The sequence below is a fragment of the Leucopleurus acutus genome (genome assembly GCF_964270905.1).
Source record: "Leucopleurus acutus genome assembly, chromosome: 9".
In the NCBI taxonomy this organism is placed as follows: Eukaryota; Metazoa; Chordata; class Mammalia; order Artiodactyla; family Delphinidae; genus Leucopleurus; species Leucopleurus acutus.
The window spans coordinates 44,664,724-44,736,812 of NC_139144.1; positions in this window are offsets into that span (position 1 = coordinate 44,664,724).

Below are 72,089 nucleotides of genomic sequence, written 5' to 3' on the forward strand. Positions count from 1 at the left end.
CTCTCTTTTAATGTTTTATAACCTTAATTACATCTGTAAAGTCCCTTTTGCCATGTAACATAGGTTCCATGGGATTTGTAGTTTCCAGGGATTAGAGCATCAGCATATTTGGGGGGCTATTATATAGCCATATTAAAGGGCGATTGTCCATCAGCCATTTTAAAAGTTGACTGCTTTTGAGACATTTTGCCATCCCAGGTAAGAGCTTGGAAAGTTAGTTTAGGTTTGCAGTTTGGGTCCTGTCAGTGACCTCCTCCAGAGTGGGAGCATGTGATTTGACATGTAGGGGATATCAGATTCCCCCAGGAAGGAGAACTAGATATGGTACCTCAAGGTTCTGGTAAATGCTTTAGGTTGAGAACTTCTATAGCTGTTTGAAGAATTCATGAGCATATATTGTCTTCTTCCTACAGGGTTTATTTTTGGACACATTTCTGTCTGCCTTTTGTCTAGATTATTATATTTGACGCAGGATTCCCTGTATGTTTGCCTATGTATTTACGAAGCTACTTGTAGGTCTTTGTGTTTACAGTTAGTGGAAATTCTCTGGGAATCTTTTAGATACACAGCTGCCCATTTGCTGAGAGCAGCTGTTCTCAAACTTTGGGTCTGAGGATTTCTTTATACTCCTAAAAAGAATTGAGGACTCCAAATAGCTTTTTTTATGGGAGTTATATCCATTTATGTTCAATATATTGCAAATTAAAAACCAGGAAAAAATTAACATATTTGTTAATTCTTTTATAAATAAAACAATTTCATATAGCATAAATACAATGTTTTTATGAAGAGCTAAAATTTTCCAGAACAAAAATTTAGTTATAAGGCTAGTATTGTTTTACTGTTTTGCAAAGATCTTTAATATCTGATTTAATAGAAGATAAGCTGTATTCTCATACCCATTTCTATGTTCAGCCTGTTGCAATATGTTGCTTTGGTTTGAGTAATGAAGGAACCTGGATTTACACAGGTAAATATTTGGAAAAGGGAGAATTATTTAATAGCCTTTTGTATAATTGTGAATACTCTTCTTTGACACTAAAAGTCTACAAGTGGTAGTTTTTAAAAAGGTTAGTTGGCATGTGGAATTTGACACCATATGAACAAATCTTTTGTACCCCACCACATTAAAATCCATGGTCTTAATTTGCTTGAATGGATCTTTCTGACACATATATAATTTTGTAACATCATGCATTTGTCATTTGGAAAATACAGATTCACCAGGTTATGAGGATCTTCCAAATACTGACAAATTTCATTATAAAATAACAACCAAAACATCACCTTAGTTGATATCGCCAATATCAAAAGAGTATTATGAAGCTGTGAAGCTTCTAGCGGCAGATACAAGTTTTCCAAAATGCAAATTTTTTACTTGAAAGTTCAAATTTTATCACCGGCAAAAAATACTAGGAGATATTTTTCTTGAAGTGACACTCACTCCATTCATTTTCAGAGATGTGTCTGCCAACTACCCAAGTTTCTCCTTCACATAAAAAATAGTATTCCATGGGAAAATGCTGCTAGTTGCAGAGTTCATCATTTGTGTGACCATGGGGCTATCTAATTCAAGCCAAATAGATCTTTCAGCCAAGGGGACCCAAAAGACTTTTGCCTTTTCGTGTTTTATTGAGAAAAGCTCTAAAATACTTAAAAACATGGAATTATTAAACTAGAGATAATTTGAATTTATAATGGCACATTAATTATTCCTGAGTAACAAACAATCCCAATATTTAAAGCTTTAAAGGAAAAGATTTATCATTTTTCATAATACTGTGGTTTGGCCAAATGATTCTTCTGCTGGTTTTACCTGAGCTCACTCACGGAGTCAGTTTAGCTGGAGAGTCAGCTATGCCAAAAGATCCATGATAGTCTCACTCACGTGTCAGTGAGTACTGGTTATCGCTGGGAGCCTTGGTTTTTCTCTAGGTGTCCTTTCATCCTTCAATGGGCTAGACTGGCTTCCTTACACGGTGATCTCAGGGCAAAATCTCAAGAAGGTAAAAATGGAACTTGCCACATCCCAGTAGCCAAAGCAAGTCACAGAGCTCGGTGGAAGGGCCCGCAAAGATTCTATGGCCATATTTAATATATCAAAAGTGGCCACTGAAGGTCTCTCTTTTTTTTTTTTTTGATTAAAACAAATCACCTTAGAGAAATGTTCAAATCAAATAGTGACAAAATTTCTTGTAGTCAGTGTCTTCCTCAGACGATGGGGATAAGACAGCTACAAAAACACAAGTCTCAAGTGTGAGTTCTTTAAAATACTGTTCAATTGTTTTGTAAGGAAGTTCTCAAAGAAGGATGGGGACATGGAAAAAGGGCATACGAATTCCCACTGGCCAAATAAGGGACAATTTCAGTATCAAAACAAATAATGATAGTAATGGATTTAAATAAAATAAGATTCCATAAATCCATACTAACACAAATAAATAAACAGAGGGAAAGAAGACTGCTCTTCCTTGCAGTAGAATGCCAAGTAATAAATGTAGAAGGAATACTGGAATTAGAAAAATCACCATTTGACAACTACCTATTAATAATTCCTCCAGGCAAAAATCATCCATGACACTAAAGCTGGTAAGTGTAAGGTTGAGTAGAATGTAATATGGAAGCACAGATCTAACTCCATATTGGATCTGTTTCTTTTACTCTGACCTTTGTATTCTATTGCTTTTGCTACAAGTTAAGAATGTTGCCTATAGCCTGAAGTATACAGGAGAGCTCACTCTCAAGGCCCTGACCTTTAAACATTTAACACTTTTCCATTCATACAGAGGTAAAAAGTTGCAGAACAGAGAATAACATTTGTCTTGCTGGAGGTTTACAGGAACATTGTGACTGGACCTATATGGACAATTGCAAGAACAAAGGATCTGGCAGCAACCAACCACACCCCCCTTTTAGTATAAAAGAAGCGTGGATTCTAACTTGGGTAAAATAGCTCTTTGGAACACTAGTGCACCAGCTTCTTGGTTTGCTGGCTTTCCAAATAAAGTCACTATTCCTTGCCCCCAGCAACTCATCTCTCCATTTATTGGCCTGTCATGGGGCCAGCAGTACGAGCTTGGACTCAGTAAAAAGAGGAATATTTACAAGATCTCAAAGTAATTCCGAACAAAAAACATTTTAATTATAGGAAGAAGAAACCTGGCAAATATGACCTTAACCAAATAATCAAAGTTAACTTCACCAGTAATGAGAATAAATGTCATGGGCTCCTGACCGTGCACACTGAGAAGAACATAACATCATTTTTGTAATATTCTTGCCAAAATTGCATAGCCCAAATTTAATTAAGATGAAAACTCATAGGGCTTCCCTGGTGGTGCAGTGGTTGAGAGTCCGCCTGCCGATGCAGGGGACACGGGTTCATGCCCCGGTCCAGGAGGGTCCCACGTGCCGCGGAGAGGCTGGGCCCATGAGCCATGGTCACTGAGCCTGCGCATCCGGAGCCTGTGCTCCGCAACGGGAGAGGCCACAACAGTGAGAGGCCTGTGTACCACACACACAAAAAGAAAAGATGAAACCTCAGACAATCCTAAATTGAGGAAGAGTCCACCAAATAAATTAACTACACTCTTCAAAAATATCATGGGGATGAAAGAAAAAGAATGATTTAGGAACTGGTCCAGATTCAATGAAACTAAAAAGATAGGAAAGCTAAATGCAATGTGTGTTTCTGGATTGGATCCTATACTCTAAAATATTCCTTAAAGGACATTAGTGGGACAGCTGGTGAAATTTAAATCAGGAATTTGGATTAGATAATAGTATTGTACTGGTGTTAATTTCCTGATTTTGATAATTGTGCCACATTATAAAAGCAAACATCCCTGTTAACAGGAAATATACACTGAAGTGTTTATAGTGTTATAAAGTATTACAGATCTGCAGATTATTCTCAAATGCTTCAAAAATTATAATACTTTTTTTACATATTTACCTAATACAAGAGAAAACACAAGGTAAGTGTGATTAAAGTGTTAACATTTGCAGCATTATTATGAAGGGTAATTCACACAGAATTATTCACATATAATTGTTTTTACAACTTTTCCTGAAATAAATTATTTCAGAAAACGTTTAAATTTAAAATAAAAAGATTAAATCAATAAAATTATAGCTTAGCAGGACCTCATGGGGACTTCCTGGGAGAGACCTCACCATGTCCTCCACCTGCCTCTTGTTTGTAGAAAAACTTTAGCCTCCTAGGCCTTCTGCAAGCTCCAAAGAATAAATTTAACCAGAGAAGTGAGAAAATGCAGAAACAAAGGAAACAGTCAAGTAAGAGAAAATAATAATAGTTTAGCCATTAAAAAAGGAAAGGACTTTTAGTTCCTCCTCAAGGGCTATAGATAATGTTCTGAGCCATATCCTTTGAGCTGTTTTGCAGATACTGAAACCCCCACCATGTGGAAGAAGTTAACTGTATGCTGACAACAAGCAGGTAGACCTCAGACCAACTGGAACCAGAAGGTTGATGATGTTGACTCCCAGTTCTCACCACCAACCAATCTGAAGAATGATCACCCATCTTGCGACCCTCTACCTCACCCTGTCTTTTAAAAACCTTTCCCTGAAAGCCATTGGGGACGTCAGGCCTTTTGACCACCAGCTGTCTGGACTCCTTGCCTGGCATCCTGCAATAAATGCTGCACTTTCCTTCACCACAACACGGTGTCAGTAGACTGGCTTTACTGCACTGGCGAGTGGACCCAAGTTTGGTTCGGTAACAAAATCAATTTAGAGATTACTCTTCAAAGTAGAGAATTTAAATTATCTTTTCTTGAGCCAAAATATAAAATGGTATACAAAACTTTGGAGAGCCCGTAGCAAATTACTAACTCTTCCTGTATTAGTTATTTTTACAACACTCTGGTATCACATATCCTAACATAAAGATAAGAACATTTTGGGGCTTCCCTGGTGGTGCAGGGGTTGAGAGTCCACCTGCTGATGCAGGGGACACGGGTTCGTGCCCCGGTCCAGGAAGATCCCACGTGCCGTGGAGCGGCTGGGCCCGTGAGCCATGGCCGCTGAGCCTGCATGTGTGGAGCCTGTGCTCCACAAAGGGAGAGGCCACGACAGCGAGAGGCCCGCATACCGCAAAAAAAAAAAAAAAGATAACATTTTGGCTGCTACTTTTTAAGACTAAATACTGAAACTCAAAGCTTAATGAAAAGTGAAAGTTCAATTGTCAAAGAGCTATTTTGGATGAGATTCAAGATGTATCAGAACATTGCCAACATAATGTCTTAGAAGACAATTTAAAAAATCTGCAAAAATAAGTGTTGGTTTAAGAAATGCAGCAACTAGGAAGACTTATGTAAACACAGAGATCTCAGAGATGTTCAAATTAGTCCAAATCCATTTCAAAGTTCTGGTTTCTAGAATCTATAAATAACTGCTATAATTCAATATAAAAAAGAAAGCAATCCGAATAAAAGTAAATGGGAAATAGGCAGGAATACATCTTCACAAAGGAAAACAAGAATGCCAAAGAGCACACGAAAAGGTGCTCAACATAATACGTTAGGAAAACGCAAATTAAAACCACAATGAAAGTCCATGACACATATGCTAAAAGGCTAGAATTATAAATCTGTTTCAAATCGACAGCCCCAAATATTGGTGAGAATGCAGAGCAACTGGAACTCACACATATTGCTGATTAGAGTGTAAAATTGTTGTTGGGCTGCACCCTGCCCTGTACCTGCCCAGCTTCAAGACTGAAGAAAGAGCCCGGAGTCCATGACAGAGACATCAACGGTTTAATGCATTGCAGAGCTTACCATCTGAAGCAAGGTCCTGGAGCGACACCCCACCGTGTGGGGCAGGCAGGAACTGGCGGCAGTCTTTGCTCGTGGGGGGAGGGGGAGAGGGAGGTTACCACTTACAGGGGTAATTGATGTCAGGTTGGCTCATTTGTTACCAGGGAAACCAGCAGAGGGGCACACCCCTCACCACCCCTTTGACAGGCTAACAGGAGGAGATGGAGATGTTCTGATCTAAAGGTTAGAACAATCATTAACTGGGGCAAGGATAAGTATATAGGAAGGTCAGTCATGTGAGCTGGTGTGGGTAAAGCAGGCACTGGTCAAGCAGGGGATGTACTGAGAACAAGAGAACAGCCAACTTAGGTGGCCCAATCATACAGTTCGAAAAATAATTCTGTTCCCCTTACAGAAAGGCAGAAAAGTCTCCAAAAAGGGAACAAAGGTATTTCATTTAATGATTAAGGGTCCCTGGTGACTAAGATAAAAAAGACCAAAAGATAAACAGATAGGCATCAGGCCATCCTTAAGAAAAATTTCTGTATTGAGATTTTACCATTATTCAAATATTTAAAAAAATATTGGTGTAAAAATGTTTTAATTATTGATAAATAAATACTTGTAAATAAATATCTTATATAAAATTACAATATTTAACACTCCTAATTATGGTAATACTTGGATGGATTAAATATTGTCACAGTGTGGGATAAAATGCAAACAACATTTTGGTTCACGCATGACCCTCATTTCTTTTCTGATAGGGAGCCAATTTACTGGAAACAACTTATATCTGTCTTATAGATGGATAAGTAATCATTAATTACTTAAGATTGCAGAGATTAATTAAGATTAATTAAGATTGCAGAGATGTAAATATGTATCTAAAACTATATTGAGCTAAAATAATGAACATCTTAAGCACTGTTCTTGTAAACTTCAAGCAACACTGCAAATTACCTAAATCCACAGTTACCTTATTTGTATTATATGAGTCAAATTTTAGGGATAAGTGTTCAATACCAAGTAGATTTATTGTTCTTTAGTGTCAACTTAAATTGTAATTCTAAGACCTTTAATTAACTTTATGACTTCAGACTTAATTAACTTTAAGACCTAAGGCTTAGAAATGTTTAAGTAATTAAAATAAATAGAAACCTCTCCTGCAAAAGAGGATATAGTACTTGGCAAGGAGAGACAAAGCAGTAGTATCAAACAAAACTACTTGGTCACCACACAATAATTTTTACTTATATACTCGTTTATTCATAAACACATTTGTTCTTCTTAATACTCATTTTAAGAGGATAAAATTAGTGGAGTGAAATATTGTCTTAAAATGTGCTTGTAAGAATAATTTCATTTTAAAACTAATGATTTAAGTTTAAGTAATATCACCTCATTATTATCTAGTACATGTATATATATTTAATATTAAAATACTTGGAGGTAGTAAGACTAAATTCTAAAAGAAGCTATGTATAATGGAGAAAATGAGCTCTGGTAGCCCACAAATAAAATTGGTGTTTAAGTGTACAGTCTGTTTTCAATATAAGGCTGTACAAAAATATTTTTGTTTTCTTCATATTCTACCCAGATGTCAAGATTTTTGCCTAACAGCTGCATATATATACTGTGAAAAAGGTTTATTGAGAATTGAGCTGCTTTGGCATATTTCATAACTATAAACAATTATAAGCAAATCCACCAGGAAATAAGGGGTTTTTCACTTCTATAAAGTTAACATTCCTTTGGCAGTTATAAGGTATTACTACTCTGGTTAATAACTTAGCCATCACTGTGGCTATTTCTTTCTCTTGGAAACTTATGATTTTACTCAGCAATAATTTCACTGTTGATCTATCCAAGATAAGTCCCCAAACTCCAAATAATAAACTGACCAGGTGTTTTTCATACTCAATCATCTCTGGTACTCTCTTGAAGCACAGATTCCCTCTCCTTGTAACAGAGGGTCAGCCCTTGGAAAGGAGAGATACTAGCAATAGTGAGTTAGGATAGATAGGCTCCACATTTTCTTAGTTAAGTGGAAAAGAGCTCAACCAAACCTAAATTAGTGTCAATTGGGTAAAGTATTATTAATATGAATATAATTTAGTAATTGTATTACCTTTGAGGATGGATAGAAGTAGACTCATGTTCATGAAGTTGGGCTGATACAGTCACTTCTAACAACTTGACTTCTAAGAAAATTTTATTCCTGGGTTTAAAATACCTGGGTCAAGAACTCTGGTTCTGGCCAAAATGAAGAATTTTAGATTTTCTCTCCTGCCTGAAAAAACAAAATATATAAAGATTTGCAAGATACTGGACATTAGGCAATGGAAGACAACAATGCTTGAGAGATGAAAAATGAATGAGGTGAGCCCTATGATTGCCCCAACCAAGTATTTTGATAGAGTTTCCAGCCCAGAGTACAAAGGAAAGAACCAATAAACTGAAAAAGTTCAATGACTTAGAATTCCTTGAAAGGCATAAACTACAAAAGCTCACTCAAGAAGAAATAAATAACATGGATAGCCCTATATGTATTAAAGAAATTAAATTTTTAGGTAGAAACCTTCTGACAAAGGAAACTCCAAGCCCTGGTGGCTTCAATGGTGAATTCTACCACATATCTAGAGAAAGTATCAATTCTTCAGAAATACTTCAAGAAAATTGGAAAGGAGGGAACTATTCCCAATTCATTCTAAAAGAAAGAGCATGACCATAATACTAAAACCAGACATCACCAGAAAAGAAGACCACCAGTCAGTATCCCTCATTAATATATACATGCAAAAATTTGGAACAAAATGTTAGCAAACCAAATCCAACAATATATAAAATGTAAAATAAATCATGAATAAGTGAGTTTTATTCCAGAAATCTAAGATTGGTTTATCATTTGAAAATCAATCAAGGTAATTCACCATATTAAACAACTAAAGAAAGAAAAAACATATGATATGTCAATGGATGCAGGAAGAGCATTTGACAAAATCCAACATCCTTTCCTAATAAAAACTTTCTCAACAAACCGAGGATAGAAGGAACTTCCTCAACATGATAAAGCGCATTTATGAAAAACCTATAAGTAACATTAGACATTATGGTGAATGTTTTCACCTTGATTTGAGGAAAAACAGAAGGATGTCTGCTCCCACTGTTCTGTTTTTTGTTTGTTTTTTTTTTTGGAGTACAAGCAGTTCATCAAGTATTTTTTTTCCTTTTGATATTGTTTAATTTTGCATACATAAAATACTTACAAAGTTCAAAACTATGCTTCAAAAGTCAAAACTATGATTCAAAATTCAAATCTTGTAAAAAGATATTCTCAGGGAAGTCTCACTCACATAAATATTATCCCATCCCACTCCTACTCATCTTCAGAGGAAAAACTTTTCATTAGTTTCTGGTATATCATACTGTGTTTCTTTCTCCAAAAGTAAGTATATATGTATGTATGCACAAACATACATTTTATTTATTTTTAATAGACTTTATTAGAGTAAAATTTCTTCACAATACTGTGTTAGTTTCTGTTGTACACCAAAGTGAATCAGTCATATGCATACATACATCCCCATATCCCCTCCCTCTTGAGCCTCCCTCCCATCATCCCTATCCCACCCATCTTGGTCATCACAAAGCACCAAGCTGATATCCCTATGCTATGCTGCTGCTTCCCACTAGCTATTTTATATTCCGTAGTGTAAATATGTTGATGTCACTCTCACTTCGCCCCAGCTTCCCCTCCCACACCGTGTCCTCAAGTCCATTCTCTATGTCTACATCTTTATCCTGCCCTGCAACTAGGTTCATCAGTGCATTTTTTGTCTGTTTTTATATTCCATATATATGCGTTAGCATATGGTATTTGTTTTTCTCTTTCTGAGTTACTTTGCTCTGTATGACAGACTCTAGGTCCATCCACCTCACTACAAATAACTCAATTTCATTTCTTTTTATGGCTGAGTAATATTCCATTGTATATATGTGTCACATCTTCTTTATCCATTCATCTGTGGATGGACATTTAGGTTGGTTCCCTGTCCTGGCTATTGTAAATAGTGCTGGAATGAACATTGTGGTACATGTCTCTTTTTGAATTATGTTTTTCTCAGGTTATATGCCCAGTAGTGGGATTGCTGGGTCATATGGTAGTTCTATTTTTAGTTTTTTAAGGAACCTCCATACTGTTTTCCACAGTGGTTGTATCAATTTACATTCCCACCAACAGTGCAGGAGGGTTCCCTTTTCACCACACCCTTTCTAGCATTTATTATTTCTAGACTTTTTGATAAAGGGCATTCTGACAGGCGTGAGGTGATACCTCACTGTGGTTTTGATTTGCATTTCTCTAATTAATCATGTTGAGCATCTTTTCATGTTCCTCTTGGCCATCTGTATGACTTCCTTGGTGAAGTCATACAGGTCTTAGGTCCTTAGGTCCTTAGGTCTTCCACTCGTTTTTTAACTGGATTGTTTGTTTTACTGATATTGAGCTGCATGAGCTGTTTGTATATTTTGGAGATTAATCCTTTATCTGTTGTTCCATTTGCAAATATTTTCTCCCATTCTGAGGGCTGTCTTTTTGCTTATTTATGGTTTCCTTTGCTGTGCAAAAGCTTTTAAATTTAATTCAATCCCATTTGTTTATTTTTGTTTCTATTTCCATTACTCTAGGAGGTGGAGCAAAAAGGATCTTGCTGTGGTTTATGTCATAGAGTGTTCTACCTACGTTTTCCTCTATGGGTTTTAGAGTGTCTAGCCTTACATTTAGGTATTTAATCCATTTGGAGTTTATTTTTGTGTATAGTGTTAGGGAGTGTTCTAATTTCATTCTTTTACATGTAGCTGTCCAGTTTTCCCAGCACCACTTATTGAAGAGGCTTTCTTTTCTCCATTGTATGTTCTTGCCTCCTTTGTCATAAATTAGGTGACCATATGTGTGTGGGTTTATCTCTGGGCATTCTATCCTGTACCATTGATCTATATTTCTGTTTTTGTGCTAGTACCATACTGTCTTGATTACTGTAGCTTTGTGGTATAGTTTGAAGTCAGGGAGCCTGCTTCCTCCAGCTCCGTTTTTCTTTCTCAAGACTGTTTGGCTATTTGGGGTCTTTTGTGTTTCCATACACATTGTAAACTTTTTAGTTCTAATTCTGCGAAGAATGCCATTGGTACTTTGATAGGAGTTGCACTGAATCTGTAGATTGCTTTGGGCAGTATAGTTATTTTCACAATATTGATTCTTCCAATCCAAGAACATGATATATCTCTCCATCTGTTGGCATCATCTTTAATTTCTTTCATCAGTGTTTTATAGTCTTCTGAGTACAAGCCTTTCACCTCCTTAGGCAGGTTTATTCCTAGGTATTTCATTCTTTTTGTTGCAATGGTAAATGGGACTGTTTCCTTAATTTCTCTTTCTGATTTTTTGTTGTTGGTGTATAGGAATACCAGAGATTTCTGTGCATTAATTTTGTATTCTGCAACCTTACCAAATTCACTGATTACTTCTAGGAGTTTTCTGGTAGCATCTTTAGGATTTTCTATGTATGGTATCATGTCATCTGCAAACAGTGACAGTTTTACTTCTTCTTTCTAATTTGTATTCTTTTTATTTCTTTTTCTTCTCTGATTGCCACGGCTAGGATTTCCAAAACTACGTTGGATAAGAGTGGCGAGAGTGGACATCCTTGTCTCGTTCCTGATCTTAGTGGAAATGCTTTCAGTTTTTTACCATTGAGTATGATGCTTGCTGTGGGTTTGTCATATATGGCCTTTATTATGTTGAGGTAGGTTCCCTCTATGCCCATTTTCTGAAGGGTTTTTATCATAGGTGGGTGTTGAATTTTGTCAAAAGCTTTTTCTGCAACTATTGAGATGATCTTATGGTTTTTATTCCTCAATTTGTTAAGGTGGTGTATCACATTGATTGATTTGCATATATTGAAGAATCCCTGCTTCCCTGGGATAAATCCCACTTGATCATGGTGTATGATCCTTTAAATGTGTTGTTGGATTCTGTTTGCTAGTATTTTGTTCAGGATTTTTTCATCTACGTTCATCAGTGATATTGGTATATAATTTTCTTTTTTTGTGATATATTTTTCTGGTTTTGGTATCAAGGTGATGGTGGCTTTGTAGAATGAATTTGGGAGTGTTTCTCCCTCTGTGCTTTTTTGGAAGAGTTTGAGAAGGATCGGTGTTAGCTCTTCTCTAAATATTTGATAGAATTTGCCTGTGAAGCCATCTGGTCCTGGGCTTTTGTTTGTTGGAAGATTTTTAATCACAGTTTCAATTTCATTACTTTTGATAGTTCTGTTTATATTTTCTATTTCTTCCTGGTTCAGTCTTGGAAGGTTATACGTTTCTAAGAATTTGTCCATTTCTTCCAGGTTGTCCATTTTATTGGCATAGAGGTGCTTGTAGTAGTCTCTTAGGATGCTTTGTATTTCTGTGGTGTCAGTTGTGATTTCTCCTTTTTCATTTCTAATTTTACTGATTTGCATCCTCTCCCTTTTTTTCTTGATGATTCTGGCTAAGGGTTTATCAATTTTGTTTATCTTCTCAAAGAACCAGCTTTTTACTTTTATTGATTTTTGCTATTGTTTTCTTCATTTCTATTTCATCTATTTCTGCTTTGATATTTATGATTTCTTTCCTTGTACTGACTTTGGGTTTTCTTTCTTCTTCTTTCTCTAGTTGTTTTAAGTGTAGGGTTACATTGTTTATTTGATACTTTCTTATTTCTTGAGGTGAGACTGAATTGCTATAAACTTCCCTCTTAGAGCTGCTTTTGCTCTGTCCCATAGGTTTTGGGTCATTGTGTTTTTGTTATCATTTGTTTGTATGTAATTTTTTATTTCTTCTTTGATTTCTTCTGATCTCTTGGTTATTTAGTAGTGCACTGTTTAGCCTCCATGTATTTGTGTTTTTTACAGTTTTTTTCCCTGTAATTGATTTCCAATCTCATAGCATTGTGGTCAGAAAAGATGCTTGATACAATTTCAATTTTCTTTAATTTTCCAAGGTTTGATTTTTGACTCAAGATGTGATCTCTTCTGGAGAATCTTCATGTGTACTTGAGAAGAAAGTGTATTCTGCCACTTTTGGGTGGAATGTTCTATAAATATCAATTAAATCTATCTGGTCTATTGTATCATTTAAACCTTGTGTTTCCTTATTTATTTTCTGTTTGGATGATCTGTCCATTGGTGTAAGTGGGGTGTTAAAATCCTCTACTATTATTGTGTCACTGTTTATTTCTCCTTTCATGGTTGTTAGCATTTGCCTTATGTATTGAGGTGCTCCTATGTTGGATGCATAAATATTCGTAATTGTCATATCTTCTTGGATTGATCCTTTGATCATTATGTAATGTCCCTCCTTTTCTCAGACCCTTTCCTTATCTCTTGTAACAGTCTTTATTTTAAAGTCTATTTTATCTGATACGAGTATTGCTACTCTACCTTTCTTTTGATTTCATTTGCATGGAATATCTTTTTCCATCCCCTCAGTTTCAGTCTGTATGTGTCCCTAGGTCTGAAGTAGGTCTCTTGTAGACAGCATATATATGGGTCTTGTTTTTGTATCCATTCAGCCAGTCTGTGTCTTTTGGTTGGGGCATTTAATCCATTTACATTCAAGGTTATTATTGATATGTATGTTCCTATTACCATCTTCTTATTTGTTTTTGGTTTGTTTTTGTGGGTCTTTTTCTTCTCTTGTGTTTCCCACCTAGATAAGCTTCCTTAGCATTTGCTGTAAAGCTGGTTTGGTGATGCTGAATTCTCTTAGCTTTTGCTTATCTGAAAAGCTTTTGATTTATGCATCAAATCTGAATGAGATCCTTGATGGGTAGAATAATCTTGGTTGTAGGTTTTTCTCTTTCATCACTTTAAGTATATCCTGCCACTCCCTTCTGGCCTTCAGAGTTTCTGCTGAAAAATCAGCTGATAACCTTATGGGGATTCCTTTGTATGTTAGTTTTTGTCTTTCCCTTGTTGCTTTGAATATTTTTCCTTTGAATTTAATACTTGTTAGTTTGATTAATATGTGTCTTGGTGTGTTTCTCCTAGGGTTTATCCTGTGTGGGACTCTCTGTGCTTCCTGGACTTGGATGACTATTTCCTTTCCCATGTTAGGGAAATTTTCCATTATAATCTCTTCAAATATTTTCTCAGACCCTTTCTTTTTCTCTTCATCTTCTGGGATCCCTATAATTCAAATGTTGGTGCATTTACTGTTGTCCCAGAGGTCTCTGAAATTGTCTTCAATTCTTTTGATTCTTTTTTCTTTATTCTGCTCCTCAGCAGTTGCTTCCACCATTTTGTCTTCCAGCTCACTTATTCGTCCTTCTGCCTCAGTTATTCTGTTATTGATTCCTTCTAGTACATTTTTCATTTCAGTTATCGTATTGTTCATCTCTGTTTGCTCTTTAGTTCTTCTAGATCTTTGTTAAACATTTCTTGTATTTTCTCAATCTATGCCTCCATTCTATTTCCGAAATTCTGGATCATTTTTACTATCATTACTCTGAATTCTTTTTCAGGTAGTTTGCCTATTTCCCCTTCATTTATTTGGTCTTGTAGGTTTTTACCTTGCTCCTTCATCTGTGACATATTTTTTTGCCATCTCAATTTTTTTTTTTTTTTTTATGAGTGGGATTGTGTTCCTGTCTTACTGGTTGTTTGGCCTGAGTATTCCAGCACTGGAGTTTGTAGGCTGTTGGGTAGAGCTGGGACTTGGTGCTGAGATGAGGAACTCTGTGAGACCTCTATTCAACATTGTATCAAAGGTTTTAGCCAGATCAATAAAGCAAGAACAAAAAATAAAAGAAATCCATATAGGAAAGAAAGAAGTAAAACTATCATTATTCACAGATGAAATCATTGTCTATGTAGAAAATCCAATAGAATCTACAAAAAAGGCTGTGAGTTTATGAATTCTTCATATGAGAACTGTAGATGTAACTAGTGGATTCTCAAAAGAATTTAAGTATAATGCCTCTAATGTTTGGAATTCAGGAGTGTTTTAAAATGAGTTGAGCTCAGAAAAAAAATCACAATTATTTTAGATAAAAGATGTTGGTAAAAGGTTCACTGAGTCTAACCACATAATATCTGTAAATAATCAAACCACTGATGGTATTTATAATGACTTTGTAAAAATAGCATATATATGGACTGGCCTTGCTATAAAACTACTTGTAAAATAGGTCACCTATTATGCACACGGTCTTTACTGATTCCCTTTACACTGCTCATGGCAATGTAGTTGTTTGCATGGTTTCAACATAATTAGATAAACCAAATTTATAATCATAACTGTATAAGAAATGTCACACTAGAAGGCAAAGCTCACTTAATTAAGTGGACAAGCCCACTCTAAAAGAATTAGAACTGCACTTCACGTATGGAAATTGGTTTGGTACCCATTCCATGATTAATAGGATTCCAGGCTTACAAGAATATATATATATATCATCACTCCTGGTAGGCCAGATACAATCATGAATTTGAGTTCTTAGAGGTGAAAAAGGATAACCCTACATTTTTAGGGATGGTGAGTAATCCTAGAAAAAACAGCTACTTGTTCTTTGGTCCTTTGCCTCAGAGTAGACAAGGTAACAAGAGCAAGAGCAGATACAAATAAGGAAGCATGGAAGGAAGTGGGGGAGGAAAGAAGGAATAATGAAAGAAAAAAAAAGGAAGGGTAGGGAAGTGGAAAGTAGAGGACTGAAGAGAGGAAGGAGAGGAAGAAAGAGTTGAGGAAAGAAGGAGATAAATGTGGAGGAGAGGGAGAGGAGAAGAGGAAAGAGGGCAGGGAGGGGAGGAGAGAAAAGGAGATTCTGAAATAATAATGCAGCCTGGAATTTTTTGAAAATCTCTGAATAGAAGTTAATTCTCTGTCCTTAGAAAGGAATAGCTCTAGTTTTGTTAAGCAAACAGCAAGGGCATTTATCAAAACTTTTAACTGGACTTAGTTAGATAAGTAAAGTAGGCCATGTTGAAAAGAACATAGATAATATAAAAGCTTTAGTCCACAGACTATATAAAACAGCTAAGATTGATCTTGAGTTGCCATAGGATTTTGTCTGGAAATATTCCTATTACATAGGAAAAGGAATATCAATATATAATGAAACATTGTGGATGACCTGGTAAGCATGACTCCATATATATTGCATAAATTTAGCCTGTGTCTAATTTTTGCCATTTATTTAAAAATGTAAAAGAGAGAATGGGCTAAAAAATCCAGTGAATGATTTGTGCATATTTAGCACAAATATGCAATGAGAACCTGTTTATTGACTGAGAGAGATCTTTGAAGATTGTCTGAGTCAAAAGGAGAACTTTAAACTAAAAACTGTCCCAAATCTGCTCTAAGACAGAATCTGTTTTTTGTAATATAATATACAACCTCATCTCAAGAAAAAATTGGTAACCCTGATAAACTGTTTAAGCAATTTCTGATGGACGTAAAATGGATTAAAACCCCTTTGAAGAAACGAGTAACCCACCCAACCCAGCTGACTGTCACTAGACCTTGAACTAAATTTATTTTTTAATCTCACTTCTCTTTTCCCTATAAATGTCTCTACCAAGAAAGAAATCCTTCAAATGGCCTGATATTTTACAAGTCTGTAAAATCCTTGGCACGTGTACATAGCTAATCACTCAATGTTATTTAATAGCATTTTGTGCAAAAGGAATAGTAAACTGTAAATTACTAACAGACGTTTAAAAACGACATTGTTAAAGACAAATTGTATTGCTCTATCTTAAGAAAAAACATACCAAAACAATCACTACATTAGACACTGGTCTGAGGGGAAAATAATTCCAAAATTATCAGTAACAACATGTCGTGTGACATAACAACCACTTTTGGGGTAACATGGGACATATGCCTAAAGAGGGGGAATAAAAACAGTGAATAATTCCTGGAAATTAGGAAAACCGGCTGGTGTCTAAGGTTCTGAGCAGGATTAAATATCACAAATGGATTATGGGTGTCAGGGAAAGTAGTCATGAGATAGCATGTCACATAAGCATAGTGATTGCTATGGAAGAAATAATTCTTAGTAAAACGGAATGACAGTAGTATGACTGCTGCCCCTCCTCTTCTACGGCATAGAGATTATGACTTGCCTGAAAGGACTGAATCATGTGCATAGATATCTATGAAGTATTCAGCAATCCTGGCCCTACTTAGGGGATAAAAAATCTACTTAGACTGTCAGTAACTAAAATTATCCAAAATTTATTTTCAATTACAACAAAACAAACACTTGATACAGGCACCTAGATTTTTCCTCCTCAGGATTTTTTAAAATCCTAGCTTGTCCAAAAGCAGACAACTCATACCATGTGAAAAAATTAGAGAATGTAAGTTAAACAACAGAATGTTTAACTTCAAGGTATAAAAAATAAGCCAGGTGCTAGTTAGGGGTACAGACAAGAGATACTAATACAATAGAAGAAATCTTACCTCCACACCCAAGAGGGTGGGGGTCAGGTATGGCTTTCCCAACATGTGTACCATGTCATCATTCCTTCTGGCTCTTGTAAGCCACGGAGGAGAGAGCAGCAGAGAGGTCTTTATAGGCATTGGGGGAGCCAGATGATGAAAGGGAGGGTCAAAAAGTAGGGGAAGATGGTAAATCTGACTTTTCCTGCTAATCTACATACCCAATGCATAGCTGTTTATAACCTCAGCAACAGGGTAAAAAAAAAATTACCTCTCGGTTGTCAACCCCAAATCACATATCATGTAACCCTTTCAATACATTAGTTGTCCTTAGAGTAGGTCCACTAAATCAGAAAAGAACCTGACTAGAGAAAAGGGAGGGAGCAATATGCAATGAAATTTAAGTAAGCGGTTGGTACGAACCTTTAGGTCATACTGAAGAGCTGTAACTTTATTCTAAGAGCACGGGGGAGACACTGAAGGTTTTGAGCATGTAAGTTAGCAAGATGTATTGTGTTCTTTAAAAATTGGTTTGTAAAGAAGGAATTATGGAGAGGCCAATTAGGATACTTTTGCTGCACTGTAGATAAGAAATAGTAGTGGCTTAGAATACAGTGAAGATGAATAGAAGTAGACAGATTTGAAATGTATTATAGAGGAAGTAAGAATAATTCCTTGTGGTTTGTGTATGGGAGATGAAAGAAAGGGGAAAATGAAAATAATTCTCTTATTTTTTATTTGGGTCACTGGGAAAATAATTGATCTTAGATAGACTAAGAGACTAATAGGTTTGGGAGTGAAGTCAAGAGTTCAGATTTGAATGAGTAGAGCTTGAAAATCTTATTAGACCTCCAAATAAAGGTGGGAATTAAATATCTGTCTATGTGAGATTCTCAGAGCAAATGTCAGGGTTAGATAAATAAAGGTGATAATCATCAGCATATAAGTTGTATTTTCAAAATAGGTCTAGGGCTTCCCTGGTGGCGCAGTGGTTGAGAGTCCGCCTGCCGATGCAGGGGACGCGGGTTCGTGCCCTGGTCCGGGAAGATCCCACATGCCGCGGAGCGGCTGGGCCCGTGAGCCATGGCTGTTGAGCCTGCGCGTCTGGAGCCTGTGCTCCGTAATGGGAGATGCCACAACAGTGAGAGGCCCGCATACCGCAAAAAAATAACTAAATAAATAAAAAATAAAAATAGGTCTAAATGAACTTCACTGTGGAGAGAGTGAATACGCAGAAGATATATCAAGAACAAGCTCTGAAGCAATGCAACAATTAGTACTCCACTGAATTTGGGAAAATGGAGGTCATTGGTGACTGATAAGAACAGTTTCACTGAAGCGACGAAGTAGGATTAAGAGTAAGTAGGAAGTGTGAAAACAAAGATAAGTTGTGGAAATGGAATGGTAGCCAGACAGGGATGATGGGTCAAGATAGTTTGTTTTTGTTGTTGTTTTTTAACAGAAGGAAGGTCCTAGGGTATGTATGCATACTCAGAGAAATGGCCCAGTCAATAATGAGAAATTGATGATACAGGACAACATTTGAGAGTCTAAGTATGGACTGATGGTGAGACAAAGCAATTCTGTGCTTAGGTAGGACAGGTGTCTGCAGAAAAGGGACATAGACAAAATCCCTATGTGAGGAAAGAGTGAGATCCAGATTATAAAAATAATTATGGACCACAAGATGCAAACACTTCCACTGAAAATAACTCCCAGAGTCAGTGAATTGAAGCAGCAGTGGGAAATGGCCATGGGGCAGTGTGAAGAAGACTAATAGAGAACTGCAGTCAGAGCAGGTGGCCCAGTTGATCCCAACCCAGCTTATACCAAGGAACACTTATCTGCAGCCTTTCCAGAAAAAATAAGGAAGGAAGGTGGGAAGGAAGGGAGGGATGGAAGGATGGAGGGAGGGATGGAAGGATGGAGGGAGTGAGGGAATGAGGGAGGGAGGAAGAAAGAAAAAGGAAAATGGCAGATTACGGAGCACCAGGAATCTCTCTCCTCACCAAGAAAATAATTGTACTGGCAGAACCTGTCTGATACAACTATTTTAGAGCTCTGGAGTCTATTGAAGGCCTGGACTTTCCAGGGAAAGGCTTGGACACTAAATTGCAGTTAATTTTGGTCAGTTTCAGCTCTTAGTACAGTAGCAGCTACCCATCTCCCAAAACCAACCCCGTGGCAGGCAGCCATGCACGTGTTCCTGGAGCAACCTGCACAGAGCTTGCAGGAGACATGGTGGGCAAAAAGGACCCTGTCCTCCAAATATCATAGGGCTGTGTTCTGATTTCTGATTGCTGCTTCTAATCACAGAAGTGCAGACATAGAGGTAGGTGACCGCTGTTGTTGCATCTCCCTCAATTATGGCAAGCCCCACCCTCCGGGGCTGAAGTGGAACTTAAAGGGCTAGCTCGCTTTCTCCCCACTTGATTTTTCTCTTTTCCTCTTTCGGGAGACAGAAATTAAAGATTGGGACACCCTAAAGCAACTGCATATATAGGGAAAATTAGAAAATGACCATGTATGCCCAGGAAAAGGTACAGACTCAGAAAATATCTGAGAGAACCTTCAGTATACACCTCAGGCTGATCCTTTTTTTTTTTTTTTTTTTTTTGCGTTATGCGGGCCTCTCACTGTCGTGGCCTCTCCCGTTGCGGAGCACAGGCTCCAGACGGGCAGGTTCAGCGGCCACGGCTCACGGGCCTAGCCGCTCCATGGCATATGGGATCTTTCCAGACCGGGGCACGAACCCATGTCCCCTGCATCAGCAGGCGGACTCTCAACCACTGCGCCACCAGGGAAGCCCTGATCCTTTTTTTATCAAGTTTCATTTCTCTGATGGAAATAAATAATTTCTTTAAGTCTTCTTAGAGTCATTCTGTTTACAAATAGATGAAAAATCTTTTACAAAGGAAGACTATATTCACTCTTCAGCATAATATAATACAAAAGATGAAGTAGATCTTAAGTTACCAATAAAATTAAGATTGTAACTGTTAAGCGGTTGATTGTACATCATGGAGCAAAGAATGAGCATGAAATGAGAAGCAAAAATCGTTGTTTTTTTTAAGTGTGTAAAATGCCTCATCAATATGCTCTATTCTTAAATTATTCATGCTGAATAAATATAATGTAGAAACCAAATTCCACAAACGGCAAATAGTAACAAAAGAATTGAAACTATTTTTTGTCATCGTAAGAATCAACAATTTCCAGATACAACAGATTCAAAAAGTATTGGGCAAGCTGAATAGAGTTCTGAGAACACTATACACATTTGCAGAACAATCAAAACACTTCCAACAGAGACGGGAAAAGAAAAGCAGATTCTACTGAAAAACATTTTCATGACACAGAACCACTGAATTAACTGACTTTCAAATAAAGGTGCAAACCTTACAGTAATTTCAAGTCACATTCAATATGAAGCAAAGATTTACATGAAAGAACTATCTTTAGATGTATGAGTATTCAGAGGAGAGAAATGTGTTCAGTGGAGAACCCACAATGCTTTGCAGTAGCCTGTCCATTGCTCAAGCATGATGACTTCAAAAGGGACAGCAGAAAGAAATAAAAAATTGGAATAAATACTATCAAGTAATGAAAGAGAAGAATAAAAGTGAGTTCCCATACCTATATGCCCGAGTCCAGATATTATTTCTGTATAGATGATCCAGACGTGATTAAGTCACAGTATATCAAAACCTCAACTAATCTCGACTGTTACCATATTTTCTTTCTCCAAATCTTGTTTGATGATAGCCCATCTACCCAGTTACACAACCACATACCTCAGGGTCATTTTTGTATCCTCGCTCACTCCCGTTTCTCCCCATCTTTTACCAATTCTATTGATTTCATTGCTAGTGTCTAGACACTCCTTTCATTCTGTTCGTTAATGACTGAGTCAGAGCCTCATCAATCTCCTACCTAGGTCACTGTAACAATATCTTAATTGATCTCCAATGTCCCCAGTATTTCTCTTTTCAATCTATTCTCCACATTGCTGCCAAAGTAATCATTCTAAAATGCAAATCTGATCATATCATTTCCTTGAAAAATATCCTCTAAAAGTTCCTTGGTACCAACTGGGATAAAATCCAGGCTCCTCAGCGTGACATAAAAAGCCCCTGATAGGGACTTACCATCTCCCTACCCATTCTTGCCCTCATATCCCCTGCTCATTCTTCCAAACCCAACTCAAGAATTATCTTCTGTGAATATTAATTCATGATACACTTATCTAAATCAGGCTTCCCAACCACAGCATCTTACAATTCCCTTTGCCTTGGAACTTATCTCAGTTTGTTATAATTGACTGACAACGTCTGTTTATCCATAATATTCTGCAAGGACATTAAGCAAAAAAGCCATTGTTCTTCATTTTTGTATCCCCAGACTGGAACATAAATACATAAGCAATTAAAGTGTTTGAGAAAGAAAGGAATAGGGAAGAAAAAAAGAAGGGGTCAATTAGATAACTCTGGAACTTTTTAGCTCTAAAATTCTGTCTCCGTGATTCCATTTATTTGCACCAGACTCTCATGTCATACACATACAATCTACAGGCAGTGAGGGGTAACTATCAAAACCAATAAGCTATTCTTCTGTTCTCCAGTCCCAAGAGAAAGTGTTCCCTTAAACTCATCACATAAAGGCATCAAGGAAGCTTTAAGGTAAGAGAAACTTGTAGTAGTATAAATTCTTAGGAGTACCAAGAGAAATAGATCCCCAGGTGATATACCAGAGAGCTATTTGTTGCTTTTACCTCCAAAGCAACAATGCTCAGAATACACAAACAACTCACGCAGCTCAATATCAAAAACAAAAAACCCAACCCAATCAAAATATGGGTAGAAGATCTAAATAGACATTTCACCAAAGAAGACATACAGATGGCCAAAAAGCACATGAAAAGATACTCAACGTCGTTAATTATGAGAGAAATGCAAATCAAAACTACAATGAGGTATCACCTCTCATTGGTCAGAATGTCCATCATCAAAAAACATACAAACAATAAATGCTGGAGAGGGTGTGGAGAAAAGGGAGCCCCCCTACACTGTTGGTGGGAATGTAAATTGGTACAACCACTATGGAGAACAGTACAGAGGTTCCTTAAAAAACTAAAAATAGTTCTACCATATTATCCAGCAATCCCACGCCTAGGCATATATCAGGAGAAAACCATAATTCAAAAATATACATGCAGGATGGGATACGGGATATATGTATGCATATAGCTGATTCACTTTGTTATACAGCAGAAACTAACACAACACTGTAAAGCAATTATACTCCAATAAAGCTGTTAAAAAGATATATATATATATATATATATATATATATATATACACACGCACCCCAATGTTCATTGCAGCGCTATTTACAATAGCCAAGACATGGAAGCAACCTAAATGTCCATCGACAGAGGAATGGATAAAGAAGATGTGGTACATATATACAATGGAATATTACTCAGCCATTAAAAAAGAATGGAGTAATACCATTTGCAGCAACATGGATGGACCTAGAGATTATCATACTAAGTGAAGGAAGTCAAACAGAGAAAGACATATATCATATGATATGACTTATATGTGGAATCTAAAAAAAAAATACAAATGAATTTACTCACAAAACAGAAACACACTCACAGAGTTCGAAAACAAACTTATGGTTACCAAAGGGGAAAGGTGTGAGGGGGAGGAATAAATTAGGAGTTTGGGATTAACATAAACACACTACTATATATAAAATAGATAATCAACAAGGACCTACTATATAGCACAGGGAACTCTACTCAATATTCTGTAATAACCTATATGGGAAAAGAATCTGAAAAGGGGGACTTCCCTGGCAGTGGCCCTTAAGGCTCCACGCTTCCACTGCAGGGAGCGTGGGTTCGATTCCTGGTCCTGGAACTAAGATCGTGCATGGTGCAGCTAAAAAATTTTAAAAAAGAATCTGAAAAGGAATGGCTAAATGTGTACGTATAACTGAATCACTTTGCCGTACACCTGAAACTAATACAACATTGTAAATCAACTATACTCCAATATAAAATAAAAATTAAATTTAAAAAAAAAAAAACAATGCTCAGAGATGCATGGGTCATCCTCCCATCCTGCAGAGACATCAAAGCCAAATGCCAGGGAGGTAAAGCCTTTTCACACACTAGAGGGCAGTCTCGGAGCAGCAGTAAGTGTTTCCATGCTTATGAAGTTGTTTTGTATGGGTTTTTCTTCCCTTCTTATCAGGTTAAAATGTATCTCTCCTTATCCTAGACTCTAGGAATCGGACTTGGTCGTGCTCTTCTCTGTGGCATACCCATAACTCTTCTACAGAATTTATCACACTGTTGTTATTGTTATTAGATAAGCGGTGAGAAACAATTTTCCACTGGGCTCTTGCATTTCTGTCCATTTGAGCAAAGATACTGATAGATTTTGCTTCCAACTATTTTTTCAAGGATATTTGTATGGCAAACTGCCTTTGAAGATAGAGATAGTGTCTCCATTCAAGGTGGAAGAAGGCAGGTTTTTTTCCTAACCTGGGTTGATATCAAAGAAAAGGTGAAGGTTAGGCAAGTTCACCAGCAGCCTTCTTTATAACACTGGGAGCTTCCTAAGAATAGGTTCCTCAAGTTTGATACCAACCTACTATATATACATCTACCTGGGCCACTTTACATCACCGCCATGGATTTTGGTTGGGGTGGGGAATGAATCCATGAAAGCATGAAGTTCATGCGACCTGCTGTGCCATGAGTAATAAAGTCCTTTTCTCTGAGCCAGGAATCTCATGCCTTATGCGAGCATCTATGAAACTGTAGCAGGCTCACTTGGTAAGCATTTAAGTAGAGTTGAAACCTCAAAACCCTTTTTGAGTTCCTGATGAAGTGCAATGTGTGTGTGTGTGTGTGTGTGTGTGTGTGTGTTTAACCTATTTGGTTTCTTCTGACCATGAACTCCTTAAGAGTAAGGACTGTACCTAATTTACACAGGTATTTCCAAATCATAACCTAATAAAATTAAAATAGATGTTAGCTGAATAAAAATATAATGAGAACATGGGTAATTAGGAAGAGGAAAAGAGAAAAACCTACCAAGTAATTTACGGATCTTTTCATCACTTAAATTCATGCTGCTTTTCATTAAGTTAAATTAATGCTATTATTTCAAATTAGAAAAAAAAGAGAATGTTTTCACATTACAATTGTAACCCCAACTCTCATACTGTCATACTATCCTCATATCATAAGTGTTTTGTGTACCTCAAAATGAATACATTAATTCTAAGAATCCAAAACATTTTATCACAAATAATATAAAAATTTACAAGAAGTTTGATTGAGTAAAAATCTGTGCTTAGATGTAATCAATGATAGAAATGAGATATCATTCCTTGGCCAGTGGCTTGGCTAGAGAGGAAATGAGGAAAAAACCCTCCCTCCACACATGTATTGGATGCCAGAAATTTATGTAGAGGTATAGGAGTCTTGTGGAAGGTAAAACACTTGGACCATGATTCTTCTTTTTCCCACTCACCAAACCACCATCAACATTAAATCTCAAAATATAAAATCATGTCTTTTTTCAAAAAAGCACAATGAGGGTTTTTGACGGAAAATGTACCATAAGGAAGTAGGTCTTTGGATCTGTATTACAGATGGAAGTGCTGCCTCTGGATTCCATTTTTGGTTAACTTTGGAACCCATTCTCATTTAGTCATTCTTGCACTGTGGGTGTGTCTGCTGAAATGACTCTGTGTATGTGCAGTCAAGAGTTGAAGCATCATAACTAATAAAAATTGGACCCCAAGTAGTTTATTGTGGGTGTCTACTTTCAGAGTGTGACACCAAGGAAAGTAATGTCCTCCTCCCCATTGAGAGGAAACCTCAAGGCTGAGAAAAGCATCCAAAGAGGTGAGAGATTCAGTGGTGATAGCAAGGGGATCAGCAAGTGAGGCATTACAACTAGGAGGAACAGAAAATGTAACTAATCCATAGCTCTGTGAATCTCCTGGGGCCCCTGAGGCTGCTCTCACTGACTTAAGGAGGTGGGGCTCCAGTGAACCTTGAGGGTACTTGACAGGTTGGATGTACCTGACAGATAAACTTATGTGGATGTCAGTCTCAGTGGGGTCCAGACAAAAGGTCTGAATTTCTATTTATTCTAAGATAACTGATTCATGGTCATGAGTAAGCATCCCTGGGGAGTCTTAGAAAAATTGGGGAAGGGGAACCTTGCTAGTAAACTGGGAGAGGTTTTAAAGCCATTGAAATGTGGTCGTAAATACAAATGCAATTTCATTTTATCCACAAGCTTGTGAAGCACAGGGGACATCTGGTAACAAAAATATCAAAGTCCAAAAGATAAATTTCAGGGGAAAAGTTTACAGCTTGTCCTCTGCAAGACTGACTATCTATGCCGCTCTTTCATCACAGTTAGTTAAATGAGGGCTCTGGCAGTGCAGTGACTCAGAGATAACAAAATAAAGTCGTAACATCAATACCCTCAAGTGTTTGGGGATATATCTGAGAACATAAATATTAAATGTTGAAAAAGGGATTCAACCTGCCCTTCAAGTCCAGCCAGCTGGCTTTCCTCCATCATGCAGTGTCCTCTAAGATTATCCAAGTGAAAAAACAAAACCCTCAAGGAGCAATGGACTACAGTACTTTGTAAAGAGGCAGTGAACAAGTGGTTTTGTTGTTGTTGTTTTATTTCATTTTTATAAATAAAAAATTTAATTGTTCTGACTCCACAGGAATAGCTACCTCATTTGAGGGCAGCTATTTCAGTATAAGGGGCTGTGAACACTCCTAACCAAATAAAGCCTTTCATTATTTATCCAATCTTGCCATTGAGAGATATATTTCAGCAACTCATTTTTTGAAAGAAGACCTTGTTAACATTCAAGGTCTATTGGTTAATAATGCGTTAAATTTGTGATTACTCCTTCCAATATGGCAGCTCAGGAGAGCCACTGGGAATAATAAAAAAATGTGAGGAGTAAGTTAAGAACATGACATATATACTTCATGGTTACCCAAGGTTTCCATAAAAGATGAAAAAAAAAGAAAAGAAAAGGAGAAAACAGTAAAGCAGAAGGTGAGACAGCTCGAGAGGCAAACTTCACAGATTTGACTGTGACTTGACAATAAGATCCATGGTAAAAATCTGAATTCCTTTCTGAAGTTTGGAACTTTATACCCTTTCTGGGAAGTACAACTCTCAAAATTATGTTAAATGACTACCACTTAGGGGAATCTCTGAACCCTGTTTAGCTATGCACTATTTAATAGAAGCACAATGTCATCTCACCTTAATACACTAAAATGAAAATCCCACCAAGAAGTAAAAGGTTGAGGGACTTCCCTGGTGGCGTAGTGGTTAAGAACCTGCCTGCCAATGCAGGGGACACGGAGCCCTGGTCTGGGAAGATCCCACATGCTGCGGAGCAACAAAGCCCGTGCGCCACAACTATTGAGCCCGCATGCCACAATTATTGAAGCCTGTGTGCCTAGAGTCTGTGCTCCACAACAAGAGAAGCCACCGCAATGAGAAGCCCCGCACACTGCAACGAAGAGTAGCCCCCGCTCGCCGCAACTAGAGAAAGCCCACGCGCAGCAACGATAACCCAATGCAGCCAAAAATAAATAAATAAATTTTATTTTTTTAAAAAAAAGGGAAGTAAAAGGTTGATAGAGAGAAGTAAATACTCCCTTAGCATGTATGATGAACACCTCTGATGATTTTTCTTTAGCTCAAAGAGCCATTATTAGAAAATTGTAGCTCTGTGTAGTTAAGTGTGGCAGATGGCATATAGGAGTGAGTGGTGTGCAATTTACAGTAAACAAATTCTTTATCTTTGACGGGTCATGGGGAGAACTAAAACGGTCTCCAATTCAATCAGGAATACACTAAAAAACACTGACATACAGATTCACTAATTATAGTGAAATGTGTTAAAAAGCTACAATTATCCCAATGGATGGAAACTTTTCCCATGAAGATTAGAAAAAACAACCAGGTGTCAAGGGCTGACAGCAGGATGCCATTTATAAATGTGCCCCCAGATTAGTTGACACCTGTTTAGAGAAGATACTCAAGTTTTCAGGGCCTTCCAGTGGGTCTTCTCTCAAGATAGGTACACTTTTTGATAGTATGTGTGAGTGTGATTTCATCAGCTGCTCTTGTATCAAATGTAAGGGGAAAAACTGTAGCTGACATTTCTTTCTGTCTTAAAAGGGAGAGGATCATAAGTTAGTGTGTTTCCTACAATACTCGTTAGTTATCATTAAAATAATGCTTCAAATATTCTAGAGTTTGACTTCTACTTCTAGAAAAAGAGGAAAGAAAACGTAACACAAATATGAAATGTGTTTCTTAATAATAGCTGTTTGATCATTTTGAACTGTGGCCATGAAAATTTATCAGACTGAGAAATAAAGGTACAGAATGTAAAATCATATAATTTTTAGGAACCACCCATATGATATAGACTGTGTCCTATACCATAGCACTACATAGGGTTTACTGGTGGCTTGGAGCATAGGAACCTCATGGAGGTGCAATGGGGTGCTCTTAAATGATGCCATGTGGGACTCTGATCCAAAGGGATGAGATCACTGCATTCAGGGAGGACTTGATTTGGATAATTCCTCAAATTGAATCATAGATACTGGGATGTATAAAAGAACACCTAGGATATGAGGAGAGTGCCTTATTAAACACCCTGCAGGTATTTGGAGGCCTGGGACATTTTGCTGGGTTTGTACCATTTTTTTTGGTGTATGTGTGTTATTATCTGTAACATAACCATTACCCGAGAAAGCTCAGGCTAAAATTTCAATCTTTCAACTGGTGTCTGGTGTGCCAGTTGTACTGTAAATGACCTAAGCTTCCTTGGTATGCCAGGCAAATTCTGAAACAAAAGGCTACAGACACTGCCCTGGAATAGTGGCACCCTCACTTTCATGATGAGAGATTGAGTCCTCATTTTAACTGGGAAAATGTAACAATATGTCATCTAAAAAAACTTATCTAGGGAATTCCCTGGTGGTCCAGTGATTAGGACTCAGCACTTTCACTGCTGTGGGGCCCGGGTTCAATCCCTGGTCGGGGAAATAAGATCCCACAAGCCATGTGGCATCGCAAAAAAAACCCAACCCCCCCCAAAAAAACCCAACCCTTATCTATAAGGTGTGACTGGGAGTTGTTTGATCTCACTTACTATTTATCATGTCACTGGCCACAGATTTTCTTCTAAAAGGGATACATGACTTTATGTTGGGGACTGTACTGTAGGCCAATGTTTTGACCCAGGACAGATGTATAAAGAGACAGCCACTAAGTGAGCCTCAAGGCCCTGGTTTTTAAAAATCCCTATTATATAAAAAGTGGTAGAGGAAAAAAATTGCACTTTAATTCATTGGATTTATAACTGACAAGGACAAGAGAATTTGATTTGGGACTTTAATTGTTTCAGAATTTAACTTGAAAATTCTGGAATTTAATTTCTTTGTGTTTTCAATCTTTGAACTTTAATTTTCTCCTGGCAATTTGATGCTAGCATAGCACAGATATTCAAATTTGGGGCCCCTTTATATTGGCGGCATTTTGTTATTGGAATATCTTTATGTTGTTGTACAATCTCATTGCATACGCTCTGGTGAGCTCCAGTAGGCCATATGTCTAGATATTATGTCAGAGGAGAAATAGAATAAGGTGACCTCTAAGCACTGGATAGGGCAAAGTGCTGGAATTAATGTAAATAACGTACGATTCTCACTCATTTTTAGAGCCTTCTAGGCCAAAGTCTACACTGCTCACCAGCGGTTCCAGAAAGCTGCACAGCAGAGCCCTGTTGGAATTAAAAGACTGCCTTCATGGAGGTCAGAGCACATCTGTATAAAGAGGTGATCTCCTCTGGGACCCATAGTCACATACGTGGGAAACCACAGGCTAATTGCCAAGCCAAATGGTTTAGAGGAACAAAAAGTTAGAAATGTTATGGGGAATATTTGTCCCTCACTCTTCACGATTCCCTATAGAGAGAGATTTTAGGTAGAGTAAGGCTCCTAGGCCTTTGCGCTACCACTTCCTCACTGCTCATGGGCACTGCTCACCCAGTATTCTGCAGGAAGAAATTAGTAGATCACGTTTCCAAATCAGATGGAGTCTCCATTATGTCTCTGAAATATTGAGGATTTAGTCTCTTTTCTTCTCTAGCCACCCAAACCAGTGAGTGTGAGGCAGTGATACCAGGTAGGTCTCCATCTGGGAGGCGTCAGAAACCTAATTTGTTTTTATTTAAGCCACATTCTTCACACTAGCAATAAAAGTAATGACATTTTCATCTTCATCTGCCTGTAACTATATCTCCAACAGTTCTACACTCAGGCAGAGAATAAGGGTGTTATTTATTAGCCTACTCAGGTTCCTATACATTCTGTCTTCGGTATTTAAATTACTTTCAATATCAAAATAAGAACATTCACTTCTATGTATTTACTCTGGTTTCTAAATGCTATGTTAGAACTTCATCTTTCCACAAAAAAAACGAAGGTCAAGTAAACACATTTTCACAGCTTTTTAAAATTCCCTCATGTCATATTTTTGGCATGAAACAAAGTCACAAATTTCATGGGTACTACAATTATATTGGAAAGAAGGGTGTCACATATATGTAATATTTTAATATTCATTAAAACAATTTAATCTTCAGGAGCCCTCACCCTATCCCACTTGATAGCTAGAAAACCCAAGCTTGTTAGGTGGACATTGTCTTTCTTTGGACTATAACAATCGCCCTACCCGCACCCAACTCTATTCGTGGGGAATCCCCTACTCCATGAATCCTGATGAGAGGCAGTGACTACTGCTCACTCTGAGAACTGAGTATTTTTTTCCCCAACTTTCACATGACCTAGGTTCTACCAATAAGATACACACACACTAGACCTTGGCTTAGAGTCTGGGATGCAAAGAAGCAGGGAGTGTGCAAAATCCATTCTCTCAATATTGGCAATAAAATCAGCAGTTGCACCCATTTTCCAAAGGTGGCAGCAATGGAAAGAGTTCTAGCATTATCTCTATTGTCCAGCATTGATCATGGAGGCAGTTCCAGTAGAGATACTCATTCTCAGCAGTGCTGTCTTGATGTACCAGTTCTGCAGAATGATTTGGACTTTGTCTCTGACTAGGTATTCTCCAAGTCTAGTTTTCTAGCAGTCCCAGCAATTGTTAACTAACTAATAGCCTTAATAAATCTGATTTTCTGCTTAAATTAACCAGAGGTGGTTCTGTCACTTGAAAGTAAAAGTCCTGATGGATACCCTGTTCAGTTAACACTACCAGCTTCTATCAGTATGAACAGTCTCCTATCAGTTTAAAACAACCTCTTTTGGAATAAGTCCTCAGTTTACAGAGTTATGTCCTCTTCCCTTTTTCTTCAACAAAAAGTACATAGGTCTGCATAGTCCAATAGAGCAACCACTAGTCACAGGGGCTATTGAGCACCTGAGGTGTGGTTATTCTGAACTGAGATATGCTGTAAGTGTGAAAAACAACTGGATTTCATAGACTTATTACAAAAAAGAATGTAGAATGTCTCCTGAGTAATGTTCATTAATTACATGTTAAAATTATATTTTGGAAATATAAGGTTAAATAAAATATATTAAAATAATTTCCTTTGTTCCTTTTTACTTTTTTAAATACAGCTACTAGAAAAATTTTAATTCTATGTGTGGCTCACATTATATTTTTATTGGATAGGCATATGGGGGAGCAAACGCTCATACATTTATATATTATATCATTATTCTCTTAATAGTAATCTAAATACCTAGTCCTTAAAAACAATAAAATACTTTTTCCCACAATATTATTTGATAACTAGATTATTTTTATTACTAAGGAAGGGGCAAGAAGCTAATGTAATAAAAGTGCCTAGGTGCCTGGCACAGTGCTATGTAATTTGCATATATTATTTCATTGAATCCTCATTATCACTCTGCAAAGGAGATATTAGAATACTCACTTTATAAGTGAGGATATATACTAAAAGGTTAGGTAGTTTTCCCAAGGATATTTATCTATTACGTGGTAGAGCTAGGTCTAGAACATAGATCAGTTTGTCTTCCAAGAACTATTTTCCCATTACCCTGTGGGTCACACCACTTCCCTCCCACCTTCACCCCATTAACTATTCAGAGGAAAGATTCCAGAATAAATCTACAGCCTATGGATCAACAGAAACTCTTTGTTTTAATCTATATATTACATCCCCTCTATTTTTATTTTAGAAAATTATAGTATTTCTGCTAAGTTATATTATGACTTACTGTTTCAAACTGTCAAATTCAATAACTAATGCAGACTTAAAATTACTGGAATGAGACATTGTTACCCAATACAATTTCTGAACCAAAAGCAATACTCTGTTTCTTCTATCTTCTAGGTCTAGGTTCTTAGGTCTAGTTGAATTTAGACCTATTTTAAACATAAGCTATTTTTAAACTTTCTATTTTAATCATCTATCTATCTGGTCCATTTGGAACCCCTGAGCCAGTATGAACAATGACTGTATTTTCTGTACATACGTACAGCTGGTCAAATTATTTTCTTTGTTCAAGAGGTTGTTTAGGAGATATATTTTTGAGTTCTGAAATATTGAAAAATTTAGGGACATTTTGATAATTTATGGAGACATTTGGAAAGCCTGTTTTTTTATTAGTAGGTATCAGATTATCCAGAGTATTTGAAACCATACACAAAGGTCCAGGAAAAAATGTAATACCACTATTTATAGGTTCAAAATAAATACCAAAAAAAGTTCATTAATTTAGACTAATTTTCCCTAAAATCTTGTTCTTTTTTAGCCTCTGAACTTTTGTTAATTGTAGATAAATCTGTTCCACAAACATACTCAACCAAAACAGTACTATCCTTGCTATTAATTCTGTGGTGGACATAGAAGAAATAACTTGCCTATAGAATCAAGGGCTCTGTTGAAACGTTTAATTAGCAAAAATCCTCACAACTCTGAGTGCCATAATCCACATATAAGACAGCCTACGTGATATACCTCTGTGTTGGTAGGGGACTGGGGTCTGAGAAAGGTAGAAAGGGCGTCACAGCATGTCTTTCAAAATAATAACATTCAGTATATTGAACTCTCCTAAGTAGCTTCAACTGAACACTTTTTAAAAATTTGATGATATTTAAAGGCTCCTAAAATATGCTCGAAGGAGAGACATAAAGAAATACATGTATGGTCCTGTCCTGAAGAAGAGCACAGAGTAACAGCGAAGTTGAGAATAACAGAGTCTCTGACTTCAAACTCAGGAATGATTATTATAAACTGGAATGATCTGAGGAGGTTATGAGGTCTTAGAAAGGACAAAGAGAACATCAGAAGTGAAAATACAGAGGCAGGACAGAGAATTGCATTTTCCAAGACAGTGCTAAAAGATAAAGTTAGTTGGAGTAGAATGTTAAAGAAATCAAAGGGAAGTCAGAACATTTTTTGCTTTAGTTTATAAATATCTTGAATGCCAGCCTAAAGATTTTGGATATTATCTTATTTGTTACAGGGTTATATTAAACAATTTTGTGCAAAATGATGATAACATGGTTTGATAAGATTCTGAACTAATGAGATTAAAATGCGGAAAAGGGGATGTGAGGCTCATGATAAAGCAAGCACTGACAAAACTGTGGCACTAGGTGGGGAATAAGGATGAAGGGTTAATCCAAATTGAAACTAAGGTACCAAGCCTGGAAGTTTAGGAGAGGGACTTAAGTACAGATAAACATATAGATAATATGGATATTGCAAGAGTAGGCTAAGTTGGAAAAATATGTTTCTTAATTCCATTGATTCTGAGTTGACAATACACACTGTTACCAAAACACATAAGCCTCTCAAGACTGTGTGAAGGCTGGTGGGGTGTGAGCCTTTTGATTTGCTAACTTTATTAAATTAATTGAGTGCACTACAGCAATATGAACAGTCAAAAATCATTCAAAAATTGTTTATTATTTATTAGAATTATTTTCCTACTACCTTGAATCACTGCCTGATTTTAGTTGAAATAACATAACACCAAGTGATTATTTAAGAGTAATCACAAGTAATTGGGCAAATGAACATATGCATGCACAAGCAAAGAGACTACTAAAGGTATTTATCCTTGGAAAATACAAAGTACCTAAATTAGTAGTTGTTTTACTATTTTTTCATTCGTTGAAATGCATCCTTTGATTTGGCATTCTTATTTCATATCACTTTTATATTGTGCACCTAAATATAGATATCGAGAGAACTGGGACTTCCCTGGTGATCCAGTGGTTAAGACTCCCCTGTGCTTACAATGTAGGGGGTGTGGGTTTGATCCCTAGTCTGGGAACTAAGATCTCACATGCTACAAGGCATGGCCAAAAAAGAAAGAAAGAAAGAGAAAGAAAGAGAAAGAAAGAGAAAGAAAGAGAAAGAAAGAAAGAAAGAAAGAAAGAAAGAAAGAAAGAAAGAAAGAAAGAAAGAAAGAAAGAAAGAAAGAAAGAAAGAAAGAAAGAAAGAAAGAGGAAGGAAGGAAAGGAAGAAAGAAAGAAAAAGAAAGAAAGAAAGAAAGAAAGAAAAAGGAAAGAAAGAAAGAAAGAAAGAAAGGAATGAAGGAAGGAAGGAAGGAAGGAAGGAAGGAAGGAAGGAAGGAAGGAAGGAAGGAAGGAAGGAAGGAAGGAAGGAAGAAAGAAAAGAAATTGAGAGAACAGTGTTGTGACTGGTGCTGAATATGTTGATTTCTTTAATATATTTTATATGTTTAACCAAGACTAATTTTGAGTTTTCTCTGAATTATTTCAACTACATGATCCTACAAGTGGGACTTGTTTGGGGGGAGGATACATTTGGGAGGATTGGTTTTTATTTGACCACATACCCAAAAGTAATTGTTTATAACAGATTGGGGTCTATTTATCTTGCTGTTGTTTTTATCTAAAGTTACCTCTCAAAGTGATTGTTCTAAATCAAACAAGTTCAGAAAGAGTAGAGATTTGGGAACTTTAAGAACATTATAATGACTCATGCTTGATGGCTCTTTATAGTATATTTTAATAGGCAAGAAAAATTACTGTCATTTTTTTCTTCCTGACCCATCTTTACACTACAACTATAATAGAGACACTATGAACTTCATTCTATCTTGGTTCACTCGGAAAAATAAAAGTTATAAAAAAGGTTCTAAGACAAATGGACTACTATTACTAGAGCCACAGCTATTAGTATTATTTATAATTGCTACTCCCTTCTAAAAGGAACCCTTTGTCAAGGAATCATAAAAGCTACCGATTTTCACTTTTGTAGAGATGGATTTGTGGATATTAAGGTCTCCTTTTGTCACATCTTTTTATTTTATCCAGCAAAGTAGAGAGAACAGCTAAACTAGGCAGAACAAATAGAAATTCTTGACTTGTATGACAGAAAATTCCCCCAGCTATAATAAATCTTGATTTAGAGAAGTATAATATTTCATGATAGAAGATATTTCATTTCCCTAAACCACTGTATGGCACATGCCTGTAAGAGACAAGCAAGAAACATGGAATTTTTATTGACTGATAAAAATAGGACTGATAGTTACTTAGAATTTGAAAAAAAGCAGTGAGCTAATTTGTGAAATTAAAATAAGCTATAAATTGTAGGATGGTATTAGTACCTACATCATAGGATTTTCTGGGGATCAAAAGAGACAATCCATATAAGGTTCTTGTCAGTGTCCCACTGTAGGTATTCCATCAAGCTACCTACTATCACTATCACCAGTGTTACTTTCGTTACTACTCACATAACTCAAGCAACATAATGTATGAATTAAAAATATTTATATTGACATTTAAATGACTTTAATTATATTAGAGGTTATCATTCAACTAGAAATCAGTTTTTCCTGCTCATTTTCACACTTGAATGTAATTTAATATACATCAGAATTAGTGGTACAGTCATCATAAACCTATTTGATAATTTCTAATAGACAAAGCCTAACTTTAATTCGTCAAGTCCTTACTCTAAACATTCGATTTTAGTTTATTTAAACAATTTACATTTAACCCCAGGAAGAGTTCTCAGGTTATTTCATAAAGATATGCTGGAGGCCATCATCAGTTTACACTACGATGTAAGTGGAAAAGCTCTTTGGGTAGCCATAGAAGGGCTGGACCGGAAAGGAATGCAATGTTAGCAGAAAGAATAGTTAGGAGCTGTTGTAGTTATCCAGGAATAAATGAAAATGTGGTCATATTTGCAAGTAATGTGAAATTAAATGAAAAATGGAGTAATAACCCACTTAGGTGAAAATGAACTTTTGGCTGTCCTGGTCATTCAAAACAAAGCTGTGAACCTGTACCCTCTACTGGAAAAAAAAAATGTCCACAAGCACATGCAATAGAAAACAACCCTCAGCCCTTACTCAGAGTCCATCTACTTCTCCTTTGCATACAAATCATACAATTCATCCCAGGCTGTAAAGAAAGTGTTTTAAGATAAAGGAGAATAAAAAAATACATCAAAGCAGAAAAACTATCATAAAAGTAACAATCTGATGTCCTTGATGTGGGGAAAATAGGACTCAAAGCATAGCAATACCTCTAGGGAACATCTTAATCTAACATCATCATTAAGGTGAGTTTGGTTATATTTATAACTCCACTGGAGGGAAAATGTGTTTTCTCCAGAATTCTTGAGAGCTACAGTTCGTCAGTAGCAAAGTGAGGCTGATTGCCAAGAGCAAAGCAGGACAGGAGTGGGGAGAGAAAACAGCCACATTTCCTAGAGCGCTACCAGTAATGGAGGCAGAGAGGGAACCAGAGGGCCTGGGGGTGAAATAATGCCATGGACCCCACATGAACAGTCGTCCCTTCCTAGCTACAACCAGAATGAAGGTTCAGAACAATATCCACCTATATTTCTGCAAGGCAGAGAGGTTTTCAATGGCATCAACATTCTGATGAATGAGGAAAACCTAAGTTTTATTTATGCATTAATGTTTAAAACATCTGTTACCCGAGACAGAAAAGCTGAACAGTTCTATGAAGCAACTTTGGAGTCAGGCAGATCTACGTTTAAGTCCCTATTTCACCTGGGTTGTATTACTTTGGACAAGGTAGTTAACCTCTCAAAATGTTTCTTCGTAATAGCAATAATAATACCTTCATCACTAGATTGTTAGAAAGATGAAATAATATATCTAATGTCGTATTAGTTATTGATTGCTGTGTAACAAATTACCCCAAAACTTAGTGGCTAAAAACAACAAATATATATCATGTCACAGTCACTAAATCCAGCCCACACTTGAAAGAAGGGATTATGCAATGCATGAATTCCAGGAGACAGGATCATTGGGGGTTATCTTTGAGGCTGCCCGCCACACTTGTATTTAGCTAAGTGCTAACACATAATAAGAGCTTAATATATGCTAGCTCCTATGATTATTATCTTCTGGAAAACTCACAAAACAGCTCTTTATTTATGGTTAGTGGATAAATGAGGTACTACTTGTGCTCAAGCTTCAAATAATGTCCTAAAAAACAAATAAAATGGGATATACCCAAGTATGAAACTCAAGTCATCAAGTGCAAGTTATATCTGAACACAAATATTAGAAATCAAATAAGGAGGGAGAAAGTGAGAAGCAAAAGGCCATGAGGAGTGTTAGCAACCTCTGTTCACTCTGAAGACTTGTAAAAGTGGTGGCCTGCTCTCACCATGACCACCAGAGTCTTCTACTCTGCAACTGAGGACACCTGAATTAAGTAGCCTTGCTATCCCCCTCTATAGTAAGTCATACGGTGCTGTGGGGAAAAGAATAAGTATCCGTCACCTCAGGGATTGGCAGAATAGCAAGACAATGATTTTTCTACATGGAATCAGGTTTCCTTCAAATTATGTGAATACAAATAGGAGAAAAAGAGGAATTAGAAGAATTTGATGGGTTAAATTCTTCACTGAAATAGCTGCCTCTCTAGTCTTTGCCAAGAAAATATCAAAGATTTCAAAAACAGGTCACGACCACTTCTAATAAACATGAGCAGCCCTTAGACAAGCACAATCCTGGATACTGTGGTGACCCTAAAACTGACAAGTTCAATCCATTACACTCTAAATGTGTCTTCATCCCCAACACACCCACCAGCAGAATGTTCTAAGACAGCTGCTAATTTAAAGGCAGAATTAATTATAAGTGGCTTTGTGACAGATGCTCTGTGTTTGGACTCCAACTGAAAAAGCCTCTCTGTTCCTGGCATGATGCTGGTGTTCTACTATACAGATTTCACTACAGCCATGCAGTGCTACTTGGTGGGTGGCTTGCTTGCAACGTGTTTGGGCAAACCACTGTGACTTAGCCTAGTTTCCTGACTTCCCCAGCTTGCTGTCCCTCTTTCTGGCCTTTTCCTTCATTTCCTGTGGCTAAAACACAGTCTTATTTGTCATGGTCCGTCAAGACACACAGGAGAAAAGATGATCCAACCCGGAGAAACTTTCCAGCCCTTCCTTTCATTATAAGCCAGACAAGGAACTTCGGACAGAAAGCACTGACCCTGCAAAGAGTGTACTTGTTCTTTGGGACTAGTCACTGTCTCAGTAATTCACAGCTACCATGTCAGTCAATATTCCCAATTCCCCACAAACCATCTGATTCCTCATGTTGGAGAAGAAACCTAGAATGTTTTAATATTTATTTTTAAAGAATACATTTTCATTTTAGAAAAGTTGAAAACACATAACGTTTTTAAGAAGAAAATAAATAACTGGAATACACTTTCTAGTCTGTTAGATTAATTATTTTAAAGGTTCTCCATGTCCTATATTTGGTGAAGTCCTTGATGTATATTATACTTTCTAGTCTGTTAGATGAATTATTTTAAAGGTTCTCCATGTCCTATATTTGGTGAAGTCCTTGATGTATATTATACATAGAGAAAAAAAGGTTTTTCCTTATTTTTATACCTTATATGCCTGGGGTAAATGTTGGCCAATGATATTTTTTATATTTTTCATTTTGATTAACATATTAACATTAACATATTGAGTTCAATCCAGCTATTTTGAAGCCTAAATTCCACGACATACAAGATAACCAATTTTACTTATTTTTTTCTTTATAAAAATTAAGCTTTACCCATTGATAAGTTTGGAAAATATTAGCGTGTTTGAGAAAACCTGCTTTCCTTTTTTCCTACTTAAATCAGACTTTTTAGACATGCTTGACTCTACAAATGTTACTCTTATACCATATGTTTTGTCCACCAAACTTCCGGAACCCTATCAATTCTCTTTCATAGATTCTACCTTTCAGATTGCCAGATTAACTGTGTAATCATTACATTCAACAATCATGATTTACAATATATAACAAAAGGAAAGTTATTTCTGTCTCTTACTATCTCTTAAAGTACACGTTATGGGCCAGATCTTTCCTGGAAGGCCCGCTGACATTTTCTGGTGCCTCTTAAATGAAAAGCTCTATGGTCAAGTCTCCCAATACAGTTGCAATAGAGTAATTATTTACTCTTATATAATGGTCAAAATTCAATCTTGCTTTGAAGTTAGAATAAATACCTCCTTTGAAGTTTTTGCATCGTGGTTTTGTAACTCACTGTGAAATATGGCACTAATTTTCTCCGTGCTTCAACCAAAACTTCTATGACAACATCCTTTTCATATGTATGCCTTTCTCTTCCTTTGCTGATAACTTTTAGCAGTTATACTAAAATCCCCCCAATATTACCTGTTAGTATATTTTACAGCACCTGTTCTCTATGTCAAATGAAAAATAAACCAAATCTCATGTCAACAGATTTATTTCGTTCACTTTTCAGAAAAAATTTAAACTGCCTTATTATTTGTTTTATCTTCTACTTACCATGAAGGATCATAAGCTCTCTCCAAATGGAGACAACAAAAGACCTAAATTCCATCTGAATGGAACCCAGAGAAGACAAAATTATTTTAATAAAGCCCCATCATTCTAATATTTAGGATATTAGAGCTACCCCTGTCTACTTGCTTTTGCTTCTCTAGCCTTTCAGTATTCTTGTTATACTACTGTGTACATTACTTCATCCTGGTAAGACATCCTGATTTCTCATCACTCCCTTCCTCAGCTGCTACCCTCTGCTATGAATGTCTTCCCCCTGCCCAGGTCCCCACCATTGTTTTACTCATCCTAGCTCTCCTCATCTATACCCTTGGCACCAAAACCCATGGCCTTTCTGTAAGTGAAAGTTTATCTAAATCTACATCCTAATATGTGAAAACTCCTTTTTTCCCCATTTTTTTTTTTTTTTTTTTTTGGCTCACATCCTAACAGAAATTAAACAACACATAGAGATCATATACCTTACTGGCTACTCTGGTAAGTTTCCCTGCCTCTAACTCTTTCAATTCAAAGCAGACTAGAGAATAAAAGGGTTTCAGCTATCTCTGTCTTCTGCCACTCAGTTTCATCACTAGTGACACATTCCACATCGACACTCATAGAACAATTACAGGTCATGCATGTCACAACCATGCTTTGGGGCATAGCTCCCCTACGTGTTATTTACACCACATCCATGGAATCTCTTCTCTGTCTCCATGAAACCCAACCTTAAATCACTCATCTCCTAAACCTAGGATACATTTTTTCCACCTATACTCCAAAGTACAGATAAGGGAATTCTCTAGGTAATCAGGAAGATCTGATTCATCACCTATCCCAGCACACAATATCATTTTTATTCTGCTAAAACACAATTCTTTTCATATAATGCCTTGCCAAGTACCTTTAATGGCTCCCCTTTACCTACAAAAGTAAATGACAGTTTGGATTTGAGCTCCTGCACCATAGAGACCTAGCCTTACTGTACTGGCGATAAGGTTACCAGATTTAGCAAATAAAAATAGAAGACTTTATCTGGAGACATTAATTGAAGGATAACCAGCTGCAACAGTGAGGCCATACTACACCCACACCATACAACTACTATGGCTGCTACTATTTCAAATTCTAAACAATAAGTACAGAATGGACACTAACCAATCAGAATGGCTGCAGATGATTAACAAGCAATAGGGCTGAATCAATGCATCCTCGTAACCATCAGCCTCATACTCATACTGTGTTCCTCCAAAGAAGTACAACTGCCCTTTTCTTTATCCTTCCAAATATTACCCACCTTTCAAAGATTTCTAGATGTTAACTTTCTCTCTAAAACCTTTCTGAACTAAAGTAATGAGAGTTTGGTATTGAAGATCAAACTCATTGTCTCTGAATTTCTCTAGCATACAGCTTAGGTGACTCATCTGGAGAGCTGTTGCCTGTTGGGAAGCAGCTCTCCGTAGATCTTTTGCATTTTTGCGTATCTTATAAGCAGAGACACTGACTGTTCTTTGTTCTGGACTGTCCTTTCAAAGATGATTGCACAGTGAACAACTCTGGAAAATAGAGATAGTGTCTCTCTCTGAAGCAAACAGCAAACATGCTTACAGCCTATTATATATAAAAAAAAACTCAGGTTCCCTAAACATAGGGTTACTTTCTTATATCAAAACCCAGTGAGTGTGCAGGCATTCATCTGGCCCATTTATATCACTTCCTTAGGACTCTGAGGCAAGGGGGACTGACTCAAATATGCTAATGCTCATGTAGCTTTCCGTTCTGTAAGTAATGAAGTCCTTGTTCTCTGACCTAAGAGTCTCAGGTCTTCTGCCAGTATTCATGAAACTAACTGTGACAGGGCAACTTGTAAGCTTATAAGTATGGTAAAGTCTCAGACCCTTCACAGTGGTTGATACTGCCTTGTTATTAAACATTTCACACATGTAAATCTAATATCTCCAACTAGATGATCCTTAGTTCATTCTACATTTCATTCAATACCTAGCTCTGCACATAGTGACAGCCCCATGAAAAATCTTATTGAATGATACTTCAATGTATTTTGAGACACAAAACAAAAATGTAAAGGGGAAGAGGTTATAGATGTTTCAGAAAGACTATAAACAAGGAAGGAGAAATTATTATTGAGCAGTTGGGCATTGGCTTAAAGTTAATAAGGTTAAACTCAGAATGCTAGGGAAAGATACAGACAAAGTGAGAGAATCATTAAGAACCTATCTCCAAACCTGATTTCTAAATCTGTGTTGCATATTAGGTACTGCCTAATTTACAAAGAGCCTACATCGTGATCAACCTTGCCATCTCCTACGAATTATTTACTTCTCTTATATGCCTACTTGATAGCATTAAGGATGCCACAGCCTTGGTGACAGTACATTGGGACTGCAGGAATTAGGAAGGCAACAACACAGAGCTCCTTTAAGCCTTGAACTGAGGCAGGGCTGGGTTAGCAATCAGCTGGCTGTGGACCTCCAAATAGCTATAGGCCATTCCGGCTTTAGCAGTAAGCCTGTGTAATGACCCTGTGCAGGAGCTACAGTGGAACATCGCTGTCAAGTAGAAGGTCGTGCACCAGAGCATGGTGCTCCAAGAAAACTGAAACATTCATTAGAAAAAAATGCACATTTTAAAATAGCCTGACATTAGAATAGCCTCAAGCTACCTGTATTTATTTAGGAGAAATTTGTAGTGTTGTTCACCCCAGAAACTGAGGTAAAAATGCTTATATCATTACTGAATTGACCTCTCCAACATTCCATAGGTGATCTGTGGTAAAATACATAACCTCTGTCATTTAAAAAAAAAAGCCAATGGAATGATATTTGATTTTTAAGTAGTAAAATGCAAATTTAGAAAATCAAAACCTTTCTCGATCTGAAATTTTAAATTCCAATTAAGCGGGCTTTCCTGGTGGCTCAGTGGTTGAGGGTCTGCCTGCCGATGCAGGGGACACGGGTTCGTGCCCTGGTCCGGGAGGATCCCACATGCCGCGGAGCGGCTGGGCCTGTGAGCCATGGCCGCTGGGCCTGCGCGTCCGGAGCCTGTGCTCTGCAACGGGAGAGGCCACAACTGTGAGAGGCCCGCATACCGCAAAAAAAAAAAAAAAAAAAAAAATCCAATTAAGCAATGATTATTAACTAAATGTCAAAATTTTTCTAGCCTGTTTCGCTGACTTTTTAAAATTTCACAAGACAATTTTGGATGCCCTCATGCTGAGTCTCATCACCCGTCAGAACATTTAAACTGAAAACATCTGACAGACTGACTTGGCTTACAAATTCATTTTAATCATGTTCAAATATCAACATCAAGGCTCTGTGCCTGATAAGTGGGTGTTTTTAAATAAACATATTATAAGCCAGCAGGAGTCATCTTGCTAGCTACATTTTCTTGCAAGAATTAGATATTAGGAGATTCCTAGGTCAGTGTAATCAAGGGCAATTTAAACTTTTTTTTCTTTTAAGAATTAGCAGCTTCTAGAAATGGGCTATTATGACTTCCAAATGGGGCGAAAAATGGCAGGAACAAAAATCACTGAATTATGATGTTTTTCTGACATCCTCAAGGCTCTTATCCTAAAACCTATAACCAAAGCATAAAAGGTGATTAAAGTAACAGGTTTATAAAACACATGCTACAAGTTTTTTTCCTCTCCCTTCAATAAGACCTAAACTTGGTCATCAGCAAAGTTTATCTTGCACACTTCCTGCCAAACCTAAGTCAGATGCTCAACCCCAAGCTCCTTGTTGGCTGCCAAGGTTCCACAACTTACTCTAGGTGCCACTGTCCAGCTTTCTCCGCTCTTCAGCCCTCAACCCCAGGCTTCCAGAATATAGCCACACCCAATGACTAACAGTGCCATGGAAAAGGGAAATGCCAACCACTTCACACATTATTCTTCTGAGTCCAAAAACATGTACTTCATCCCAGGCTTCCTGAGAATTATTTCCTTAACACAAGAAGTTTATTTTAATAGTCACCTAATATAGTCCCTGGCACATAACATGTGTTCAATCAATGGCTTTTTAACTGAACTGAAATAATAGTGACAATATTTGGCAGAGTGAGGGAGGGAAGGTATTCTGGTCCTCACACACTTTTACACTATACCCAGACACAGGGCCTGATTGCAACTGACAGTCTTGCATAGAAAGAGGGACACCATACATGGTTGAATACAACCAAATATTAGGCTGAAAACATTACTCAATAATTCATTGTGCAAGCAAATTTGAGCCACACAGCTATTAAGTCATAGATCTAAGATGTGAACTTGGACATTCTGGCTACGTAGTCTGCACTCAATCTCTGCCATCCTGAACTACTGCACTACATGTGAGAACTTCATTTACCTGTCAATCTGAGTATGAAATAGTGCACACAACAATCTATAATTAATATACAGTGTCTAATTTTAATTTCCAGTTCCTTCAGCAATGTATGACAAAAGGAAATGTCCCTGACCTATCTGGGCTATTCCATTCTGTCTGTTGTACCCTGTAAATTCCTTGAGGGCAAAGATTAAGCCAACACCCAGCACCATGCCAGCAACATAATTAATGCTTAATAAATATTTGTGGAACAAATGAATGAATTCAAGTTCTCCATTGCTTCTGATTTATCATTGTCACTCATAACATCTAAACTAGAAAATTTTGTTATTAAAAAATTTTTAAAAAGTTAATACACGTTTCAAAAACTGTCAGGTTCTTGGTCTGAAAAGTTCAAATATAGTCTTTGTCAACTGTTAATTTCTACCAATGTGCTCCGAAAACATTTGGCTGTGTATTTTGCCCAAGAAATAGCGTGCTGGTATCTGTTTCACTACATACTCTTCAGATCTCCCCCATGCTGTTTAGCCATTTGGTACCATGTCCTGAAGCCTCACGTGTACCCTTCAGCATCCCAAGAAGCTCTCCCTGAGTTCATGGGAAGAAATTCAGTTGCATAATTACCCTATTACACATGAATTCTCCACTGCTCCCTAGTGTCTTCCACACTGTCCAGAATCCAGGCTCACAGATTATAGAAAGAGGTCAGAGAAATCTGATACCAAACATAAGATTCACAAAATTCACTGTTTCGTGTAGACATATACACTGAAAACTATTTTTTTCCTTTGATGTATTGTATTGATCACCAACTGCAACAAAACAGGCAGAAGTTAGGCACAAGGAGGGAATAATAGAGAGAAAAAAAGAAACTTCAAGATTGACTATTATACCTAAACTATGCTGTGCATATCAGGAGAGACCCTGTCTGACTCCCTTCCAGTTATTATAGTAAGTATCTAGTTTCCTATATGAACTCAGTGTAACTCATAGGAAGTTCTTAAAGAATCTGAAAAAAGCCATTATCCTAGAGAGTAGGATAATTCCTCAAATTGTGCTCCCGTGACTTGGTTTTCCTCAAAATACTTATGTATGCTCCATGTTAAATTGGTACTTTGATCAAATAGACTAGGTAAAAAGAGGGTTTAGGACAATTAAATGGGTTTCTTTGTACAGACTGCTTAGATACGTTTCAATGCACACAATGGTACATATAGAAATTTCTAAGGGACCTTAAGTTCATTACATTTTCCTATCCTTTTACACCAGCATGGTGAAATAAAGCTATACTTTTGAATGTCCATTTTTCTATAGAAAATGTATCTTTGTAGAACTATACTTGACAAGTAATTTCTTTCTTTCAACTCCAAAGCTGAGGACTTAGTTTCCAAAAGCCCTATTGTTGAGAATCTATGTGTCAAATGAACATGCTATTTTAATATTCAGTCCTTCTAACACACTGCATTCACACACACACACACACACACACACACACACACACACACACACACATACACACACGAAATCAGTAAACTACATTTATCTTGTTTGGAGAATTAATCATTCAGCATTTTGCAGTTCCTTACTTGGCAGGATCTTTCCAAGAGTTGGTCACTCACCTTCCACCTAGTTAATGTACCAAGAATGAATACCAGGACCATTTATCAGCTCTATAAGATCAGCTCTATAAGCAATGTACTTAAAACTCATGATCTCTTTCATCATCCTTCTTTACCTTTGATTATTCGAGCCAGAAGAGTTAAGTTCAACTTCTATCATTATTGCTTACTGTGTAAGTTGGGCAAATTATTTCACCTTTGTTAGTCTCCACTTCCTAACTTATATCGAGAATAGTAACACTTCTCTTGCAGAGTACTCGTGAGATGAGAACATTTGTAAGAGAGGGCTAGCAAAACTTTAATAGGAAGTACTCTACAGATTTTCCTTCCCCAAATTCTGTCACTTCATTTCATCCCCACCTCCCTTTCACCCTCACCATCCAATCTCCCTAAGTCTTTTAGTAAGAAAATAAAATATTCCAAAGCATCTTTTGTATTCTTCCTAAATCATTTAATCAATTTCTAACTTATCAATTTTTAACTTATCTGTCTAATTAATCAGTACAGTAAAGTTCTCTTAAGAGGCAGTGAAATTAGAAGGGAAAACCAAAGGTACTACTGTGCCATAGTGGAATACATTTACCTACTCACCCCTGTTCTAATCCCTCCAACCATAACTGAAAAGATGCAACATGTCCTTCACTGAAAATGTTGCAGGCAAGCCTTATGGAAAGATGTCTAATGTGAAATTTGAAAACAGAACAATTATTTTTTGTTGACTTCTGGTTTCATACTTTACTTTTTTAAAGAAAAAATGTAAGTGACCAATTTCAAGTTAGATATTCCTTGTCGCAAAACTGGAATTTTCTTTTAATTACAAAATTTGGGTTAATGCACATAATTGTGGGTATGACAAATAAGGAAGATAAGGCTTTGCCCTTATTTTAATTATGGAAAATTAAAGCACAGAGAAATTGCATACTTTGATTTTGAGATCTCATTGAACACTGTGTCTCCATGCCTGAAAGCAATTGAATCAGGGTGAAAATATTGATCAGTCTGCTTCAACTCAACAAATCAGACATTTCTATGATTAACTCCAACATAGAATAAACCATAAACAATTTTTTTCTAATTTCTCCCCTTGCTTTGTGGTATGCTCTTAGTGACATTTCAGAAATCCCTAAGTTTCATTCTCCATTAGCAAATGATTTTCTTTTTGGAAATGATCATTGCTCCCTAAGTTATCATTTTAAAAATAATTCATATTCTCCTTTATCTCTTAAGCAATAGAAAGTGTGTTGTTTCTAACAGATTTAGGCCATCCATAATGGTTTAGAATTGCGATTTTTAACCAAAATATACCTAAGAGAAGATTATTTTCACTTTGTGATTTACCCAGTGGGATAATCCAAATGTTTATTCTAGACAGATCCTACATGGAGTTGCTCTAGTCATCCTCTACATTATACCACTGGTGTTGGTCATAATAGGCATACCCTCAGAGGATTGATTCCCCCTCTGAATAGCAGCAGCCTTCTTTCCACCTCTTGGTCAGAATTAATCACCCTAACCAAAGATTTTAACCCCTTTTTCTTTTCTCCTTGTTATCAGAGATGCATGAAATGGGCAGCTGACAGTCTCTACTTCCAATTAAATAAACAATTGGTATCCTGGAAGCATTCCCCCACTTCAAGCTAAATTCAGAAACCAGAGTCTTCAAGAAGGAAAGTGAAGATTTTGTGAGGCAGTTAAAATAGTGAAAGCAACCATGCTTTTGACCCTGGATCCGTGAATTTCAGTTATGTAGGAAATAGCACCATATGTCCTTGTTGATTCAGACATATGCTACATAGTTAAAGGAAGGATTTTCTCCTACCTGGCATGAGTTTTCAGTAGGGCATCCCACTGTGGATAGAACACCAGCTGCTTCTGGGTGATCAGGTGTATGATAACACGCGTGAATTCCTGCGCAGCATCCCATCTCCTTACTTCTTTCACTCTAAAATGAGTTCCTTAGAAAGAAACAGTGTTGTGTAGGATACTATGTAAACCACATGTAGTAATTCCTTGGGTGGTTCTAGCAAGAGCATGATGCAGGAGGAAAAGCAATCTGAACACAGAATGATCTACCCCAATGAGGGCAAATTGATGCCTTCTCCAAGATGGAAGGAGTTCAATAAAATCAAACTGTTACACGTAGATGACAGGTCTCTGTAGAGTTAGTACCAAATAGGGGGCTCAGTGTCAGACCCTCTAATTGCAGACGGCACTAAACAATCAAGGTAGCCACGTTTCTATTTCTCGTTAGGAACATACATGCTGTTGGGCTCATGCTTCCTTCTCATCACCCAACCTCTAATCACTGGGGTGCCCCAGGGCTCTATGCTCTATCCTTAGACATTATTTCCCTATCTACACTCCCTTTAGAGATGTCATCCAACTCTTGCTTTAAATTTCCTCTGTGTGCTGGGAATTTCCATATTTAAATCACCAAGTCAGACCACCTCCCTGAATTCTACACCCATACAACTAACTACCTACTCAATATCTCCAGTTATTTAATAGGAATCTTAAAAATGATATACCTACAAGTGATTTCTTCCTATCCCACAGTGCGTGCCTCATAAAGTCCTCATCTCAGTAAATGCCAATTTTATCCTTCTGTTGCTCACAGCAGAAACACTGCAGTCATCCTTGACACCTCTGTTTCTTTCATACCCACATCAAAGCCATTAGCAAATTCTGTCAGTTCCACCTTCAAAATATATTCAGAATCCAAGCACTTCTTACCACCTTACCCACAATCATCCTAGTCTAGTCTGTCATCCCTTTTCCTGAACCACTGGATATTTTCTAGCCTGTTTCCTTCTTTCCCCCTTACCCTCTACAGTCTATTTTCCACATGGCATTCTAATGATCCCTTTAAAATATAACTTGTATCACATTACTTTTCTAGTTGAAACCTTCTAGTGTCTTCCCATCTCAGAATTAAATTGAGACTTTTCATCATGGTTTACAAGACCCTGCGTGATCAGGCCTCTGCTTCCTCTAATTTTCCCCTTGCTTGCTGTCAAACTGGCCACCTTCCTGTTTCTTGAACAAAACAAGCATGTTTTTGCTAACTATTCCAAGCTGGCTATAATACACTTACACCTTACTTGTGCAGAATTCCCTAAACAATATCTAAAATTTCACCTCATTACTCTCTACCAACCAACACTTCTTCATTTTTTTCTTCTTAGCACTTATTACCTCCTGAAAATATTATGTATATTTTTATTTGATATTTCTTTTCCCACTAGAAGAATTTAAAGGTTCCATAAAAGTGAGTACTTTTTTTCTTTTGTTATTGCTATACGCCTTTCCTGAAACAGTGCTCAGAATGTGTAGGAATTTGGTAAATATTTTTTGACTTGTCAAATGAACTAATTCAATAAACAAGCACTGGAGTGGCTGGAGAAGAGATTTGTTGTTATCCATAGAATGGTCATCTTGTCCTGTGAAGTAGGGCATTTTTGACGAGAATTCACATGAGACTCAAATATTCTCTCACTCTGGACCATTCTAGGAAAATCCCCCCCCGCCCAAATATTTACCTCCCCTTAGACTGTCTTGTCACCAATCCTTGAATTTTTCTGTTCATCCAGTCAATCTTAGTCATTACCAATGAGTCATATAGTTCCTTATCTCAAGTCTTTTCTTCTGCCAAAGAGGACAATATGATATCTATGAAATTAAGCCCAGCTACAGAAATTTCCTTCCCACTGTCCTTCAAGAGCACTATATATCATGCGGCACCATTGACAATTCAGACTTGAATCTTCTCCTCCATAAATAGGCCAGAACAAACTCCCCAAGTCACCACAAATATAGGTTCACAAGGGGTGGCAATGAGGAGTAGGCACGTTGAGAGCTTGAACTACCTATTCAGGCAACGTTCTTGTGCCTTCACGATCTGCTGATTTGACATTCCATTTGATGATGGAAAGCTACTGGGCACCCCCCAACTTAATGGCTAGGCAGGTATGAGAGTATCCGTTTATGAGGGGACAACTCAGGTCACTTCATCCCCTGGTCCTAAGGTCTCTACTGAGCTAGTTACAAATAGAAGCCACTTCTTAATATGAGTATAGTTACTTGCCTAAAGAGAATTATTTTGCTTCCTGTCTGTTATGGATTCTCTTCTTGGAGTTTGACTTGTTTTCACTGAACTTCCCAATCTGCCACAGATAAGTTTATCATCACAACTTCTGCTAGTTCATTAAAGTAAAATGGCATAGTGCTTGCCTGGACCAGTTAGAGAGCTCTTTGCTTGCTCTAGAAAACTTCAGTCATAGAACACATTGCAGATGTAAAATACATTACCTCTAAAGCATACCCACACACACAAAAGAAAATTCCAAAGAATTGTACCTCTTTCTCAGTGGTAACAGGCTCAACAAATAACTACTGGTTTTTCACTTTGAGGAAGAAATCTTGATATTCTCCAGGTACCTCAAAGAAGTGACAGTATGCTATATTGTCAAGAGTCTTATCCTCCTCTTCTGGCACTTAGAAAGATATCTTACCGAGACTTCCAGGGTTTCTTCTACTGCCCTTTCCCCTCATTTGCCCAGGGTGTGATAAATGTGGTGAACCAACATGACCTTCAGCGGAACAGTGATACAGCCGCATTTCCTTTAGACAAAACTGTAGCACAGAACTGGACAAGTGATCAGACCCTGAGGCAAAACAGTAAGGGTGTGGTGTTTTCCCTTCCAGGTAAGAACAAACTGCTTATTTTTTGTTTATTTGTTTTGTTTGTTTTAATTTACTGGACAAAGTGGAGAAATATTTACCAGTATAATAGCTACATAACAGATTCAATGGGCTGTAATGATTTTCTCAACTAAGGAGACCTCATCAAGAAAAGCTACTATACTTGGATTCACTACCTGATTAAGCTTATAATAATCCACCATCATCCTCCAGAATATACCTGTCGTCTGCATTAATCTAACTGGGGATGTGATAAGAATCATCAGTCTTCATCTTTCAAGAATTTGGTGGTGACACTAACATCTACAATTTCTCCAGAGATACAGAGTTGACTTTGAATTACTCTTTTGGAAGAGAATGGAAACTCCAGATGCTTCCACATTGCCATTTCTACCACAACGGGGTTCATACCCATTGGTTCTCAACCCACAACAAAACTGTGATGCAACAAAGTATCTTTAAATTCCTCTTTTCTTTCCCTTGTACTCCCAACTTTATACACTTAATGCTTGATTTCTAACACTTTCCTGTAAGCAAAGCCTGAGAAGATGTTACTGTCATTTACCCCTTGAAAAACATTCATGTTCAAATAAAAAAGAAAGATCGTAAGCTTCAAATGGAACCAAATGGATTTCTAATTGTAAACTCATCACCTGCTAAATCATGTGTGACTTTGCCCGCATTAATTAACCTCAGTTTTCTAGTCTATAAAAGGGTGTAAGTCTAAAGACTTATGAAGCAAATCACTGAACACAGGCATTTATAATAACCACAGGGTTGTAAAACACATGCTGATCTCTGCCTAAAATACTCCAATTCTCCAACACTTCCACTCTTCGTTTGGATTTCTCTGGGGAACATATTCTGTTCCCTTTCTCTGCTTAGACCAAATTCCCTCTTAGACATATTCCCTTAACACTCTCTCTTCCCTTTCTAGTGTGTGTCTCAGTTGTTATATTTGTTTTTGTATTTATTGGATTATTGTCTGTCTTAACCAATGCATTGTATACTGCTTGAGGGGAAGTCATGTCTGCTTTTGCTCATCTTTATAGTCTCAGTGCTTAACACAGGGCTTGACCATTGTAGGCACTTAAAAATTAGTTGAAAGAATGAATTAATATCACAAGGCAACAACTAATGAGCACTTACTATGGGTAACACTCTGTGTCATGTGCTTTATGTCCACTACCCATATAATATGCAAACATCCTTCACATTTCTTCATTAAAAATTTCAGAAAGACTTAGGGAAAGCTGAATACTGAGACTTTTCTCACTATTTTCCTCACCAGTCTGGGTATCCTCTCTTCCCACAATATCTTGATCATACATTTAAACATCTCAGGCGCATGATATAATTCATCTGCACTTTCAAGACCTCCAAAACAACACAGCTGATTTTGGAACTCCAGTCTGCATGAGAAACATCTGAAAGCTGGTTTAAGTACTTTGTTCATGCATAGAGATTCTAATTCTATAGTTCAGGAGAGAGAACTGGGTATGTGTGTTTTTATAAAATACCTCAGGTGATGCTGATGGTAATGCATATTCATTTCAGAAAGTTTCGGATCTAGGAGCCTGGAGTTAGAGAAGGAAACAGATGTAGAGTTGGAATGTTCAGTGGTAGACCACAGAGAACTTCAATGTTAGGGAAAAGAAATTTGCACTCTTGGAAACTCTCTGAAATGCGCAAGAGTTCTAGGAGGTCAGAGATTACTAACAAGTACTGTGATATGCAAAGAAGCCATCAATACTGACAACTTCATAGGCTGAGAGTTCATAGGCTGAGAAATCTTGATATGGTTGAAAATAAAGCACTAGAGTTATTTATGTAAACTGTTCCACATTTATGCCTAATTGCTATGCAGCATAACAATACTCATGTATACCCCTAAATGTGTGTCAGAGTGCTCTCGTATATTTGGAACAGTGATCTCTGTTAATCTTAGTGTTTTTAGATTACTTTTCTGAACAACAGACATTTGATCACAACTTTAAAACAAATAGTAAAAGTCTGATTAATATGTACAGATTTATTTTGAGTGATTCTTTTTTTTTTTTTTTTTTGCAGTACGCAGGCCTCTCACTGTTGTGGCCTCTCCCATTGCGGAGCACAGGCTCCAGACGCGCAGGCTCAGCGGCCATGGCTCACGGGCCTAGCCGCTCCGCGGCATGTAGGATCTTCCCGGACCGGGGCACAAACCTGTGTCCCCTGCATCGGCAGGCGGACTCTCAACCACTGCGCCACCAGGGAAGTCCCTCAAGTGAATTTTTTGGAATTGTCCTATACCCTCCTAGAAAGAGAAAACTGGTATATACTTTCTAGAGGGAAACTTGGCATCCCTGAGGATGACAATGGAGATTTTAGAGATGGACACAAAATGACCTGCGCTTTTCTAACCACTCCATCCGTTATCTCTAAGCAGTAGACAAAGGAGCCTTCTACTCCCCACTGAAGCACACATTTCAAATGCTAACATAGAACTCCAAGTATAGGAATGGACACTTTCTCTCTGTGAGTTAAATGATATGCCTTCCCTTTGTTTGTCACAGAGGTTATCAGATTATTTTTCCTTAAAATGTTTGCCAAGATATCTACAAAAAATAAATAGGATTTTCCACTTGCACATTCAACTCATGCATCTCCTTTGTATAATTTTCTTGATTCTTCAAATATTAACATTTTAGACAGGTACAATGAAACTCAACAAATTGAGCTAAAATAAGTATATTACCAAATCAAAGAAAACTCAAACCTAATCCTATAGATTTTGAGTTTCAGGAAACTCTTCTTTAAAATAATATGTTTATCTTCGTAATTGTTAAGCTAAGACTCTGAAATCAGATTCACCACAGTTCAAATATCATCTCTGCCATTTACTAGCTTGGTGATCAGAGGCAAAGTTTTTGAACTTCTTCAGACCCAACCAATTCATCAGTAAAATGGGTATATCTATCACATAGTTTCAACATAAGAATTAAATGAAAGCATGTATTCAGGAGTACATTAAAATGTACCTAGCATAAGGTAAATATCAAGAATTATTACTTTTTTGGTTCAAAGGGATACATGCACCCCAATGTTCATTGCAGTGCTGTTTATACTAGCCAAGACATGGAAGCAACCTAAATGTCCATTGACAAATGAATGGATAAAGAAGATATGGTACATATATACAATGGAATATTACTCAGCCATTAAAAAGAATGAAATAATGCCATTTGCAGCAACATGGAGGGCCTGGAGATTATCACACTAAGTGAAGTAAGTCACACAGACAAAGACAAATATCATATGATATCACTTATATGTGGCATCTATAAAAAATGATACCAATGAACTTATTTACAAAACAGAAACAGACTCACAGACTTAGAGAATGAATTTATGGTTACCGGGGGGAAGGGTGGGAGGGAGGGATAGACTGGGAGTCTGGGATTGACATGTACACACTGCTATATTTAAAATAGATAACCAACAAGGACTTACTGTATAGCACAGAGGACTCTGCTCAGTACTCTGTAATAACCTAAATGGGAAAAGAATTTGAAAAAGAATAGATACATATATATGTATAACTGAATCACTTTGCTGTACACCTGAAACTAACACAACATTGTAAATCAACTCATATCAGACAAAATAGACTTTAAAATAAAGACTCTTACAAGAGACAAAGAAGGACACTATATAATGATCAAGGGATCAATCCAAGAAGATATAACAATTGGAATTATTTATGCACCCAACATAGGAGCATCTCAATACATAAGGCAAATGCTAACAGCCATAAAAGGGGAAATCGACAGTAACACAATCATAGTAGGAGACTTTAACATCCCATTTTCCCCAATGCACAGATCATCCAAAATGAAAATAAATAAGGAAACACAAGCTTTATGACACATTAAAAAAGATGGACTTAAATGATATTTATAGGACATTCCATCCAAAAACAACAGAATACACTTTCTTCTCAAGTGCTCACGGAACATTCTCCAGGACAGATCATATCTTGTGTCACAAATCAAGCCTTGGTAAATTTAAGAAAATTGAAGTCATACCACGTATCTTTTCCAATCACAATGCTATGAAACTAGATATCAATTACAGGAAGAAAACTGTAAAAATACAAATACATGGAGGCTAAACAATACGCTGCTAAATAACCAAGAGATCACTGAAGAAATCAAAGATGAAATCAAAAAATACCTAGAAACAAAGACAATGAAAACACGATGACGTAAAACCTATGGGATGCAGCAAAAGCAGTTCTAAGAGGAAAGTTTATAGCAATACAATCCTACCTTAAGAAAAAGAAACATCTCAAATAAACAACCTAACCTTACACCTAAAGCAATTAGAGAAAGAAGAACAAAGAAACCCCAAAGTTAGCAGAAGGAAAGAAATCATAAAGATCAGATGAGAAATAAATGAAAAAGAAATGAGGGATACGATAACAAATACCAATAAAACTAAAAGCTGGTTCTTTGAGAAGATAAACAAAATTGATAAACCATTAGCCAGACTCATCAAGAAAAAAAGGGAGAAGACTCAAATCAATAGAATTAGAAATGAAAAAGGAGAAGTAACAACTGACACTGCAGAAATACAAAAGATCATGAGAGGTTACTACAAGCAACTATGTGCCAATAAAATGGACAACCTGGAAGAAATGAACAACTTCTTAGAAAAGCACAACCTTCCAAGACTGAACCAACAGACCAACGCAAACATTGAAATTGAAACTGTCATTAAAAATCTTCCAATAAACAAAAGTCCAGGACCAGATGGCTTCACAGGTGAATTCTATCAAACATTTAGAGAAGAGCTAACACCTATCCTTCTCAAACTCTTACAAAATATAGCAGAGGGTGGAACACTCCCAAACTCATTCTACGAGGCCACCATCACCCTGATACCAAAACCAGACAAAGATGTCACAAAAAAAGAAAACTACAAGCCAATATCACTGATGAACATAGATGAGAAAATCCTCAACAAAATACTAGCAAACAGAATCCAACAGCACATGAAAAGGATCATACACCATGATCAAGTGGGGTTTACCCCAGAAATGCAAGCATTCTTCAATATATGAAAATCAATCAATGTCATAAACCATATTAACAAATTGAAGGAGAAAAACCATATGATCATCTCAGTAGACTCAGAAAAAGCTTTTGACAAAATTCAACACCCATTTATGATAAAAACTCTCCAGAAACTAGGCATAGAGGGAACCTACCTCAACATAATAAAGGCCATATATGACAAACCCACAGCCAACATCATTCCCAATGGTGAAAACTGAAACAATTTCCTCTAAGATCAGGGAGAAGACAAGGTTGCCCACTCTCAACACTATTATTCAACATAGTTTTGGAACTTTTAGCCACAGCAATCAGAGAAGTAAAAGAAATAAAAGGAATCCAAATTGGAAGAGAAGAAGTAAAACTGTGACTGTTTGCAGATGACACAATACTATACATAGAGAATCCTAAAGATGCTACCAGACAATGACTACAGCTATTCAATGGATTTGGTAGACTGGCAGGATATAAAATTAATGCACAGAAATCTCTTGCATTCCTATACATTAATGATGAAAAATCTGAAAGAGAATTTAAGGAAATACTCCATTTACCATTGCAACAAAAAGGATAAAATACCAAGGAATAAACCTACCTAAGGAGACAAAAGACCTGTATGCAGAAAAGTATAAGACACTGAGGAAAGAAATTAAAGATGATATAAACAGATGGAGAGATAGACCATGTTCTTGGATTAGAAGAATCAACATTGTGAAATGACTACACTATCCAAAGCAATCTACAGATTCAATGCAGTCCCTATCAAACTACCAATGGCATTTTTCACAGAACTAGAACAAAAAAATCACACAATTTGTATGGAAACACAAAAGACCCCGAATAGCCAAAGCAATCTTGAGAAAGAAAAACAGAGCTAAAGGAATCAGGCTCCCTGACTTCAGACTATACTACAGAGCCACAGTAATCAAGATAGTATGGTACTGCCACAAAAACAGAAATATAGATCAATGGAACAAGATAGAAAGCCCAGAGATAAACCCACACACCTATGGTCAACTAATCTATGACAAAGGAGGCAAGGATATACAATGGAGAAAAGACAGTCTCTTCAATAAGTGGTGCTGGGAAAACTGGACATCTACATGTAAAAGAATGAATTTAGAACACTCCCAAACACCATACACAAAAATAAACTCAAAATGCATTAGAGACCTAAATGTAAGACCGGACACTATAAAACGCTTAGAGGAGAGCATAGGAAGAGCACTCTTTGACATAAATCACAGCAAGATCTTTTTTGATCCACCTCCTAGAGTAATGGAAATAATACAAAAATAAACAAATGTAACCTAATGAAACTTCAAAGCTTTTGCACAGCAAAGGAAACCATAAACAAGACCAAAATATAACCCTCAGAATGGGAGAAAATATTTGCAAAAGAATCAATGGACAAAGGATTAATCTCCAAAATATATAAACAGCTCATGCAGCTCAATAGTAAAAAAACAAACAACCCAATCCACAAAGGGGCAGAAGACCTAAATAGACATTCCTCCAAAGAAGACATACAAATGTCCAAGAGGCACATGAAAAGCTGTTCAACATCAGTAATTATTAGAGAAATGCAAATCAAAACTACGATGAGATATCACCTCACACCAAGCAGAATGGCCATCATCAAAAAATCTACGAACAATAAATGCTGAGAGGGTGTGGAGAAAAGGGAACCCTCTTGCCCTGTTGGCGGGAATGTAAGTTGGTACAGCCACTATGGAGAATAGTATGGACGTGCCTTAAAAAACTAAAAATAGAACTACCTTATGACCCAGCAATTCCACTACTGGGAATATACCCTGAGAAAACCATAATTCAAAGAGTCATGTACCACAACGTTCATTGCAGCACTGTTTACAATAGCCAGGACATGGAAGCAACCTAAGTGTCCATTGACAGATGAATGGATAAAGAAAATATGCCACATATATACAATGGAATATTACTCAGCCATAAAAAGAAACGAAATTGAGTTATTTGTAGTGAGTTGGATGAACCTAGAGTCTGTCATTCAGAGTGAAGTAAGTCAGAAAGAGAAAAACAAATACCGTATGCTCACACATATATATTGAATCTAAAAAAAAAAAAAAGGTTCTGATGAATCTAGGGGCAGGAAAGGAATAAAGACACAGACATAGAGAATGGACTTGAGGACACAGGGAGGGTGAACGGTAAGCTGGGATGAAGTGAGAGAGTAGCATTGACATATATACACTACCAAATGTAAACTAGATAGCTAGTGGGAAGCAGCTCCATGGCAGAGAGAGATCAGATCGGTGCTTTGTGACCACCTAGAGGGGTGGGATAAGGAGGGTGGGAGGGAGATACAAGAGGGAGGGGATATGGGGATATACATATGCATATAACTGATTCACTTCTTTATACAGGAGAAACTAACACAACAGTGTAAAGCAATTATACTCCAATAAAGATGTTTTATATATATATATATATATTTATATATATATATATATATATATATATATATATATATACACACACACACACGTACATGCACCTCAATGTTCATTGCAGCACTATTTACAATAGCCAAGACATGGAAGCAACCTAAATGTCCAGTGACAGAGGAATGGATAAAGAAGATGTGGTACATATATACGAGGGAATATTACTCAGCCGTAAAAAAGAAAGGAATAATACCATTTGCAGCAACATGGATGGACCTAGAGATTATCATACTAAGTGAAGTAAGTCAGAAAGAGAAAGGCAAATGTCATATGATATCGCTTATATGTGGAATCTAAAAAAATAATACAAACGAATTTATTTACAAAACAGAAATGACTCACAGACATAGAAAACAAACTTATGGTTACGAAAGGAGAAAGGTGAAGGGGAGGGATGTATTAGGAGTTTGGGATTAACATATACGCACTAATATATATAAAACCGATAATCAATAAGGACCTACTGTATAGCACAGGGAACTCAACTCAGTATTCTGTAATAACCTATATGGGAAAAGAATTTGAAAAAGAACAGGTACATGTATATGTATAACTGAATCACTTTGCTATACACCTGAAACTAACACAACATTGTACATCAAATATACTCCAATTTAAAATAAAAATTAAATTGAAAAAATTAAAAAGTAAACTAAAAAACCCCCACTATGGTGTACACCTGAAACTAATATAATATTGTAGTCAACTATACTTTAATAAAAACAAAAATAAAATTTAAAAAATGAATTATTACTTTTTATTATTACTAGTCATCATTGATAATAAAACACATTGAGAACAATCATGATAGTTATTATTATGGGGATATGAGAAAAAGAACCTGCAGGTCTTTCACAAACCTCAAAGCTCTAAGTACCCGAGATTGTGGCTATGGTTATTTATAAACTCTGACTTCATTTTCAATTACATTTTTGGGACTCTGATAGATGGATTCTTTCTCGGTCAATTTGTTAAAAATACTTAAGAATTTGGGGTTAACTTAACTGTTAAACAAAATGACAAAGGTTTCTTTGGTTTCCAGTTTTCAAGTTTCATGCTTGTTTGGACGTTTTTTGGAGGAGGGAAACTACTGTGATGCCCAAATGGTAGCAGCACTTTCATCACATGATCCATTAGTCAGTTTTCTGAAAAGCTGAACTTGGTCCACACAGCTGTCATTTAGCATTCTCACCCAGGAAAACAAAAATTAAAGAAAGATGGGAACTTGCTATTTTTCTGTTTCAAAAATAAAACAAGGCCAGTAAAACTGTCATCAGGTCACTTTTCTCAGAAAAGCACTGGCTGTCGTCCCAAAGGCAAATTGAATTGTAGAAAGCATTTCCACTGGTTTTCACAGGAAAACCAGAATAACTGGGGACAAAGCAGGTGAGGAGTTGAAAAGGGAAGGAAGGGAACTAAAATGTAAATAAGAAAAAATGTGTAATCTTACGTTACTGTTTAATAACCAGGTCAAGTTTGGTTAACATAAAAGTATCTAATTCGGGGCACTTAAGTTGAGATGAAGTGTACCTAACATCTATGGATATTAACTTTGGACTTAGAAGTACAGGTAAATGACCAAGGAAGCATTCTCAGCCCCAACATTAGAACTTGCTCACTAGGGTGGCTTTGTTTCAAGTAACTCAATTTGCATTACTTTGCTTCTAAGTGGGAATAATGATTTGACTTGCATTCTAAAGGAGGACCAGAGAAAAAGGGTAAGTAACAGTGCTCAGTACAGATAAAATCCCATCATATCACACTAAAAGTTTTTAATTTGGTAAAACAACATTACAAATAATAGTGCTGTTATAAAACCTTTATCCTCAAGCATAATACTTCAAAGACTGAGCAACACATTATGTGATTAAATAAGTAATGTAATCATTCATAGGAATAAGAAAAGATTGAGTTATTTGTTGTTTCTTCCTCATATTATCTCTTCACTAGCTTTTACTAGAAGAAAACTACTTTTTTTTTTTTTTTTGCGGTACGCAGGCCTCTCACTGTTGTGGCCTCTCCCGCTGTGGAGCACAGGCTCTGGACGCACAGGCTCAGCAGCCATGGCTCATGGGCCTAGCCGCTCCGCGGCATGTGGGATCTTCCCGGACCGGGGCACGAACCCATGTCCCCTGCATCGGCAGGCGGACTCAACCACTGTGCCACCAGGGAAGCCCGGAAAATACTTTTGAGTGAAATTTCTAATGAAAAGTGCTTATATTTATATTGCTTTGAGTAATTTTTTTATGCCCAGTTATATAGATTCAAGTTACTATTAATATAGGTATCCTTTAAAAAAAGGTGGCCAGGGATTCTAAAGGCAGCTGGAAGTTAGAAACTGCAATAAGTTGTAATTAGAAAATAAAGGGTAAATTTATATGAATAACAAAGAAGGTAATTTTTCTTGAAAGTCAAGATAGCTGTCCACCAAAGCATTATTTTTGGATTATCAGTAAAGGATATTAAACATACTAAATCATAATTTCTAAAGATTTTTGTAGGAAATATCATAGATCTAATCATAAAGCATAAAGAGGCATATGAATGAGAAAATTAATGTTAAAACTGAGGAAATGGTCACCTTAGGACAAAGGACTACGTAGTTTCATTAAAAAATGAATTGAGATAATGTATAGGTGAAGGGTAGCAAAATGTGCCACTTTAGCATAAAGATAATTGAGAAGAAATAGATACAAGGAAAGCTCTGTGGGATGTGGAGAAACGGGAAACCTCCTACACTGTTGGTGGGAATGTAAGTTGGTACAGCCACTATGGAAAACACTATGGAGGTTCCTCCGAAAACTAAAAATAGAATTACTACATGATCTAGCAATCCCATTCCTGGGCATATATCCAGACAAAACTCTAATCCAAAATGACACATTCACCCCTATGTTCATAGCAGCACTACTCACAATAGCCAAGACATGGAAACAACCTAAATGTCCATTGGCAGATGAATGGATACAGAAGATGTAGTACATATATACAATGGAATACTATTCAGCTAAAAAAAAGAATGAAGTAATGCCATTTGCAGTAATATGGATGCAACTAGAGATTATCATACTAAGTGAAGTCAAGTCAGAAAGAGAAAGACAAATACCATAAGATATCACTTATATGTGGAATCTAAAATATGACACAAATGGACCTATCTATGAAACAGAAACTGACTCACGGACATAGAGAACAGACTTGTGGTTGCCAAGGAGGAGGGAGTTGTGGGAGAGATGGAGTGGGAGGTTGAGGTTAGCAGATGTAAGCTTTTATATATAGAATGGATAAACAACAAGGTCCTATTGTGTAGCACAGAGAACTATATTCATTATCCTATGGTAAAGAATATAAAAAAAGAATGTATATATATATGTATAACCGAATCACTTTTGCTGTACAGCAGAAATTAACACAACATTGTAAAACAACTATACTTCAATGAAAGAAAAAGGAAAAAGCAAAGCTCTCTGCCCTCCCCCATTTGCCTAAAAGTAGGACATAAATTTGTAAAGTTGTCCCCTGCCCCCCTTTACCAGGAAGGACAGAAGTTAATCATCAGTGATACCTCTAGACCCTTATCAGCCCAGAGACGCACAAGAGGAATCTTTACATCAAACTTTACTAACTAGACTTTATTGTCCATTAGTTCCCCCATACATTTACCTTCCCACAATTTGCCACCCTAGAAACTCAAAGTCTTTTTCCTTTCACTTGTCACTTCCTAAAAATGTATTGTTCTTTTGTTAAGATGCTACACAAGCCCAGGTTCTAACCACACCAGTAAGTTACTCATCACTGAGTACAACCATATATATGTGCGATGCACATGTTAATAAACTTTAATTTGTTTTTCTCTTGTTAATCTGTTTTTTGTCAGTCTAATTTACAGGGACCTAGCTGGAGAACCTAAAATGGGTAAAGAAAATGTTTCCTCCTCTACAAAAATTATTTCAATAAATGTCTTAAGTCATGAGAAGATTCAAATTCTAGAAATAAAAGCAAATATTATCACTCCACTCATTAATGACAATGAGGTTGGTGAACAACATAAGATGAAGGTGCCATATCCTTAGCAGAAATCATGTTAATCATGAAGCTCAATAAATATTTTAGTGCTGAGAAAATTAATATAGAACTACAGGCATAAGCCTACATACACTCTTATCTGGACTAATGAAAATGTTTACCTGAATGCAAATTATAATCCATATTTAAAATATGTCTTTCACAAGGACTTTGTTGCTTGATAACACAGTAATATAACTCTCTCACCATAGTTTTTGTTTTGTTTTGTTGGGGTTTTTTTTGAGGTATATTTTGACATATAACAATATGTTAGTTTTAGGTATACAATGTAATGATAGAATATTTGTGTATATTGCAAAATGATAACCACAATAAGCCTAGTGGTCCATAATGAAATAAAAATTCACATTTTATGTCAAGATAAGAAAAATTTAAACATAAGAATTTTCTCTTCCTGTTTGGGCCTCCTCCCTTCCCTCTAGTGTGCATTGTGCATCTGCATTACACGTTAACCAGACCTCCCCAATGGCAGAAATACCTGCTCAACTATAAAGATCAATTTTTCTCCTTCTGGCACCAGCCATATAACTCCTTAGAAGATAACATTCCTTCCACAATTCCATAAGGGGTCATGATGACCCACTACTTGCCTTATACAGACAACTTATGCAGAGATCTTTGGTGAATTTTATGTACAATGCCAATATATCATTTCCCTTAAAGATAGGGATTGGTGCATAACAGACTGGTCAGATGACCTGGGGAGATACCGGAAATTCCTAATATTTACTTATGACCTTGTTCATGTTACTAGCTCCACTACTTATATTCTGCCTATTTTACAAGATTACCTGCATTACCTAACGTGTGACTGAGCTTCAGGTAAAATTAATGATGATTGGGTGACTTGGAATGATTGATTGAATACATAGTTCTAGAAGATCAATGATTGTAATAGTATAACTCTAGATATGGGAAGAAGCATCAAGAGGGAACCATTTCCTGAACCATAATAGACTAGTAAGACAGGCAGTCCAGAGGCTTTTGGCTACTGTTAATAGGACCTAGTCCAATTATAGCACATTGAGCAGCTCATCAAAAAAAAAAAAATCCTTATCTGACTCGGAATGAGCATTCCTAGCACTGTGGGACAAATTGATCATGAAATGCCTCCCAAACCTTGGTCTACATTAAGACTGAAAGGGAAGGGATTGTAAACTAAAGAATGTTGCCCACCATCCAGTTCTACAAGAGTCAGGTCATTAGCTACCGCAGTCTCTGACCTACGATACACCCTGAAAATAACTCAGGGTTAAGATCAGAATGAGGCACTCTGTACTCCGGGAAAACTGGCAGAAGAAACCTTCAGATAGATATGTTCAGGAGAAAAATTTTAAGAACCTGGATTCTTGCATCTTCCCCTACTTAGAAAAGCACTAAAATCATTAACTAAGCCGTCTGTTCCTTACGGCCAATAGCAAACTTCTACTAAGATATGTGCCTGATTGCACGTACCCCCTTCACCAAAATCACATATATACTGACCTCCCCCCTTACCTCTTCAGAACAGTTCTCAGAGCTATTTGAGAGACTTCTCCAGGGTTATAATCCTCAATTTGGCTCAAATAAAATTTTTCATTTTTTTTCTTAGATTTGCTATTAATTTTTTTCATTGACATCCATTATCCTACTTAGTTACCAAAGCTTTTTTTCTAGTGAGGAGAACTTTTAAGATTTATTCTTTTAGCAAATTTCAAAAATACAATACAGTATTATTAATAATCACCATGCTATAAGTTACATGCCCAAGGCTCATTTATCTTGTAGCTGGAAGTTTGTACCTTTTGACCCCCTTCACCCATTTTGCCCATCTCCCACCTCCTGCCTCTGGCAACCACTAATTTGTTCTCTTTAACTATGAGTTCAGTTTTTCATTTTGTTTTGTTTTGTTCTAGATTCCATATATGTGTTATCATATGGTATTTGTCTCTTTCTGACTTATTTCACTTCGCCTGGTGCCCTCAAGTTCCATCCATGTTGTCACAAATGGTAAGATTCACTTTTTTATAGCTGAATAATATTTCATTATATATATATATATATATATATATACACATATATATACTTCATTATATGTAATATATATATTACAACTTCTTTAGCCATTCATCTATTAGGGATACTTATATTGTTTCCATGTCTTGGCTATTGTGAATAATGCTGCAATGAACATGAGAGTGTAGATACCTTTTCCATATCTTGTTTTAATTTTCTTTGGATATATACCCAGAAGTGGGATTGCTGGATTATGTGGCAGTTCTATTTTTAATTTCTCCATACTGTTTTCCATAGTGGCTGCACCAATGTACATGACCACCAACAGTGCACAAGCATTCCCTTTTTTCCACATCCTCACCAATACTTGTTCTTTCTTATCTTTTTTTTAATTTTTAAAAATTTTTATTATTTTTTAAATATTTATTAATTTATTATTTATTTTTACTTTGGCTGTGCTGGGTCTTTGCTGCAGCATGCGTGATCTTTGTTGCAGCATGCAGACTTCTTAGTTGCAGCATGTTGACTTCTTAGTTGCTGCGTGCAAACTCTTAGCTGCGGCATGCATGCAGGATCTAGTTCCCTGACAGGGATTGAATCCAGGCTCCCTTTGGGAGCGCAGATCTTACCCACTGGATGACCAGGGAATTCTAATAGGTGTAAAGTGATGTCTCATTATTTTGATTTTCATTTCCCTGATGATTAGTGATGTTGGACATCTTTTATGTACCTGTTGGCCATCTTTATGTCTTTGGGAAAATGTCTATTCAGATCCTCTGCTTATTCGTAAATTGAATCCTTTTTTTCTTTTTTTTTTTTCTGCTATTGACTTGTATGCGTTCTTTATATATTTTGGATATTAGCCCCTTATCAGCTACATGATTTATGATAACTTCTTACATTCAGTAGGTGGTCTTTTCATTTTGTTAGTGGTTTCCTTTACTGTGCAGAAGCTCTTTAGTTTGATGTACTCCCACTTATTTATTTTTACTTTTGTTGCCTTTGCCATTGGTAGCAAATGTAAAAAAAAAAAAAAGAATTATTGCCAAGACTGATGTCAGATAGTTTACTGCCTGTTTTACTCCAGGAGTTTTATGATTCTAGGTCTTACGTTCAAGCTTTTAAACAGTCTGCTCTCTGTGCAGTGTCCTGGGAGTGGCAGCATGCCAAGAACTATCCTCTGATTATTATAGTCCCGCAGGACCCAGAAATGCAAGCTCAAGCAAGGGTATCAAGGGACATCCCTTGGGCAGCAGGCATCCAAAGTAAAAACCAAGACACCAGACACACGTAGAAGTATTTCCCTCCGGGAAATACCGGCACTCTAGAGTGTGGCAGAGGAAGAGACTAAAGATAGCACCCATCCTCTGTGGTCTCTGGAATGGATCACAGTTGGCCCTTAAATGTGTGTTTAATTAGAAGCCTGCCCCTCAAGCTGCAGCTATGATGATAAGCTAATAGGCTTCTTTCACAGAAAGACTGAGCTCCTGGGTCTACTGCCTCTTGCTGTGCCCTGAAGATGTTAGCCATTTAAGAACTTTTTCTCCACTGGTTATAGTCCTGTGGGACCCACAAGCATAAGCCCCATAGTTTTGTTGTGGTGTGTGTAATTAGGACCGTGCACAGTGTATTTTAGAAATTCTCACTTAAAACACAAATGTGTTAAGCCATTGACACCTACCAATATTTTCTGTCTTATTACGAATGTTTATTAAGTATGTACTATATGCCAGGGGCTATAGATACAGTAGATACAGCAGGGAACAAAGCCCATGAACCAATGGACTCATTCTAAAGGGGAAAGAGTCAACAAATATACTTCAAAGGAAATACAAATTTCAAAGAAAAATAAGGCAAGGAAATAGAAAGAGTGATGGAATGTTGTTTTCCACTGGGGGACCAGAGAATTGCTCTCTGAGGAAGTGATATTTGAACAGAAAATTGAACAAAGGAGAATGAAACTGAGGAAGAAAACCAGTTAGGAGGCTGCAGCCATAGCCCTGGTAGAAATATCCAGGACCGCTGCTGGTGCATTGGCAGATACAGTGTTGTAAGATGCAGAGAGAAGCAGAGTTCAAGAGAGATTTACAGTTTAGGAGAAAAAATATTTAAAAGTATAATTCTACTAATAGAATTATTTAATTTTTTAATTATTTAATGTTCTCATTAAACAGCTACTGTAAATTTCAGAAGGGACAAAGATGGGAAGACTTTTACATGCAAATCATACAATTTAAAACTAAAGAACCATCTTCAACATAGTAGAAAAATCAAATCCCTAAGACTTCTGAAAGAGAAAACTGTCAATTTTCCGCTATCATCAACAAAAGGATAAACTCAGTAACATCATGATTAAAACACTTAATAAGGAAGAACTGTATAAAAGACGGAGATAATTACACCCATGTAAACCACTACCATTGATGGTTATATTAATTGTTCTAGACAAAGAATATAGCATGTAGTTACCTTACAATCTGTGATACAAACTGTATAAAACAGTTTGCTTTATGGGTAATTTGCTTTATGGTGCTAACCACAACAAATGATAGCTGGGTTCTCAGAGTTTACTAGCAATAGTTACACATTTTACTCAGAATGTTGCTTTACATTTATCAGGCTTGCATGTAATTTCCCTGAAATGTTAAAATCTTGTGCGTCAAAAATAAACATACCATTTTCTTTATTTTGTGCCTAATGTAGTTAACAACAGATAGCCTGTGTACGCCCACATATAAATAGCTTGGAAATCTCCAAGGAATAATAAAAATGTAATGAAAATACTTAATAAATTTAGTTCATTATCTTACCAGGGTAAATGGATACACAAAACCCAATTAGTGCCCAAACAGTAATCAGGGATTTGTTATTGTTTGTTTCATTCTCTAATTCTAGACTCTCTATATAAATTTGAGATATAGAAGAGGCAGCTAGCAACAAGACTAAGCTTTGAAAAATCATAATGCAAATACTTCAAAGAAAGTATGTCTTCTCTGGAACACTGCACAGTGCTTATATATACGTGATTGGTTTAAGCTGCTGATCTCTTAATTTCAAACGCATTTTTAAAACCCTCCACTTGTACCCCTCTCCTCTTATGATTACTGTTTTTGATATCTTATTTTACATCTAATCATTTTGTGTATCCCTTAACTGCTTATTGTGGATATAGATAATTTTACTACTTTTGTCTTTTAACCTCCCTACTAGCTTTGTGTGTAGATGATTTCTTACCTTTATTATATGCTTACTTTTTCTGGTGAGCTTTTTCATTTCATAATTTTCTTATTTCTAGTTGTGACCTTTTCTTTTTTCTCCTAGAGAAGTTCCTTTAGCATTTGTTGTAAAGCTGCTTTGGTGGTGCTGACCTCTTTTAGCTTTTGCTTGTCTGTAAATCTTTTGATTTCTTCATCAGATCTGAAGGAGAGCCTTGCTGGGTAGAGTATTCTTGGTTGTAGGATTTTCCCTTTCATCACTTTGAATACACTGTGCCACACCTTCTGGTCTGCAGAGTTTCTGCTGAAAAATCAGCTGATAGCCTTATGGGAGTTCCCTTGTACGTTATTTGTTGCTTTTCCTTTGCTGATTTTAATACTCTCTATCTTTAATTTTTGTTGTTTTAATTACAGTCCATCATGCTTACAATCTTTACCCTGAACTCTTTCTTGGGTAGATTGCCTATCTCCACTTGGTTCTTCTGGGGTTTTATCTTGTTCCTTTGTCTGGAACATGGTCCTCTGCAGCCTCATTTTTGTCTAAGTTACTACTGGTATTTTTATATATCTAGTAGGTCAGTTACCTTTTAGCCTTGGAGAAGTGGCCTTTGTAGAAGTCCTGTGCGTCCCTGCAGGTCACTCCCCTCTCATCACCCAAGCTGTATGCTCTAGGGATTCCCCGTAGGGCTGTGTGGGTCCTTCTATTGAGGCGGGCTGACAATGTGGGTGGTCTGATAGGCTTGGCTGGCCCCAGCGCAGTTGTTGCCAAGCCCTGCCTTGTGCAAATGCGGCTGTTGCTGGTTAGAGGGGCCTGGTCACGAGGCAGCTGGCTGCGCAACCCTAAGAGGCCCCGGGACTCATGCTGGCTCACCAGTGGGTGAGGTCAGGATCCAGACGACTCCAGGGCTGCTGCCTCCTCCACTGGTGGGGAAGCCATGTCTTAGGGTTAGTGCGGGACTACTGGCAGGAAGAGCCGGGTCCTAGAGTCTGGCTACAGGGCCCAGGAATCCCAGAGCCAGTGTCAGATCACTGGAGGGGTGGGGGGGGGAGGGCACGAGTGGGGGGAGGGGCGCTTCTCCTTACACAGCTGGGTATGGGGTCCGAGATGTCCTGAAGCTTGCGTTGGCCTGCTGGTGGAAAGGAATGGGGCCAAGCCGGTCCCAGGGTAGGGCCTGGCCTTTTGTAAGCTGTAGGATGGCGGTTTTCTTGCATCTGGTATCTGGCTCCCTGGTGGTTAAGACTGGTCTGGAGGCTCGTGCAGGCTTTCTGGAGAGTAGCGGCGTCTCCAGACAGCTGTGGGCTCAGGAAGACTTGAGGCAGCCAGTCTGCTTATGAGTGAGGCTCTGTCCGCACCCATAAATTGAATTGTTTGGCCTGAGGCGTCCCGGCGCCTGCGCCTACAGGCTGTTGGGAGGGGCCAGGTTTTGGCGCTAATAAGCGAGAGGGAGGGTTCCACCTGGCGTTGCTACCAGAGGCTTCTGCGTAGAAAGAGCTTCCAAACGCGGCTGCGGCCAGTGCCTGGTCCCCAGGGAGCTCCGCCACTTCGGGGAACTCTCCAAGACTAGCAGGTAGGTCTGGCCCAGGCGCCTATCAAATTACTGCTTTTGCCATGGGTCTCGGTGCATGTGAGGTGTTGCGTGCGCCTTTTAGGGTGAGTCTGTTTCCCTCAGCCGTTTGGTACTCCCGAAATTAAGCCGCGCCGGCCTTCAAAGCCAAATGCTCTGGGGGCTCGTCTGCCTTGTGCAGGACCCCTGGGCTGGGGAGCCCAATGCGGGGCTCAGAACCTCACCCCTATGAGGGAACCTCTGTACTATAATTATTCTCCAGCTTGTGGGTCACGCACCTGAGGGTGGAGGACTTGATTATATCACTAGTTTGCCCCTCCTGGCCGTCTCTTTGTGATGCCTCCTTTACGTCTTTAGTGGTAGGTCTTTTCTGGTAGATTTTGTTTTTTTCATAGACGGTTGTTCTGCAGATAGTTGTGCTTCGGGTGTTCACAGTGCTTAGCTGGCGTGTGGTCAGACAACAAAAAGAAATTCAATGTTACCATTTAAGGCAGATAAAGAGGAATTTGGACGGAAAAAAGAGGATCCGAAAAGGCTGACGACAATTCACAACAGCACTTTAACACTGAAGCAGCCTGGCGGCGTTGTTCTCTTCTAAGGACTGTTTGTTGCCAGCCCACTGAAATAAAAAACGAGCACTATTGGTATTATTAAAAGATGAATGAATGAAAAAGGTAGAAAATCTCATTAAACCCTGTCAACAGCTACAATTCATTATGAGCATCTCCATATAGCAGCCAATAATCCAATAATAACATTATGTTTTAAATAGTATGCCTAAATGCACCTCATTACAAATAGTTGCAGCATAACACTCCATAAATGTCACACAATGAACTTGTTTGAGTTCAAACCTCTTCATTTTAGTAATATTTCATAAAAGTTGACTATTAAGGAAAATAAATCAATGCCTTAAGAAACTGACAACATAAAATACCTGAAATGTTCATCTTTTCTTTTTTTTAATCTGTAGACTGCCCTCCTTTAGCTTCTGTCAATGTTGATAAACTAAGCTTTGCTTCGTTGTTCTGATTCAGCTGGGTTTACCTTGCCATCCCTCACAGATTTTTCTCATAGCCTTGTTTTCTTGGCCTCTTCTCCTAAGCACCCCCAACACATTTGGTGTTTTGCTTGTTAGACCTGTTACATCAAATAAGCTTAGACTCTGGCCCCTACTAATATTCCCCCACCATTCACTGCCCAAAATATTTTTTCCATTTTTTTTCTTCTTAATTTCTCAGAAGACACCTCACAGGAAAATTTTAACTAAGTAAAAAAGTGAGAAGAATATGGAAAGTTCAGATGTTAGCTCCATGTATGAAATAAAAATTTGAGAAAGATACATTTAGAAAGAAAATTTTAGGACAATATGAGCAGTACTATCAGGGGGAAAAGTTCCCATATTAAAATGAGGGAGAAATTTGGGATGAACAATATACTGTGATTCTGCTCTGTGGTAAAAACAAAATGAATTAAATCAATAGAATTAAACAAATGTGACTCAGAAAGCATAGGGTGTTCATAGATAAATGAATAAAGAAAAAGTGGTATATATTTATATATATACATACAATGGAATATTCTGCCTTTTAAAAAAGAAAAGGTGGAGATACACACACACACACTGGAATGTTATTGTGCTTTTAAAAGAAGGAAATTCTGCAATGTGCAACAACATAGATGAACATTGAGGACATTATGCTAAGTGAGATAAGTTAGTCACAGAAAGACAAATGCTGCATGATTCCACCTATATGAGGTATCTATTGCTTTTCCTACCTGTGGGAAGGTAGATGATGATGATTCTCTAAATGCCCTCTCGAAAGATTATGTTTGCTTGCTGTTTTATTTTTTGTGTTTTTATGTATGCCTGCAGGCTGAACCATTTTATGGCTTCCTTTTCATTCCAGTAGAACATTTGAACTTTTATTTATTTGTTTTATATTCCCAGGAAAGCAAGAAACTGAATGCTGCTTCTTTGTTTTGATTAGAAAAGCACAAAAAGTCAAGGTAGGATACAGAGTTCAGTGAGAATGAAATCTCCAAGCAGTTTCCACACAAGCCAGGACATTTTGTCAGATAAGGTCTAAACCAGAGTTTTCCTCTTCTTTCTATCAATTGTATTATCAGAAAGTCAGAGATAGAGCCAAAAAAATCACAAAAATCTGAGGTTGAAGGGGGAGGACACGAATGGAAGGCTACTCAGCAGCATCCACTTCCTCACTGAAGAACATATTATTAGTAGATTTTACTGGTAGAATTGTCACTTTAAAGTTAATAGGAGAGAAAGAGAAATGTTAACTGTGATGAAAGGGTGTAGTGCAACATGTCAGTGAATTCTTGGGCCCTTGTTCAAGAGATGTGAGCTTCCTCAATTGAGAACATGATTTCCTGCTCTCCTTTTCTTTCTTTCTTATAAAAAATAACTGTTATTTATTGATTATGTTAACAGAAGGAAAGTGACATGAACTAGGGATTAGATAAGTAAACTTAAATATCATCAAAGAGTCTGTAGGGAGATGGGAGACCACATGAAACACTTAGGAATTGGAAGTACGAGGTCTTAGGAGAGGCAGAGAGAATGCAGATATAAAAGAATCAGATCAGTCGTTTAACCTCATGTAGTCATTCTAAAGATCAATTATATGTTTGAAAATGTAACTTTCAATTCAGTAAGTATATTTTTAGTGCCTGCTCAGGCCATGTATATAACACTGAAGAAATGTAGCACCTTTTAATTGCAATCAAAGAGCTTACAGCAACATTTTCCACAGCTGTGATGAGTGTTGTTCACAAGTTACATGATAAATATCACCTATGGGTGCTGGAGAGGGCAAATGAGCCACTAGTGTTAACAGCTTTAATTGGTAACAGATTTCTGGAGAACAGACTGTCAATATAAATCAAAAGCTTAAAATTTTGTGTATTTGATGATCAATATCACTAATCATTAGGGAAATGCAAAATGCACATTAACACGATGAGATACCACCTCACATCCATTAGGATGACTATGGTCTTAATTTCCTAGGGCTGCCATAACAAAACTTCACAGATCCAGTGCTTAAACAGCAGAAATTTATTTTCTCACAGTACTGGAGGCTAGAAATCCAAGTCATGGTGTTGGCAGGTTTGATTTCTTCTTAGGCCTTTCTCCTTCACTTGCAAACGGCCACTTTCTCACTGTATCCTCACGTGGCCTTCCCTCTGTTCATGCATGGAGAGAGAGAGAGATCCCTGATACTTCTTCCTCTTCTTAAGGATACCAGTCCTACTGAATGAGGAACCCATCCTTATGACCTCATTTAACTTTCATTACATCCTTAAAGCCCCTGTCTTCAAATATAGTCACACTGGTGGTTAGGGCTTCAGTATGTGAATTTGTTGGAGGAGGGGAGGAATATAATTTAATCCGTAACAACCTCATTGTTTGCAATAGGCAAAAAGTAGAAATAATCCAAATACCCACGAATAGGGAATTAAATAAACACATGACTGTACATTCATATAATGGAATGCTATGCAGCCATTAAATGATTTACGTGTATATTTATTAACATGGAAAGATGCCGTGATATAGTTAGATGAAAAAAGACATGTTTCAAAGCATCATGTATAGTGTGATCTCATTTTGTAAGTATAGAAAAATGCATAAACAAATACAATTTTTGTATTTCTCTTTTTCTCCCCCCGTTTCCCCTTTCTCTCTCCCTCTCTCTCTCTCTTTCTCTCTCACTCTGTCTCTCATATATATGTATAATCATCTGGAAAGATAT